Source organism: Oncorhynchus nerka, linkage group LG20 (assembly GCF_034236695.1).
Source record: "Oncorhynchus nerka isolate Pitt River linkage group LG20, Oner_Uvic_2.0, whole genome shotgun sequence".
Lineage (NCBI taxonomy): Eukaryota > Metazoa > Chordata > Actinopteri > Salmoniformes > Salmonidae > Oncorhynchus > Oncorhynchus nerka.
Window position 1 is genome coordinate 70,971,643 of NC_088415.1, and position 72,089 is coordinate 71,043,731.

Below are 72,089 nucleotides of genomic sequence, written 5' to 3' on the forward strand. Positions count from 1 at the left end.
CTGGGCAAATATTGTGCCAAGTCTAATTACCTGTAGGCCTACTACTGGTGACTGACGTCCTATTGTCTTTGTCCCTTTAATTAAGCGCTGGAGAGGAAGAGTCTATTGCGCGTATAATATTAGGTTTTTACGCTGACAGGACGCTGACTTCAAAGGGACATCGGCAGTTCATAGAAAAAATAAAATGCATTGCAGTTTGATTTGCATACTAGTTTTCCATCTTGTCGATTCTGCTCTTTTCACATCTCACATACGACAGGCTAAGTCTTCTACTACTGGCTGAGACTACGTAGAAGAGCTCAAGGTCAGTGAAACTGGCAGGCCTCGCTAACAGAAGAAAGAAACATCTATTTTGGGATAGCACTAGTAAAAACCCTCAGAGGACACCATGCTGAAGGAACTACACATGAAATGTGTGTAATTTATTAACAGCAAAGCTTTTGGCAAGACTACATTGTCTGGAATGCACTCACTCAACAGGTTCTCCTTCTTTCTCACCATCTGAGACCAGGTCGACTGATAGAGCGACACGCTCCACAATGAATGGGACCAAAAGAACGTGGTGTGATCCGGTTCATGTATTGAATCTGCTTGAACACCTGCTTTGATGACGCCAAAAGATAACGAGGCTAAACCCACCCACTTGAGGTACAGGACAACTGATACGAGGGGAAGTCTATATAGCCTAAACCCTGACACCTGTTGTTGAAGGGTATCACAAATTGGATCCTTGCATCGAGGTCTAACCATTTGAAAGTGATTATATTTGGGTAGGAGCAGACGTCAATAATCATGTCTCATGGCTGGGGTTACGGACCATCTGACGGTGAGGAATTCAGTGTCATCTGACGCTGATTGCACTTTTGCAACCTACTAGTTGAAACTAAATTGCAACAGTTGCATGAAAGAGTAGCTCTATGCATTTATTATCTGAAAAAAAAATCACTGTAAATAAGTGTTAATATTTTCTGGTGTGTTACTGTAAATAAATCATTAGCCCTACATTGTTAGGGGATTGTCATACGTTTATGAATTTATCTGTGAGAACACAATTGAACTGTTTAGAATAGAGTGAATTATACATTTGTATGTTTCCTCTGTTTTTGTCTTTGTCCTGTTTGTTCTATCATAGGACCTGTCAACTGGTGTAAGGACTTCCCCATTGCTAATGGGCCCAGGCAGTCTCCTATTAATATTATTAGTGGCCAAGCATCCTACGATTCTGCCCTGAAGCCCCTCAAACTGAACTATGACCCATCCAACTCCACATACATTCTGAACAATGGCCATTCCTTCCAAGTTGGCTTTGTGGATGATACAGACAGTTCAAGTAAGCCTTAGAATACATATGTAATTATATACATTACATGATTATCTCCGTTTCTCACTTCACAAAATATGACCTTCATTTTCTATACAAGTTACATTCTGATGGGTTATGAGGCGGTGATTCAGTAAGGTAAGGGGCAATGAGAATGAGGCTAGCTGCAAACTGGTTACATATTAACTCAGTGGCTGTGTGTCGAACAAATATCAAACACAGTGTTGAATTAATTTCTGTATGCACTGTCTTTGTCCATTGTGCATATAGGCTGCTGTACAGTAGATGATATTGATAGGTGGGTTGAGAGTAGGCAGGTGTTTGAAAAGACTCTAGTTGTCTGGTTGTTGTCTATTGACGTGGTGCCGGGAAGCAAGCACACCTGTCTGCAGACTAGATTGTTCAAAACGAACGTTTCCTACCCTACCTTATCGTTTATTTTATAGTAGTGTATTTTACGATCAGGATAATCTATGAAGTAAGCATATTGCGGTATTGCTTCCCAACGTGTTCCTTTTGAGTTGTTAGGGAGATAGTACTTTTGCACATATAACACACTGTGGCTGAGGAAAAGCACTACTCCCAATATAAGTGAACCCCAAATCATGTAGTTCTTATCATATTTGTGCCTCTTCGATGGTCCATCGTTCGGCTTTCCCGGGTAAGGGGGCAGTAGCTCTTCGACTGCATCAGATTCACAACTGTCACTGTCAGTGTCCATGCCAGCTGGGCTAGCAACACATGTAGAATTACTGATACTAGCTTTGGATATCCTCATGGACGCTGAACAACTTGTCGTTGACAGGTGCAGTACCGATGGTAGTAGCAGTACTACCAGTAGAGCTGGTATGTGTGTCTATGGACGCGGGCATTACTTTTTTTAAAACCCATTTTCGAGCAAATGGAATGAGCATCAACTACATTTGGCTACATGTAGTTGAATTCCCGCGAGAGAGTAACGGTTAATGTGATTGGATGTTAATTATTTGACTAGGCTACCTGTATATGACATTGTGTTATTTCACTGAACACAAGATGGTTTAATTTCATTTTTGGCAGTGAAACGGGGCTACTCAGGCGAGGGGATAAAATCCTCACCCAAATGTATAGCCCCGTTGGAAAATATAAATGGACTGTTTTTTAATTTTTTTTATGTGAATTTAAAAAAATAGAAATGTGAATCACGTTTTTATTTGGCGTACCCCTGAGGAACACCTGCCTTAAATAAATTCAAACGCAACAGCCTGTAACTGTAGTAGATGACTAGTAATCCCCTGTCATTTGCCTGCATTTGGACACTTTGGATATTTTGAAGAGCAGCATTAAAAGTGCGTGCGTGTATGTTTGTGTGTCCGTGCGTTCCTGCTCGCAGCACTGACCGGAGGCCCCATCACCGGCATATACAGGCTGAAGCAGTTCCACTTCCACTGGGGAGCCAGTGATTACAGGGGCTCTGAGCACACTGTCAATGGAATCAAGTTCCCATGTGAGGTAGGCAGTTCAAGACCTAGATTTTACAACCGGACAAGCTGTATGGCTTCAGATCAGTATTTTGATTGGCAACCTGAGCTAAACCTGACATCATCTTTCTGTTTTTAAAGCTCCATCTGGTGCACTGGAACACCAAGTACCTCAGCTTTGGTGAAGCTGTTAGCCATCCCGATGGTCTTGCTGTAGTTGGAGTGTTTCTGAAGGTACAGATCTAATACAATTTAAATGTTTAGAATTAGTTAATATGCTATTTATGCTTCCTTGTTATTTAATTCTAAAAGTAGCCTGATTCCCTTGTTTAACTGTGAATTCTTGTTTCCTATAGCTTGGTGCTGCAAACCCCAGACTACAAAAGGTTCTGGATGCTCTGGAGGCCATCAAATCAAAGGTGAAATCAAAACGGACTTCTACTCAAATTTAGCTGTAGTGGGAATTGGATGGGAATGTTGAAGTAAGTCTTTGTTTAAACATGTATAAATCACAATTTGTGTCTTCTGTAGGGGAAGCAAACTACGTTTTCCAACTTTGACGCTGAAACTCTGCTGCCTGACTCACTGGACTACTGGACATACCATGGCTCCCTGACCACTCCCCCTCTGCTGGAGAGTGTCACCTGGATTGTCCTGAAGGAATCAATCAGTGTCAGCCTTACCCAGGTACAATAATTTTACACAGCACCTTCATTGTCAATAATCAACTTCATCAGTTCAGCCCCAATTCATTGACCAAGGTCAGCACTGGTGTAGCACACCCTGCCACACAGACAACCATGCCACACAGCCCCCGCAAGGTTAGTTGTACTCTAGTTTTTATAGTCCGAGAAGTTTAGCCGTTCACTTAATGGACTTGGCCGCTTTCACTTCAGATTACATTATCGGGGTGGCCCACAGTGCTTATTTAGTAACTCCTGCCAGTATCATTTGAATAGCCCACCACTTCTATGAAAGTAGCCTTCACCCATATTAATATACCAATCATGTGTAGTAAAGGTATGTTCTTTCCCTATATCATGGGCTAAAAAAGTATGTGTTGCTCCATGCGGTCCTAGAACTTCCGAAGTCTGTCTGTAAATAATTTACAAAGACAATTTGTCTTCCTATCATGAAAATAAGAAACACATCTGCAACAGTACATAGCTACACAGCAGACACCTCCCCAATTATTAGACATTAAAGAGTGGACCGTTTCTTTTATACTGTTTTTTTTACTATGTGTATTCATACAGTGCCTTCGGAAAGTATTCAGACCCCTTGACTTTTTCCACATTTTGTTACATTACATCCTTTTTCTAAAATGGATTAAATATTTTTTTCCCCTTAATCTACACAAAACCCCATAATAGCAAAGCAAAAACAGGTCTAGAAATGTTAATTTATTTAAAATAAAACAGTGAAATCACATTTACATAAGTATTCAGACCCTCTACGCAGTACTTTGTTGAAGCACCTTTGGGTATGACGCTACAAGCTTGGCACACCTGTATTTGGGGAGTTTCTCCCCTTCTCTGCAGATCCTCTTAAGCTCTGTCAGGTTGCCACTACTGCATTGTCTTGGCTGTGTGCTTAGGGTCGTTGTCTTGTTGGAAGGTGAACCTTCGCCCCAGTCTGAGATCCTGAGCGCTCTGGAGCAGGTTTTCATCAAGGATCTCTCTGTACTTTGCTCCGTACATCTTTGCTTCGATCCTGACTAGTCTCCCAGTCCCTGCCACTGAAAAACATCCTCACAGCATGATGCTGCCACCACGCTTCACTATAGGGATGGTGCCAGGTTTCCTCCACTTGGCATTCAGGCCAGAGTTCAATCTTGGTTTCATCAGACCATATAATCTTGTTTCTCATGGTCTGAGAGTCTTTAGGTACCTTTTGGCAAACTCCAAGCAGGCTGCCATGTGCCTTTTTACTGAGCAGTGGCTTCCATCTGGCCACTCTACCATTAAGGCCTGATCGGTGGTGTGCTGCAGAGATGGTTGTCCTTCTGGAAGGTTCTCCTATCTTCAAAGAGAAACTCTAGAGCTCTGACAGTCACCTCCCTGACAAAGGCCCTTCTCCCCCGATTGGCCGGGGGGCCAGTTCTAGGACAAGTCTCGTTGGTTCCAAACTTCTTCCATTTAAGAATGGAGGCCACTGTGTCCTTGGGGACCTTTAATGCTGCATATTTGTTTTGGTACCCTTTCCCAGATCTGTGGCTTGACACTTTGCGCTCTAAGGACGATTCCTTCAACCTTTTGGCTTGGTTTTTGCTCTGACATGCACTGTTAACTGTGGGACCTTATATAAACAGGTGTTCGCCTTTCCAAATCATGTTCAATTAATGTAATTTAACACAGGTGGACACAATCCACCTGTAGAAACATCTCATGGAGGATCAATGGAAACAGGATGCACCTGAGCTCAATTTCGAGACTCATAGCAAAGGGTCTGGATGCTTATGTAAATAAGGTTATGTTAAAAATAAAAAACACATTTTCATACATTTCAAAAAACCTGTTTTCGCTTTGTAATTATTGTGTGTAGATTGTTTTATTTAATCCATTTTACTGTAAAGTAACAAAATGTGGAAATAATCAAGGGGCTTGTATACTTTTCAAAGGCACTGTATACTGTATTCTTGATAGTTAATTCTAATATACCTACTACTGTACATTACATTTTGTTACACTGTTTATTTATACACTGTATTCTTGACATAACTCATTGTAATGTACAGCGTCTCCTGCTGTACATATCATTCTTAGTATATGTTATTGGTGAATATATGCATAGATTTGTATTTGGATTACTGATAGTGTTATTTGGGTTGTTAACTGAATTAATTCTGATTTCTTATTTCTAGTTTTTGATTATTATTTGTGTACATGTTTGACATTTTTGCTGCACTGTTAGGCGCTAGTAACACAAGCATTTCGTTGCATCCGCTATAACATCTGCTAAACTGTATAAGGTGAAAGCACCAATTTGTAAGTCGCTCTGGATAAGAGCGTCTGCTAAATGACTTAAATGTAAATGTATACGCCACCAATAAACTTTGATTTGATTTATTATTGAAGCTCCATGCTGAGCCTTGGGGATATCAAATCCCGATGTCCAATTTCACCAGCTGGCATTTAAATTTGGTCCCCAAGGAGACTTGTTTACTGAAAGCTCAAAATGCTGCAGTCAAAAGCATTGTCTCACAAATGTCATCATGAAGATTGTAGCCCTCCCTAAATCGACACTTTCAGCCATATGCATTGCTGAGGTAAAGTTAAGGTGTAGCGCAAGGCAGCAATAACATGGATGGAGAGAGTTTTACAGTTCTGATAGAGTACTGATGCAATGTCGTGTTGGAAAAAGCCTTTCACCTACATGCAGTAGGATGGTCTAGGACCCATGCCTAAAGAGTGTGAGACTACAGAATAAATACAATTATTTTTTGGGGTGATTTCACGTTTCGCTGTCAATGAGAACAAATTGAACAGTGTGTCAATTGATACGGTCTACACCTACATTTGGAACTTTTACTAGGAAATGAGACTGTACAGACTCTGCAGCCGGTCATTGTCATGATATGCATAGTAATATCAATTTAGTGAAGACATTTTCATTCTTATAGGAACCTGGATGTACACTCTTTACTTGCTTATGGCTGTACGTCTGATTACTTTGATTCCAATGTGGAGTTTGTGCTAATGACAAATTTATATGGCTTTGCAGGCGAATATGAGACCCACATGGTTTAACAAGTGAGGTTTAGGTGAACTCTCTACCAGAGAGGGGTTCCCAAGCTGCACGCTGGTGTCATTGCGCATACTGTTCTATTCTCCCCTCTGATTGTGTCCTCCACTCTTTATTCTCAAAACTTCACTCTACATTGTGATCAGTTAGACCTCTATAGGAACATTGGTACTTATTTGGTATTGTTTTAGGGATTATATGATCTAAATATAGGAAATCGTTTTTGGAGAGCAGTAGGCCACAGCAACCACTTTAGCATGAGTCAAAGGCCGCAGTGTTGACATTCTGATTCTAACCATTGTATCTCCCTTTCTTGCGCTCTCTCGCTTGACAGATGGGTAAATTCCGCAGCTTGAAGTTCAGTGGGGACGAAGAGGCACATTGCTGCATGCAGGACAACTACAGACCCACTCAGCCTCTCAAGGGACGCAAGGTCCGCCGGTCCTTCAAGTAAACAGCCACGTGTCACACCATCAGTAAATAGTACAAAACAGAAATGTAAACCTAAACCAATGCAATTTAATAACGAGCCAGTGCAGATGAGATTTATGCGCTGGTATGGATGGATAGCAGCTCCTGTAATCCCTGACGATCAGCCTCAGGATCACCCCAGATTAATGTAATTTAGCTGCCTGCCCCTGCAATAACAGATGAGTCAGAGATGGAGGCCTTTAATGGTATAATACTACAGGGCTTTTTTCTCTTCTCTACTCTCACTAAGCACAAACAGTTGCTATGCAAGAGATGGAATCTTGAATGAATCCTTAAACACTTTCCATTTTTGTATTGTATCCTCGCATCATCAATTGTTTGAATTTTGTCGCTTTAGATTACAGGTCCATGCCAAATATAAGAGATGTAATTTAAGTGTTATATTTATATATATGTATATTTTTGTACTCATAACTTACCTCTCTACCTACCGTCACCCCAGTGCATTATCGTTGTCTTAAAATCACGAGTGAAAGAAAATGTTGTGTGTGAGGTGTCATTATGTCATCCAAGTCCCATCCACTATAATGAAATCCTGTGTTAATATCGGTAACTGTTTATAAACTCAATGTTTATGGAATGACACATCTGTTGGAAAGCTTTGCACATTTTTGGGGGTATATTGAATGACCACACTACAGAAATGTCAGTTGCCCTTTGGCTGTGTGGGATCAGCCTTACCCAGCTAGGGAAACAGAGACCCCACTGTTGATAATCAGATATCTTCCTTTAAAGTACGGACAGAAGGCTTATTTTACAGTCACGTGCCCTTAACCAGGAAGTATTGACCTGAGTTCTCCACCTCTGTGGTTCAGGGCAAGTTAATCAATCACGTTGTGTGGTACAAACAACAGTCACTGCAACTTAAATATGTCTTTGTGATTAACCCGTTCACATCCTTGTACAATATCAAAATGCGCCTCAGAACAAATTACTTTTGGTGTAAATGCATGGAATTTGGTGTCAACATAGTTAGTAAACGTGTCTAGACAGGCCGCATTGAAATGTTAAGATTATCATACTTCCAGTGTCAATCAAAGTTGGGATTTTGAGAATATATATATTTTTTAATCGTTAAAATGACTTCAGCATATGTATGTTGACGCATATAGTATTGTTCTTTGACCTGTTCTAAACCCAACTATGTCTAATATATGATTCAACTCAGTAGTTTGTGACCTACAGCTATTTCTGTATAGTACTATATTTAGTCTTTTTTTCTTTTTTTACACATTTCAAGAATCAAGTCATGTGAATACAATCAAATGATCAGAATAATTTTTGGTATATAGATTGTCAGGACCAATATACACTGCATATACGAAACCTGCTCTTTCCATGACATAGACTGACGAAAGGTGAAAGCTATTATTAATACCTTATTGATGTCACCTGTTAAATCCACTTCAATCAGTGTAGTTGAAAGAGAGGAGACATGTTAAAGAAGGATTTTTAAGCTTTGAGACAATTGAGACATGGATTGTGTATTTGTGCCATTCAGAGGGTGAATGAGCAAGACAAAATAATGAAGTGCCTTTGAACGGCGTATGGTAGTAGGTGCCAGGCGCATCGATTTCGAGTGTGTTAACTGCAACACTACTTTTTCACACTGAACAGTTTCCCATGTGTATCAAGAATGGTCCACCAGCCAACTTGACACAACTGTGAGAAGCATTGAAGTCAACATGGACCAGCATCCCTGTAGAATGCTTGACACCTTATAGAGTCCACCTCAATGCCCCCCAATGAATTGAGACTGTTCTGAAGGCAAAAGGGGGAAGGTGTTCTTAATGTTTTGTGCTCTCATTGTAGTTGTCTATTTTGTATTATTTAAAGATCCCCACACTCCTGGGGTCTTGCAACATTAAGGCAGATATAGAATTTTATATATTACATTTTATAACACTTTCAGGCCACTACTCCACTATCACATATTTACAATACAACGCCTGTGTGTGTGCCTGTGTGTGTGTCTCTTCACAGTCCTCGCTGTTCCATCAGATGTATTTTTTTATTTTTTTATCTGATTCTACTGCTTGCATCAGTTACCTGACGTGGAATAGAGTTCCATGTAACAATGGCTCTATGTAGTACTGTGCACCTCCCATAGTCTGTCCTTGACTTGGAGATTGTGAAGAGACTTGCTGGCATGTCTTGTAGGGTATGCATGGGTGTCTGAGCTGTGTGCTAGTAGTTTAAACAGACACCTCAGTGCATTCAGCATGTTAACACTTCTTACAAAATAGATGCACTACTGTTCCACTGGATGTCATAAGGTGAATGCACCAATGTGTAAGTCGCTCTGGATAAGAGCGTCTGCTAAATGACTTAAATGTAAATGTAAATGTAAAATCAAGCAGTGATGAAGTCATTCTCTCCTCCACTTTGAGTCATGAGAGTTTACATGCATATTATTAGTGTTAGCTCTCCATGTACATATAAGGGCAAGGCGTGCTGCACTTTTCTGAGCCAATTGTCATTTTCTGGAGGTCTCTCTTTGTGGCACCTGACTACACGGCTGAAAAGTGCGACAAAATTAGGGACTGTAGGAACCTGCCTTGTTGATAGTGTCGTTAAGGCAGAGCAGAGCTTTATTATGGACAGACTTCTCCCATTTTAGCTACTGTTGTATCAACATGTTTTGACCATGACAGTTTACAATCCAGGGTTACTTGCTCAATTTCCACATTATTTATTACAATATTTAGTTGAGGTTTATGGTTTAGCAAAATATTTGTCCCAAATACAATGCTTAGATTTTGAAATATTTAGGACTAACTTATTCCTTGCCACCCATTCTGAAACTAACTGCAGCTCTTTTTTTAAGTTGTAGTGATTTCACTCGCTGTAGTAGCTGATGTGTATAGTGTTGAGTCATCCACTTACATAGACACACTGGCTTTACTCAAAGCCAGTCACATGTCATTAGTAAAGATTGAAAAAAGTAAGGGGTCGACCGCTGCCCTGAGGAATTCCTGAGTCTACCTGGATTATGTTGGAGAGGCTTCCATTAACCCTTTGCCACGTACGATCACATATTTGTGATCATTGTTGACTGGTTCCTGCAGCATACCATCACAAATATGTGATTGGAACAGTCGTAACAGAACATATGATGGAACAAACTTGTCTAAACAGTATTGTTTTCTGAAAGCATCTAAACAATGCTTTGTACTGCTGGGAAATAAAGGTCTTCACAACTTTATTCATCAATTTCACCTTTTATTGAAAAAGATAAATGCGAACATCTTCATCCAAATATCACACAGAACACATCCACAGCCAAACTCATTCCGTAAACCAGTCTCAATAAAAGGTTGCGCTAACAAAAAACAAAACAGTTAGCAACCTAACAGCTAGACTTGTTTACAATGTACCACATCTCTGGTGAGCACAAGAGAGAAATGTAATATGGTTTATAAAAGAGATGGGTGTCAGCTAAGCTAACAGCAGCTAAATTCTTTATGATGGCAGCCATGTTTGTTTATGTTTGACAAGCGAAAACTCCCAAATCCCAGAATGCCATTCACTATAAGACACAAATAAACAAAGTCAAAGTGGGCTGCACCCATTGCTTGAAAATATGAACTTAATTTGTCCATTTTTCAGCATATTACAAATCTTCAATGTACTTGTTACAGTGTATACAAGAACTGGAGCACATGACTTGATAAGTTATTTACAATTTTTGACAAAGCAATTATGTTATCCCCTCACAGACCATCACAACAAATACAAGCCTACTGCCTAGCCTAACCGTAGTGTGAAAGCTAGACAGGGATGAAACCATTTTAGGGAGGGTTTGTGGGGGTAGAAATGGAGCGAGGTTTTGTGGAGGGATGTGATGCAGGAAATATTACTATGATGGGGGATTTATTTATAAAATGGGGGGCAAACACAGGAGAAGTTTATACGCGAAATAAAAATAAAACCCCTGGAAGGGGGGTCTGAGCAGGCAACCCCGAGGTACCATAGCTACAATCTGGTGCCGTGTTCAAGACAACTACAACTCGGGAAAACATTAGCTCTGAATGGGCAAAATCGTTTTGAACTGTCATCCAACTCGGAATTCCAGCTTGGGAACTCGGGCCTCTTTATAGAGCTCCGACCTTCTGACCTGAAGTTCACTGACGTCATGATTTGGCATCGTATTTTTCAGAGTTCCCAGTTGTCTTGAAAGCACCATACGTCAGTCAAGTGAACTATCCCTTGTTATAACATCTTTGGTCTGACAGACACTTACGTGACAACGAGAATGCATTGTATGATGTCAACAAACATGGCACCACACATAGCTGGAAAATAGCTTAGCATTAGCTTAGCATAATCAGTACAATCTTCAAAAAAGATTACAATCTATGCAAGAATTGTAATGCATGATTTGACACCAGTACTTGAAAACGTGAATAAAGCAATAAATGATCGTGGATGTCAGGAAACAGCAGAGGGAGCACCCACCTATCCACATCGACGAGAAAGCAGTGGAGTAGGTGGAAAGTTTTAAGTTCCCCGACATACACATCACGGACAAACTGAAATGGTCCACCAACCCAGACAGTGTGGTGAAGAAGGCGCAACAGCACCTCTTCAACCTCAGGAGGCTGAAGAAATGTGTCTTGTCACCTAAAACCCTCACAAACTTTTAGAAATGCACAATTGAGAGCATCCTGTCAGGCTGTATTAACGCCTGGTAAGGCAACTTACTGGTAAGGCACCTCCCACAACCGCAAGGCTCTCCAGAGGGTGGAGCGGTCTGCAAAACTCATCACTTGGGGGCAAACTACCTGCCCTCCAGGACACCTACAGCACCCGATGTCACAGGAAGACCTAAAAGATCATCAAGGACAACAACCAACCACCCGAGCCAATGCCTGTTCACCCCACTACCATCCAGAAGGCCGCTCTGTCATTGCTCATCCATATATTTATATGTATATATTCTTACTCCATCCCTTTACTTATATTTGTGTGTATTAGGTAGTTGTTGTGGAATTGTTAGAATACTTGTTAGAAATTACTGCACTGTCGGAACTAGAAGCACAAGCATTTCACTACACTTGCAATAACATCTGCTAACCATATGTATGTGACCAATAAAATGTGATTTGATTTGAAATACATTATGATCCATACATACGTACAGCCTGCTACAGTAGAAACAACACGATATACAGAAAATTTAAAAAAGTTTGTGCAAGTTCTGACTAGAGATGTGCAATGTCTTCAAACTTGATCTAGGGAAATACTGGGGAAGTGTAATGCTCCGGGTGTCGTGGGTGTGGAGTCAAACGCAGGAGACAGAGAGTGCAATGCTGTGAGTCTTTAATAGCACCAACGCACCACAGGGTGCTCACAATAGTAACGGCCCCAAACATAGGGAATGAAAATGTACAACGAAAAATCACGACCAGGCACTAACACGTACCTCTACAACAGAGCGGAAGGTTACACTGAAATAATCCCGCACAACAAACAGGCGTGCCGGCTGTCTAATAAAGACAAACTAATCATACATAAATAGGTGCTACCAATAAACATACAAGGAGGGGGAGGAAAAACAATCAGTGGCAGCTAATAGGCCGGTGACGACGACCGCCGAGCGCCACCCGCCCGGGAAGTGAAACCACCCTCGGTCGGACTCGTGACAGTACCCCCCCCCCCCCCCCCCCCCCCCTTGACGCGCGGCTCCCGCAGCGCGCCGACACCGGCCTCGAGGTCGCCCCGGAGGACGAGGTGCAGGGCGATCCGGATGGAGGCGATGGAAATCCCTCAACATGGATGGATCCAAGATGTCCCCCACCGGTACCCAGCACCTCTCCTCCGGGCCGTACCCCTCCCAGTCCACGAGGTACTGCAGGCCCCTCACCCGGCGTCTTGAGTCCAGAATGGCCCGGATCGTGTACGCCGGGGACCCCTCGATGTCCAGAGGGGGGGAGGGACCTCCGGCACCTCACTGTCCTGCAGGGGACCAGCTACCACCGGCCTGAGGAGAGACACATGAAACGAGGGGTTAATACGATAATAGGAAGGGAGTTGTAATCGATAACACACCTCGTTTATTCTCCTCAGGAATTTAAAGGGCCCTACACACTGCGGACCCAGCTTCCGGCAGGGCAAGCGTAGAGGTAGGTTTCGGGTCGAGAGCCAGACCCTGTCCCCCGGTACAAACACGGGGGCCTCACTGCGGTGGCGGTCAGCACTCTTCTTCTGCCGTCCACTAGCTTGTTGTAGAGATTCCTGGACGGCCCTCCAGGTCTCCTTGGAGCGCTGTACCCATTCCTCCACCGCAGGAGCCTCGGTCTGGCTCGGATGCCATGGTGCCAGGACCGGCTGGTACCCCAACACACACTGAAAAGGGGACACGTTAGTAGAGGAGTGGCGTAGTGAGTTCTGAGCCATTTCAGCCCAGGGAATGTATTGTGCCCACTCCCCTGGCCGATCCTGGCAATACGACCGCAGAAACCTACCCACCTCCTGGTTCACTCTCTCCACCTGCCCATTACTCTCGGGGTGATAACCGGAGGTCAGGCTGACAGAGACCCCCAAGCATTCCATGAACGCTCTCCATACCCGAGACGTGAATTGGGGGCCCCGATCAGAAACGATGTCCTCCGACACCCCGTAGTGCCGAAAGACATGGGTGAATAACGCCTCCGCAGTCTGTAGGGCTGTAGGGATACCGGGCAACGGGAAGAGACGGCAGGACTTAGAGAACCGATCCACAATCACTAGAACCGTGGTGTTCCCCTGAGACGGCGGAAGATCGGTCAGGAAATCTATGGACAGATGTGACCATGGCCGCTGTGGAACAGGGAGGGGTTGTAACTTCCCTCTAGGAAGGTACCTAGGAGCCTTACTCTGAGCGCACACTGAACAGGAGGAGACATAACCCTTAACGTCCTTAGCCAAAGTAGGCCACCAATACCTCCCCTGAAGGCTCCCCACTGTCCTCGTCACCCCAGGGTGACCCGAGGAGGGTAGGACGTGAGCCCACCGAATCAGTTTGTCCCGAACACCAAGCGGCACGTACCTTCGCCCCGCTGGACACTGAGGAGGCGCGGGTTCAGCCCGTAACGCCCGCTCGATGTCCGAGTCCACCTCCCATACCACTGGTGCTACCAGCTTTGAGGCGGGAAGGATGGGAGTAGGTTCGGTGGACCCATCCTCCGTGTCATAAAGGCGGGACAGTGCATCAGCCTTTACGTTCTGGGAGCCCGGTCTATAAGACAAAGTAAGCCGGAACCGGGTGAAGAATATGGCCCACCTTGCCTGACGTGGGTTAAGTCTCCTAGCTGCCCGAATATACTCCAGGTTTTGGTGGTCGGTCCAGATGAGAAAGGGGTGCTTAGCCCCCTCAAGCCAGTGTCTCCACACCTTCAGAGCTCTAACCACCGCTAGCAACTCCCGGTCCCCCACATCATAGTTACGCTCCGCTGGGCTGAGCTTCCTTGAGAAGAAAGCGCAGGGGCGGAGTTTTGGTGGCGTACCCGAGCGCTGTGATAGCACGGCACGCACCCCAGCCTCGGACGCGTCCACCTCCACTATGAATGCTAGAGAGGGGTCCGGATGCGCCAACACGGGCACATCAGTGAACAGCGCCTTCAACTTGTTGAATGCTCCGTCCGCCTCTGCTGACCACTGCAACCGCACCGGTCCCCCCTTCAGCAGTGAGGTAATGGGAGCCGCTATCTGGCCAAAACCCCGGATAAACCTCCGGTAGTAGTTGGCAAAACCCCAAAACCGCTGCACCTCCTTTACCGTGGTCGGAGTCGGCCAATTACGCACGGCCCTAATGCGGTCGCCCTCCATCACTACCCCCGAGGTGGAAATGCGATATCCCAGAAAAGAGACGGCTCGTTTAGAGAACACGCATTTCTCAGCCTTGACGTATAGGTCATGCTCCAGCAGTCTACCAAGCACCTTGCGCACCAGAGACACATGCGCGGTGTGAGTGGCCGAGTAGATCAGAATGTCATCGATATAAACAACCACTCCCTGCCCGCACAGGTCCCTGAAAATCTCGTCTACAAAGGATTGAAAAACGGCTGGAGCATTTTTTAACCCATACGGCATGACGAGGTACTCATAGTGGCCCAATGTGGTACTAAATGCGGTTTTCCACTCGTCTCCCTTCCGAATACGAACCAGACTATACGCGCTCCTAAGATCCAGTTTTGTGAAGAACTGCGCTCCGTGGAATGATTCCACCGCCGTAGCGATGAGAGGTAGAGGGTAACTATACCCCACTGTGATGGCGTTTAGACCTCTATAATCAATACACGGACGCAAACCTCCCTCCTTTTTCCTCACAAAAAAGAAACTCGAGGAGACGGGTGAAATGGAGGGCCGAATGTACCCCTGTCCCAGCGACTCCGTGACATATGTCTCCTCCTGGGACAGCGGGTACACGTGACTCTTGGGAAACGCAGCGTCTACCTGGAGATCTATCGTACAATCCTTTCCCGGTCGATAAGGTGGTAATTTAGTCGCTTTCACTTTACTGAAAGCGATTGCCAAATCGGCATACTCGGGGGGAATGCACACTGTGGAACCCTGGTCTGGACTCTCCACCGACGTGGCACCGATGGAAACTCCCAAACACCTTCCAGAACACTCCTCTGACCACCCCTGGAGAACCCCCTGTCTCCACGAAATTTTAGGATTGTGCCGGGCCAGCCAGGGAGTCCCCAGCACCACTGGAAACGCAGGCGAATCAATAATAAAAGAACTGATACGCTCCCTATGATTCCCCTGCGTCACCATGTCCAGTGGGACCGTGGTCTCCCTGACCATCCCTGACCCTAATGGCCGGCTGTCTAGGGAGTGCACGGGGAAAGGAGAATCTATCGGCACCAGCGGAACCCCTAACTTAAGGGCGAGTCCGCGATCCATAAAGTTCCCAGCTGCGCCTGAATCGACTAGCGCCCTATGCTGGGAAGAGGGAAAAAAGTTAAGAAAAAAGGTTAAGACAAACATGTGGCCAACAGGGGGTTCTGGGTGAGTTTGATGCTGAGTCACCTGGGGTGACCGAGAAGCGTTCCGCCTGCCATCTTTACTCCCAGACGGACCCCCCCAGCACCGATCAGACGTGTGTCCTCTCCAACCACAGTTGGTGCAGGGAAGGCCTCCTCCTCCGGTACCCCTCGGCGCAGCCCCTCCCAACTCCATCGGAATGGGAGCGGAGGGGCTGGGTGGTGGAACGCATAGGACCCTCTCTGAACGCCCGCGGGCACCCAGCACCCTCGGTTGGACTCGTGACAGGAAGTGCTTGGTCTCTCGTTGAAGAGAGAAGTTTGTCCGGCTCAGTAAAGCCTCAAACATAAATGGTCCGCAACAGTGAAATGAGGAGGCGGATCACACCTCAATTCAAACTGTTGTTCGAAAATACAAGTTGTTCAATTTTTTGTTGTCGAAATGGACAAGTTGAAACATAGTCTATAGATAATTAGCAGACAGAGTTCCTTGGTTTGAGGGCGAGCAGGTTAACTGTCGTGTTATGTAACAATCACATTTTGGAACAGTGAGTGCATTCTGACATCATACACATAAAAAACTCACGCTGTGGCAACCGTTAGAGACATTTGGAACTCACACGTGAAAAGGTTAAAGAACACCCTCTGTGTTCTGTTAGACAGGTAACTCTTTATCCACAATATTGCAGGGGGTATAAAGCCATAGCACACACTTTTTTCCATCAGCAGACTATGATCGATAATCTCAAAAGCTGCACTGAAGTCTAACTAAACAGCTCCCACAATTTCTCTCAGCCAATCATCAGTAATTTGTGTAAGTGCCGTGCTTGTTGAATGTCCTTCCCTATAAGTGTGCTGAAAGTCTGATGTCAATTTGTTTACAGTAAAATAGCATTGCATCTGGTCAAACACACTTTTCCCAAAACGTTTACTAAGGGTTGGTAACAGGCTGATTGGTCGGCTGTTTAAGCCAGTAAAGGGGGCTTTACTATTCTTAGGTAGCGGAATTACCTTTGTTTCCCTCCAGTCCTGAGGGCACACACTTTCTAGTAGGCTTAGATTAAAGACATGGCAAATAGGAGTGGCTATATCGTCCGCTATTATCCTCAGACCTCGGTGGTTTGTCATTGTTGATCGACACTTTTTTCACTTCTTCCACATTTTATGGAATTCAAAATTACAATGCTTGTCTTTCATAATTTAATCAGTTATACTTGGATGTGTAGTATCAGCGTTTGTTGCCGGCATGTCATGCCTAAATTAGCTAAACTTGCCAATGAAAAAAATCTTTAAAGTAATTGGCAATATCAGTGGGGTTTTTGACGAATGAGCCATAGAGATGGCGCTGGAGTAGATGGCTGCCGTTTTACAGGCTTCTAACTAATTGTGTTGTGTGTTTTTTTGCGTTATTTGGAACTTATTTTGTACATAATGTTTCTGCCACCATCTCGTATGACCGAAAAGAGCTTCTGGATATCAGGACAGCGATTACTCACCTCGTAGTGGACTAAGAGTTTTTCTTTAAGGAGTGGACGCAAAGGATTTACTTCAGACACACGAAAAGGCCCAAATCCCCACCATTCACATGAAGAAGAGACAGAGATATCTACGACGTACTTCGGGGTGCCTTGTAAGGAACCCGAGGGCGAATGCGTAATCCGCTTCTAACATCAGTCCTATTAGCCAACGTGCAGTCAATGGATAATAAATTGGATGAGCTCCGATCAAGACTATCCTAACAACGGGACATTAAAAACTGTAATATCTTGTGTTTCACCGAGTTGTGACTTAACGGCGACATGGATAACATACAGCTGGCTGGGTTTTCGGTGCATCGGTAAGATAGGACAGCTGTCTCCGGTAAGACTGGGTGGCGGTCTGTGTCTATTTGTAAATAACAGCTGGTGAACGAATAGAAAGGAAGTCTCAAGGTTTTTCTCACTTAAGGTAGAGATCTCATGATAAGCTGTAGACCACATTATTTACCAAGAGAGTTTTCATTTATATTTTTCATAGCTGTCTATTTACCACCACAAACCAATGATGGCACTAAGACCGCATTCAAAGAGCTCCGCATTCAAAGAGCTGTATAAGGCCATAAGAAAACATGAAAATTCTCATTCAGAGAGTGGCCGGGGACTTAATGCAGGGAAGCGTAAATCAGTTTTATGTCATTTCTACCAGCATTTTACACATGCAACCAAAGGAAAAAAAACTCTAGACCACCTTTACTCCACACACAGAGACGCATACAACAGCTCTTCCTCGCCCTCCATTTGGAAAACCTGACCATAACTCCGTCCTCCTGATTTCTGCTTACAAGCAAAAACTAAAGCAGGAAGTACCAGTGACTCGCTCAATAAGGAAGTGGTCAGATTACTGAGATGCTAGGCTACATGACTGTTTTGCTAGCACGGACTGGAATATGTTCCGGAATACTTCCGATGGCATTGAGGAGTACACCACATCAGTCACTGGCATCAACAATAAGTACATTGTCGTCCCTACAGTGACCGTACATACCATACCCCAACCAGAAGCCATGGATTACAGGCAACATTCGCACTGAGCTAAAGTGTAGAGCTACCGCTTTCAAGGAGCAGGACTCTAACCTGGACGCTTATAAGAAATCCTGCTATGCCCTCCGACGAACCATCAAACAGGCAAAGCGTCAATACATGATTAAGATTAAATCGTACGACACTCGTCGGTTGTGGCAGACTATTACAGACTACATTTACACAAGCCTACCAGACGAGCTAAGTGACTTCTATGCTCGCTTCGAGGCAAGCAACACTGAAGTATGCATGAGAGCATCATCTGTTCCGGATGACTGTGTGATCATGCTCTCCGTAGATGGTGTGAATAAGACCTTTAAACAGGTCAACATTCACAAGGCCGCAGGGTCAGACGGATTACCAGGATATGTTCTTTGAGCATGCGCTGACCAACTGGTAAGTAAGTGTCTCCACTAACATTTTCAACCTCTCCCTGTCTGAGTCTGTAATACCAACATGTTTCAAGCAGACCACCATAGTCCCTGTGCCCAAGAACACTAAGGTAACCTGCCTAAATAACTACCGACCTGTAGCACTCACGTCTGTAGCCATGAAGTGCTAATAAAGGCTCACATCACCACCATTATCCCAGAAACCCTAGACCCACTCCAATTTGCATTCCGCACTCTAGCCCTTTACCATCTGGACAAAGGAATACCTACGTGAGAATGCTATTCATTGACTGTCTCTCAGCGTTCCACACCATAGTGCCCTCAAAGCTCAACACTATGCTAAGGACCCTGGGACTGAAAACCTCCTTCTGCAACTGGATCCTGGACTTCCTGATGGGCTGCCCCCAGGTGGTAAGTGTAGGTAAGAACACATCTGCCATGCTGATCCTCAACACGGGGGGCCCTCAGGGGTGAGTGCTCAGTCCCCTCCTGTACTCCCTGTTCACCCATGACTGTATGCCCAATCATGACTCCAACACCATCATTAAGTTTGCCGACAACACAACAGTGGTAGGCCGCATCACCAACAACGATGAGACAGCCTATAGGGAGGAGGTCAGAGACCTGGCAGTGTGGTGCCAGGATAACAACCTCTCCCTCAATGTGATCAAGACAAAGGAGATGATTGTGGACTACAGGAAAGGAGGACCGAGCACACCCCCATTCTCATTGACAGTGGCTGTAGTGGAGCAGGTTGAGAGCTTCAAGTCCACATCACCAAAAAACTATCATGGTCCAAACACACCAAGACAGTCGTGATGAGGGCACAACAACGCCTATTCCCCCTCAGGAGACTGAAAAGAATTGGCATGGGTCCTCAGATCCTCAAAAAGTTCTACACCTGCACCATTGAGAGCTTCCTGACTGGTTGCATAACCACCTGGTATGGTAACTGCTTGGCCTCCGACCGCAAGGCACTACAGAGGGTAGTGCGTACAGCCCAGTACATCACTGGGGCCAAGCTTCATGCCACCAGGACCTCTATACCAGGCGGTGTCAGAGGAAGGCCCTAAAAATTGTTCTCTCTGCTAGCGCATGGAATGCAGTACCGGAGCTCCAAGTCTAGGTCCAAAAGGCTTCTTAACAGCTTCTACCCCCAAGCCGTAAGACTCAAATGGCTACCCGGACTATTTGCATAGTCACTTTACCTCTACCTACATGTACATATTACCTCAATTACCTCGGCTAACCTGTGACCTCGCATATTGACTCTGTACCGGTCCCTCCTGTATATAGCCTTGCTACTGTTCTTTTATTGTTGCCCTTTAATGATTTGTTATTTTTCTATTTTCTTTTTTATTTAAATTTTTTTTACAACAGTTTATTTTAGTAAATACTTTAACAAATACTCTTAAAACTGATTTGTTGGTTAAGGGCCAGAAAGTAAGCATTTCACTGTAAGGTCTGTGATAATGTGATAATAATATTTTCTTTTATTTGATATGATTCAATAAATGTTGCAGTTGAGTTAGCCTTTTTGCCAAAAATGTCACTTAAGGTGCTGCAAAGCATTTTATTATCATTGTTTATGTAATTTATCTGTGTTGCATTGTATGCAGTGCCTTCGGAAAGTATTCAGACCCCTCGGCTTCAACAGTTTGTTTACATTACAACCTCATTCTAAAAAGGATTAAAAAATGTATCAACAATCTACACACAATACCCCATAATGACAAAGCAAAAACGTGTTTTTAGATATTTTTGCACATTTATATAAAAAAAATATAAAAAAATACCTTATTTACATAGGTATTCAGACCCTTTGTTATGAGACTTGAAATTGAACTCAGGCGCATCCTGTTTCCATTGATCATCCTTGAGATGTTTGTACAACTTGATGGAGTCCATCTATGGTAAATTCAATTGATTGGCCATGATTTGTAAAGGAACACACCTGTCTATATAAGGTCCCACAGTTGAAAGTGCATGTCATAGCAAAAACCAAGGAATGAAGTCGAAGGAATTGTCCGTAGAGCTCCGAGACAGGATTGTGTCAAGGCACAGATCTGGTCAGGGAGGTGACCAAGAACCCAATGGTCACTTTGACAGAGCTCTAGAGTTCCTCTGTGGGGATGGGAGAAACTTCAAGAAGGACAACCATCTCTGCAGCACTCCACCAATCAGGCCTTTATGGTAGAGTGGCCAGACGGAAGCCACTACTCAGTAAAAGGCACATGGCAGTCTGCTTGGAGTTTACCAAATGGCAACAAAAGACTCGGACCATGAGAAACAAGAATATCTGGTCTGATGAAACCAAGATTTAACTTTTTTGCCTGAATGCCAAGCTGGAGGAAACCTCTCAACATCCCTACGGTCAAGCATGGTGTTGGCAGCATCATGATGTGGGGATGTTTTTCAGAGGCAGAGACTGGGAGACTCGTCAAGATCGAGGCAAAGATGTACGGAGCAAAGTAGAGAGATCCTTGATAAAAACCTGCTCCAGAGCGCTCAGGACTGCAGACTGGGACAAAGGTTCACCTTCCAACAGGACAACAACCCTAAGCACACAGCCAAGACAACACAGGAGTAGCTTCTGGACAAGTCTCTGAATGTCCTTGAGTGGCCAAGCCAGAGCCCGGACTTGAACCCAATCGAATCTCTGGAGAGACCTGAAAATAGCTGTGCAGCGACGCTCCCCATCCAACCTGACAGAGCTTGTGAGGATCTGCAGAGAAGAATGGGAGAAACTCCCCAGATACATGTGTGCCAAACTTGTAGCGTCATACACAAGTATACTCAAGGCTGCAATCACTGCAAAGGGTGCTTCAACAAAGTATTGAGTAAAGGGTCTGAATACTGTAAATGTAAATGTCATATTTCAGGTTTCTATTTTTTATAAATTAGCCAAAAAAAATGCTTTAGCTTTGTCATTATGGGGTATTGTGTGTAGATTGATGAGGGGGAAAAACCATTTAATCCATTTTAGAATAAGGCTGTAACGTAACAAAATGTGGAAAAAGTGAAGGGGTCTGAATGCAGTAGTTTCCTATTTTTTTAAATTCAGTTTATTCACATGATTTCTCAATTTGCAGTAGCGTGCTAAAGAATAATAACTACAGTATGACAAGATTTTCCATGAAACAGCAACAAGCCCAGACAAGCTAGCTAAACATTGTTTCAGCGTCCGGCAGTACAAGTGAAAACGGGGCTCAAGTTTTTGTCTAACTTGTTCGGAAAGTGATAAAAATGGCAGCTGTTTCATGAAGTTAGGAAGAAAAGCAGTTATCTGGTTCTAAAACAGCTGCACTGTTTGATTGGTAGAATATATTCCTGTTCTGATTTGAAAAGCAGCGAAGTAGAGGAAGATTTCATATGCTCTAAATTGGTGCAGGTACATTGTATAGATACAAATAAATGTTGATATTTGCATTTTGCAATGCATTAAATGTATTTGAATTAATACATTACATCATATTTCTTTGTCTGCTGTCATTTTCCTTGGCTGAAATTTGAAAATATGAAATATTTTCCCACAGACTCTTCTCAGTACATGATAGGTACAGTTCTGGCAGGCCATGACAATTTCAAAGAACACCATCTAGACCAGGTATGGAAGTCGCATGACCAGTTTCACAGCTCAAGGCAAGAACACACCCTATGATAGGTGTGGAGATTGCATGACCAGTTTCACAGCTCCAGGCAAGAACACACCCCTTGGCCAGATATGGAGATTGCATGAACAGTTTTACACTGTCAACTTCAGATGCATTTTTACTGGATTTCATCAATTAAAACTTAGTGTCTCATTTGTTCGTAATACTGTGCAGCAAGTACTAGTAACCAATATAAACAGGGTACAGTGAGGGCCGGAATTATTGGATCCCTTGATAAAGATGAACCAAAAAGACTGTAAAATGCATAATACAAATAGGAAGGTCTATTGTACAGCTGAAGTCAGAAGTTTACATACACTTAAGTTGGATTCATTAAAACTCATTTTTCAACCACTCCACAAATTTCTTGTTAACAAACTATAGTTTTGGCAAATCTGTTAGAACATCTACTTTGGGCATGACACAAGTACTTTTTCCAACAATTGTTTACAGACAGATAATATCACTTATAATTCACTGTATCACAATTCCAGTGGGTCAGAAGTTTACATACACTAAGTTGACTGTGCCTTTAAAAAGCTTGGAAAATTCCAGAAAAATATGTCATCTACAAGTCCATGCTAGGTAAAGCTCCGCCTTATCTCAGCTCACTGGTCACGATGGCAACACCCATCCGTAGCACGCGCTCCAGCAGGTGTATCTCACTGATCATCCCTAAAGCCAACACCTCATTTGGCCGCCTTTCGTTCCAGTACTCTGCTGCCTGTGACTGGAACGAACTGCAAAAATCGCTGAAGTTGGAGACTTTTATCTCCCTCACCAACTTCAAACATCAGCTATCCGAGCAGCTAACCGATCGCTGCAGCTGTACATAGTCTATTGGTAAATAGCCCACCCATTTTCACCTACCTCATTCCCATACTGTTTTTATACTGTTTTTTATTTATTTACTTTTCTGCTCTTTTGCACACCAATATCTCTACCTGTACATGACCATCTGATCATTTATCACTCCAGTGTTAATCTGCAAAATTGTATTATTCGCCTACCTCCTCATGCCTTTTGCCACACATTGTATATAGACTGCCCATTTTTTTTCTACTGTGTTATTGACTTGTTAATTGTTTACTCCATGTGTAACTCTGTGTTGTCTGTTCACACTGCTATGCTTTATCTTGGCCAGGTCGCAGTTGCAAATGAGAACTTGTTCTCAACTAGCCTACCTGGTTAAATAAAGGTGAAATAAAAAAAATAAAAAAGATTCTGATAGGCTAATTGATATCATTTGAGTCAATTGGAGGTGTACCTGTGGATGTATTTCAAGGACTACTTTCAAACTCAGTGCCTCTTTGCTTGACATCATGGGAAAATCAAAAGAAATCAGCCAAGACCTCAGAAAAAAATGTGTAGACCTCCACAAGTCTGGTTCATCCTTGGGAGCAATTTCCAAACATCTGAAGGTACCATGTTCATCTGTACAAACAATAGTACGCAAGTATAAACATCATGGGACCACGCAGCCGTCATACCGCTCAGGAAGGAGACAAGTTCTGTCTCCTAGAGATGAATGTACTTTGGTGCGTAAAGTGCAAATCAATCCCAGAACAACAGCAAAGGACCTTGTGAAGATGCTGGAGGAAACCGGTACAAAAGTATCCACAGTGAAACAAGTCCTAAATCGATATAACCCGAAAGGCTGCTCAACAAGGAAGAAGCCACTGCTCCAAAACCGCCATGAAAAAGCCAGACTACGGTTTGCAACTGCATATGGGGACAAAGATCATACTTTTTGGAAAAATGTCCTCTGCTCTGATGAAAAAAAAAACTGTTTGGCTATAATGACCATCGTTATGTTTGGAGGAAAAAGGGGGAGGCTTGCAAGTCGAAGAACACCATCCCGACCGTGAAGTACAGGGATGGAAGCATCATGTTGTGGGGGTGCTTTGCTGCAGGAGGGACTGGTGCACTTCACAAAATAGATGGCATCATGAGGCTGGAAAATTATGTGGATATATTAAAGCAACATCTCAAGACATCTGTCGGGAAGTTAAAGCTTGGTTGCAAATGGGTCTTCCAAATGGACCATGACCCCAAGCATACTTCCAAAGTTTGGCAAAATGGCTTACGGACAACAAAGTCAAGGTATTGGAGTGGCCTTCACAAAGCCCTGACCTCAATCCTATAGAAAATTTGTGGGCAGAACTGAAAAAGTGTGTGCGAGCAAGGAGGCCTACAAACCTGACTCAGTTACACCAGCTCTGTCAAGAGGAATGGGCCAAATTTCACTCAACTTATTGTGGGAAGCTTGTGGAAGGCTACCCGAACCGTTTGACCCAAGTTAAACAATATAAAGGCAATGCTGCCAAATACTAATTGAGTGTATGTAAACTTCTGACCCCTGGGAATGTGATGGAAGAAATAAAAGCTGAAATATATCATTCTCTCTACTATTATTCTGACATTTCACATTCTTAAAATAAAGTGGTGATCCTAACTAACCTAAAACAGGGAATTTTTACTAGGATTAAATGTCAGGAATTTGGCTAAGGTGTATGTAAACTTCTGATTCAACTGTATGTTCAAAACATTTTTTTTATTATATTATTTTATACTAATATGTGACCAAATGTTTAATTGACCACAAAATCTAAAATTTGCAATTGCCATCTCAGCCTCCGGAATTGAAGAGAATAGCCCATGATTACAGATGAAGGATATCAAGGATCTGGAAAGATTATGTATGGAGGAATGGTCTAAGATCCCTCCCTCCCAGTGTGTTCTCCAATCTTATAAAACATTTTAAAAAATGGCTCAGTGTCGTCATACTCGCAAGGGGAGGGTGATGGTGTATTGAAAACAGGAGATCCAATAATTTTGACCCCTATCTTGTTGCAATTTTTGTTGTATTACTTCTTGAACAAAATCTATTTCTCTGAGCAATTGTATTGGTATAAAATAATATAAATGCTACATTTTTGGAGCATCGGTATTTGAATGATTTATTTCATACAATCTTTTTTGCTTATCTTTATCAAGGGATCCAATAATTTCGGACACAACTGTAGATCTTAATATCAGTTTGTCCTTCGTCTTTGCAAACACGATTTGTAAAAATGTTAACACCCAGTCTATTCAGTAAAACATATTTTGGTTATGAAACCTCATGTACACACAGCAATATATTTTGTGTAAGCAGACATTGAAAAATACATTTCTACAGAGTACTACAGCATCATAAGCCATAGAATGTGTTTTCAAGATCTCAAAATGTTCAAGTTTTGTAGTAATGATTTCCATTTGCATTCTGCCAAAATCAAATAGGGAATTGAGGGTAAAAAGGTGTTGTTCAAAAATTGAGACCAGTGTAGCAGTAACCAGGGTCTGGAAGTGGTTCAGGGAACAGAACTGGAAACTGGATTTTTTTTTAGAATAAGGTTAAACATAACAAGTGTGGATATAAGGTGGAATGTATAGACATTATGGACAGTATGTGGACAGAATATATAGTATATCTGAAGAATATGTGGATAGAATAGTATATGTACAGCAATAGCTGAATATAATTGCCTTGACTAGAACACAGTATATACATATGAAATGGGTAAAACAGTATTTAAACATTATACAGTGACCAAATCAAATCAAATCAAATGTATTTATATAGCCCTTCGTACATCAGCTGATATCTCAAAGTGCTGTACAGAAACCCAGCCTAAAACCCCAAACAGCAAGCAATGCAGGTGTAGAAGCACGTGTCCCATTATTCAAGTTACCAGTGTTCCATATCTATGAACATAAGGCATCAGCCTCTAAGGTGCAGGAATGAGTCACTGGGTGGTAGCCGCCTTGGAACAGTGACTAAGTTCAGGGCAGGGTACTGGGTGGAGGCTGGTTAGTAATGGCTATTTAACAGTCTGATGGTCTTGAGATAGAAGCTGTTTTTCAGTCTCTCGGTCCCAGCTTTGATGCACCTGTACTGACTTCTCCTTCTGGATGGTAGTGGGCTGAACAGGCTGTGGCTCGGGTGGCTTGGAGGTGGCCACGCAGTCATGGGTAAACACATAGTACAGCAGGCGGCTGAGAGTGCACCCTTAGTAGGGCCCCTGTGTTGAGAATCAGCGTAGTGCCTACCTTTACCCCCTCGGGGGCAGCCCGTCAGGAAATCCAGGACCCAGTTGCACAGGGTGGGGTTCAGTTCCCGGGCTTCATGATGAGCTTGGAGGGTACTATGGTATTGAAGGCTGAGCTGTAGTCAATGAACAGCATTCTTATATATAGTTGTTCAGTTTATGTCTCAGTTGTTGAATCTTGTTATGTTCATACATGTTAAGTTTGCTGAAAATAAACGCAGTTGACAGTGAGACAACGTTTCTTTTTTTGCTGAGTTTATATTGTACATACAGTTGAAATCGGAAGTTTACATACACCTTAGCCAAATACATTTAATCTCAGTTTTTCACAATTCCTGACATTTAATCCTAGTAAAATTCCATGAATTAGGTCAGTTAGGATCACCATTTTATTTTAAGAATGTGAAATGTCAGAATAATAGTTCCTCCTGACAGAGCTGGTGTAACTGAGTCAGGATTGTAGGCCTCCTTGCTCGCGCGCACTTTTTCAGGTCTGCCCACACATTTTTGATAGGATTGAGGTCAGGGCTTTGTGATGGCCACTCCAATACCTTGACTTTGTTGTCCTTAAGCCATTTTGCCACAACTTTGGAAGTATGCTTGGGGTCATTGTCCATTTGGAAGACCCATTTTCGACCAAGCTTTAACTTCCTGACTGATGACTTGAGATGTTGCTTCAATACATCTACATTCTTTTCCCCTCTCATGATGCCATCTATTTTGTGAAGTGCACCAGTCCCTCCTGCAGCAAAGCACCCTCACAACATGATGCTGCCACCCCTGTGCTTCACGGTTGGGATGGTGTTCTTCGGCTTGCAAGCGTCCCCCTTTTTCCTCCAAACATAACAATGGTCATTATGGCCAAACAGTTCTATATTTGTTTCATCAGACCAGAGGACATTTCTCCAAAAAGCACAATCTTTGTCCCCAGAAGAGGACCGGCCACCCCTCATAGCCTGGTTCCTCTCTAGGTTTCTTCCTAGGTTCTGGCCTTTATATGGAATTTTTCCTAGCTACCATTGCTTGCTGTTTGGGCTTTTAGGCTGGGTTTCTGTACAGCACTTTGAGATATCAGGTGATGTAAGAAGGGCTTTATAAATACATTTGTTTTGATTTGATGTGCAGTTGCCAACCGGAGTCTGGCTTTTTCATGGCGGTTTTGGAGCAGTGGCTTCTACCTTGCTGAGCGGCCTTTCAGGTTATATCGATATAGGACTAGTTTTACTGAGGATATAGATACTTTTGTACCGGTTTCCTCCAGCATCTTCACAAGGTCCTTTGCTGTTGTTCTGGGATTGATTTGCACTTTTCGCACCAAAGTACGTTCATCTCTAGGAGACAGAACACGTCTCCTTCCTGAGCGGTTTGACGGCTGCGTGTTCCCATGCTGTTTATATTTGAACACTATTGTTGGTACAGATGAACATGGTACTTTCAGGAGTTTGGAAATTGCTCCCAAGGATGAACCAGACTTGTGGAGGTCTACAAAAAGTCTTGGCTGATTTCTTTTGATTTTCCCATGATGTCAAGCAAAGAGGCACTGAGTTTGAAGGTAGGCCTTGAAATTCATCCACAGGTACACCTCCAATTAACTAAAATGATGTCAATTAGACTATCACAAGCTTCTAAAGCCATGACAACATTTTCTGAAATTTTCTAAGCTGTTTAAAGGCACAGTCAACTTAGTGTATGTAAACTTCTAACTCACTGGAATTGTGAGACCGTGAATTAAAAGTGAAATAATCTGTCTGTAAACAATTGTTGGAAAAATTACTTGTGTCATGCACAAAGTAGATGTCCTAACTGACTTGCCAAAACTATAGTTTGTTAACAAGAAATTTGTGGAGTGGTTGAAAAATTAGTTTTAATGGCTCCAACCTAAGTGTATGTAAACTTCTGACTTCAACTGTAGGTATTCCTCTTGACCAGATGGGATAGGGCAGTGTGCAGTGTGATGGCGATTGAATCATCCGTTGGATCTATTGGGATGGTATGGGAATTGCAGTGGTTCTAGGTTGTCAGGTAAGGTGGAAGTGATATGATCCTTAACTAGCCTCTCAAAGCCTTTCATGAGGACATGAGTGAGTGCTACGGGGCGAAAGTCATTTAGTTTAGCCCCCTTCACTTTCTTGGGTACAGGAACAATGGTGGACATCTTGATGCAAGTGGGGTTAGCAGACTGGTATGGGCAGAGCTTGAATATGTCCGTAAACACTCCCACCACCTGGTCTGTGCATGCTCTGAGGACGCGGCTAGGGATGCCGTCTGGGCCGGCAGCATTGCGAGGGTTAAAATGCTTAAATGTCTTTCTTACATTGGCCAAGGAGTCCTGGGGAGCGGTCTGTGTCAGCAGCACTGTGTTAGCCTCAAGAGGGCGAAGAAGGTGTTCAGTAGTAGTAGTATTGACTAATGTAGAAGTAAGAATAATAGTAGTAGACATTGTATCAGTACACTGCAATAGTAATAGTAACTGTTGCAGATAGGTAGGCCTATAATCAAATAATCACATGGGTTAGCTATGGTAAGTGGCGTAGCTATTGTAGAGTGTTTAGGGAGTGTGGGGTTGGAGTGGGTTGGAGTGAACTATGTGGCATAACCAGTCTTAGAATAATTTGATAATTCTGTTTCATGGCAGTTAACTCAACAGTGGGAAGTTTAATGGAAGTTTAAAGCATAAAGAAAGTAGCTGATGCGGTATCTAAAATAGATGTATTGTTTGATTGCTACCACTGTACTCCTATGGTTCTCATTCAAACCAATGTTAATTTGAAACATTTCAAATTGTTATAGTTTAAAAAGTATACATAGTATCAACACGCTGTATGCAAGCTATCTAATGTGAGCGTACCAAGTAATTAGGCGTCACTCTAAAGCGGGAAGGTGGAATAAACGAGTCAGGAAAAAGGTTTTTCTGATTGAACACGGTTCTCTATTGAGAGTATTTTGTCAACAAAAACATTCAAACATAATCAATGAAAAATCTTCCAAGGAAAAACACACATCTTCTTCTCCAGATGAAACAAGAACACAATAGGATAATCTTTAAACTACAACAAACATAAATCACGGTTTTGTCACCGTCTTAGTGGTTCTTTCAGCACAGCTTCTCTCTCTCGGTGGCCATCTTCCAGAGATAGTTTCCCCCCCTCTCTTCTGGTTCCATTCTCTCTTTTATAGGGGAAGGAGAGTATCTCATTAGTACCGTCAGCTGTGCTTAATTGACTCTGGTTACCTTGTCTCCCAGGCTCTGTTGGGCAACTATCCATGAGCCCAGCCTGCCCTCTAGTGGTCCGTCCACACTAAGTTGAGTCAGTTTGTACATCACAACCTTAGTTTGGAGTTGATAGCTTAAACAGAGAGAATAGGGTGCACATTTTTTACCAATTCAACAATAAAGTATATGCAAATTATGCAAATGTAAAATAATTATAATTCAAAAAGTATAAATAGTATCTAAAAGCTGTATACAAACAATCTAAGTTGGGTCAGTCTGCACCTTTCAAATTGGTTTGATGTTAAAGCTTAAACAATTCAAGAGGAGTAGCGAACCCCCCCAAAATTGTAGGAAAAGTAATCATAATACTAAAAAAGTATATTTCCTAAAGAAAATGTGGTGTGCTTGCTAGTTTGTCTTGAAGTATTTTTGGTTGTGAAACAAGTGATAGCCTGAATATGTGAAAGTTGGTTTGGTGTCTCTAGCTTCAACGATTCAAAAGTTATTATTATTGTTGTTGGGATATTTGATGCCAATTTATGCAAATGTCAATAGTTATAATTTATACACTTTTTAAAGTTGTTTTAATGTTTGTAGCTTAAAATGGTTAAACAGAAGTGGCATTAAAAATGTTGGTATTGAAGCCCTGATGTTTTATGCTAATTTAGGAAATAATTAAAAAAAAATAGTTTATAAAAGGTTTTAGATAATTTAAAGTTAAGTTAGTCTGGGCATTTTAAAATGTATTTTGTAATTCATTGGCAAAGGAGCAGGACCATTTTGAATCGCTGCCACTGTATTCCTATGGTTCTCATTCAAACCCATGATAATTTAGGAAAATTTAAAATCGTTGTAGTTGAAAAAGTATAAATAGATGGAAAAACTGATCGATTGATTGTTTTAATAGAAACATAAGAAAGTTGGTTTGGTATCTCTAGCTTGAACAGTTTAACTGTCTTGCCTAGTTAAATACAGGTAAGATATATATAGGTTAATTTAGTATTTTATAAAGTGTTAAAGTTATTTTCATGTTTGTAGCTGAAATGGGTAAAAAGTAGTAACATTTGAAATGTCTACCACTGTGTTCTTATGATTAGCATTGAATCCATAAAATGTTATGCCAATTGATGCAAAATGTGTATAGTTTATAAAGGGTTAAAATAATCTGAAGTTAGGATAGCCTGAACATTTGGTTTTAAAGTTGGTTTTAATTGTTTTTCATTGTATATAGCTATCACTGTATTCCCTTGGTTCTTATTCAAACCCATGTTAATTTATGCCAATTTCAAATGGTTATAATTCAAAAAGTATAAATAGTATAAAATATCTGAAAGCAAGCAATCTAAATTGGGCCAGTCTGAACGTCTCAACATTGGATTGGGGTTGATAGCTTAAACGGTGAAAGAGGAGATGCATTTAGACATTTGGATTTTTAGAAGTGCACTGGAGATATATCAAAAATTCAAAAATTCAAAAGGTATAAATGCCACTGTAATTTCCCTGCTGACAGAGTGGGCGTTGGAGTGGGCTATGGCCGTCAGAGAGAGGAGAGGAAAAGCTGGGTTCCTATGAGAAGTTCATGGCCCTGTCCAGGGAGGTCTTCGACCATCCACCGGAGGGCGGAGAGGGAGGTGAGAGACTACTCCAACTCCGGTCAGGGTGCCCAGGCCTTCAGCAGACGGAATGAGCCGGCGCGCCGCACCCTATTCCTGAAGTGGACTGCACGAGGGGGTAGTCAGAACAGAAATTACAAGATTATGTTATAATGCTGTTATTGCATCAAATAATTGTTTTATGCAACAGAATAAGAGGTTGTTAGAACGCACATCTGTGTGTGTTCTACTGAGGATGGGCCTCTGGAAGATATACGATATCTTTGGGTGATACCACATTCCAGAGCACGAGTTAATGTTTCTGTTCTATAAGGTACCGGGGAGAGATAACTCCAGGGCCAGCCCCTGGTCTCTACCCAATGAGTTTGCTGTGAATTATAAGTATCTTTCATACTAATCTTAACCTTGTGGCCCATTCCATACATCTGTTGTTTGTCATTTTTGGAATCCAAGATGGCGTAGCAGTAAGTCCTTCCGTGTCGTGTCTCTGTATATATCTCTTTCGTTTTTTTACATATTTTTCTTCGCATATCTCCTTAAAAACTTTTTGCTAAACCTAAGCTTCCAATTACTCTCCTGCAACCCGCCTCACCCAATGTAGCTATTTTTCCTAAAGTATTTATATTTATATTTACTTGGAACCGGAACCCCTCAACTGAAGCTCAACTGAAGCTAGCCAGCAAACCACTAGCCATGCTAGTGGTCTTCAGCTAATCGGTCATCAGCTAACCTTCAGCCCGGAAAGCTCTCGCCAGTTCGAACAACGCGACTCTAACCAGAGCATAACGGACGTATTTTTTTTTTTTCATCCACCGATTTCTTCCCCGGATTCCCACCGCAAATGGAACATTTTTCAGCTGGATCTTCACAACTAGCTATCTAGCTATCTACGAACTGTTAGCTTGCTAGCACAGGCCTGCTAACCGTCTGCATCGCCGCGTCCAAAACACCCATATTTACTTTCTATCTCTTTTTGATTTTAATTTGTTTATACCTTCCGGAAACCTGCCTCACCCAATGTGATACGGAATCGCTATTATTTTTAATTTTTTAGAACACACTCAAGAACCTCCAGAAGCTAACTAGCTACAAGCTATTTAGTCATTGTTCGTTTAAAAAAAAAACTGGATAACACTCGCCAGTCCAGCTTCCCTGCCCCATCCACCGCTGCCCCCTGGACACTGATCTCTTGGCCACATAGCTGATGCACGCTGGACTGTCCATTAATCACGGTACTCCATTCTGCTTGTTTGTTTTATCTGTTGGCCCCGTTGCCTAGTCAACGCCATTTTACCTGCTGTTGTCGTGCCAGCTGATTAGCTGTTGTTGTCAAACCTACTGTTTTAGCTAGCTTTCCCAATTCAACACCTGTGATTACTGTATGCCTCGCTGTATGTCTCTCTCAAATGTCGATATGCCTTGTATACTGTTGTTCAGGTTAGTTATCATTGTTTTAGTTCACAATGGACCCCCTAGTTCCACTCCTCATACCCCTGATAACTCCTTTGTCCCACCTCCCACACATGCGGTGACCTCACCCATTACAACCAGCATGTCCAGAGATACAACCTCTCTCATCATCACCCAGTGCCTGGGCTTACCTCCGCTGCACCCGCACCCCACCATACCCCTGTCTGCGCATTATGCCCTGAATATATTCTACCATGCTCAGAAACCTGCTCCTCTTATTCTCTGTCCCCAACGCTCTAGGCGACCAGTTTTGATAGCCTTTAGCCGCACCCTCATACTACTCCTTCTCTGTTCCGCGGGTGATGTGGAGGTAAACCCAGGCCCTGCATGTCCCCTGGCACCCTCATTTGTTGACTTCTGTGATCGAAAAAGCCTTGGTTTCATGCATGTCAACATCAGAAGCCTCCTCCCTAAGTTTGTTTTACTCACTGCTTTAGCACACTCTGCTAACCCTGATGTCCTTGCTGTGTCTGAATCCTGGCTCAGGAAGGCCACCAAAAATTCAGAGATTTCCATACCCAACTATAACATCTTCCGTCAAGATAGAACTGCCAAAGGGGGAGGAGTTGCAGTCTACTGCAGAGATAGCCTGCAAAGTAATGTCATACTTTCCAGGTCCATACCCAAACAGTTCGAACTACTAATTTTGAAAATTACTCTCTCCAGAAATAAGTCTCTCACTGTTGCCGCCTGCTACCGACCCCCCTCAGCTCCCAGCTGTGCCCTGGACACCATTTGTGAATTGATCGCCCCCATCTAGCTTCAGAGTTTGTTCTGTTAGGTGACCTAAACTGGGATATGCTTAACACCCCGGCAGTCCTACAATCTAAGCTAGATGCCCTCAATCTCACACAAATCATCAAGGAACCCACCAGATACAACCCTAACTCTGTAAACAAGGGCACCCTCATAGACGTCATCCTGACCAACTGGCCCTCCAAATACACCTCCGCTGTCTTCAACCAGGATCTCAGCGATCACTGCCTCATTGCCTGTATTCGCTACGGAGCCGCAGTCAAACGACCACCCCTCATCACTGTCAAACGCTCCCTAAAACACTTCTGTGAGCAGGCCTTCCTAATCGACCTGGCCCGGGTAACCTGGAAGGACATTGACCTCATCCCGTCAGTTGAGGATGCCTGGTCATTCTTTAAAAGCAACTTCCTCTCCATTTTAGATAAGCATGCTCCGTTCAAAAAATGCAGAACCAAGAACAGATACAGCCCTTGGTTCACTCCAGACCTGACTGCCCTCGACCAGCACAAAAACATCCTGTGGCGGACTGCAATAGCATCGAAGAGTCCCCGTGATATGCAACTGTTCAGGGAAGTCAGGAACCAATACACGCAGTCAGTCAGGAAAGCTAAGGCCAGCTTCTTCAGGCAGAAGTTTGCATCCTGTAGCTCTATCTCCAAAAAGTTCTGGGACACTGTGAAGTCCATGGAGAACAAGAGCACCTCCTACCAGCTGCCCACTGCACTGAGGCTAGGTAACACGGTCACCACCGATAAATCCATGATTATCGAAAACCTCAATAAGCATTTCTCAACGGCTGGCCATGCCTTCCGCCTGGCTTCTCCAACCTCGGCCAACAGCTCCACCCCCCCGCAGCTCCTCGCCCAAGCCTCTCCAGGTTCTCCTTTACCCAAATCCAGATAGCAGATGTTCTGAAAGAGCTCCAAAACCTGGACCCATACAAATCAGCTGGGCTTGACAATCTGGACCCTCTATTTCTGAAACTATCCGCCGCCATTGTCGCAACCCCTGTTACCAGCCTGTTCAACCTCTCTTTCATATCGTCCGAGATCCCCAAGGATTGGAAAGCTGCCGCAGTCATCCCCCTCTTCAAAGGGGGAGACACCCTGGACCCAAACTGCTACAGACCTATATCCATCCTGCCCTGCCTATCTAAGGTCTTCGAAAGCCAAGTCAACAAACAGGTCACTGACCATCTCGAATCCCACCGTACCTTCTCCGCTGTGCAATCTGGTTTCCGAGCCGGTCACGGGTGCACCTCAGCCACACTCAAGGTACTAAACGATATCATAACCGCCATCGATAAAAGACAGTACTGTGCAGCCGTCTTCATCGACCTTGCCAAGGCCTTCGACTCTGTCAATCACCATATTCTTATCGGCAGACTCAGTAGCCTCGGTTTTTCGGATGACTGCCTTGCCTGGTTCACCAATTACTTTGCAGACAGAGTTCAGTGTGTCAAATCGGAGGGCACGCTGTCCGGTCCTCTGGCAGTCTCTATGGGGGTGCCACAGGGTTCAATTCTCGGGCCGACTCTTTTCTCTGTATATATCAATGATGTTGCTCTTGCTGCGGGTGATTCCCTGATCCACCTCTACGCAGACGACACCATTCTATATACTTTCGGCCCGTCTTTGGACACTGTGCTATCTAACCTCCAAACGAGCTTCAATGCCATACAACACTCCTTCCGTGGCCTCCAACTGCTCTTAAACGCTAGTAAAACCAAATGCATGCTTTTCAACCGATCGCTGCCTGCACCCGCATGCTCGACTAGCATCACCACCCTGGATGGTTCCGACCTTGAATATGTGGACATCTATAAGTACCTAGGTGTCTGGCTAGACTGCAAACTCTCCTTCCAGACTCATATCAAACATCTCCAATCGAAAATCAAATCAAGAGTCGGCTTTCTATTCCGCAACAAAGCCTCCTTCACTCACGCCGCCAAGCTTAACCTAGTAAAACTGACTATCCTACCGATCCTCGACTTCGGCGATGTCATCTACAAAATGGCTTCCAACACTCTACTCAGCAAACTGGATGCAGTCTATCACAGTGCCATCCGCTTTGTCACTAAAGCACCTTATACCACCCACCACTGCGACTTGTATGCTCTAGTCGGCTGGCCCTCGCTACATATTCGTCGCCAGACCCACTGGCTCCAGGTCATCTACAAGTCCATGCTAGGTAAAGCTCTGCCTTATCTCAGTTCACTGGTCACGATGGCAACACCCATCCGTAGCACGCGCTCCAGCAGGTGTATCTCATTGATCATCCCTAAAGCCAACACCTCATTCGGCCGCCTTTCGTTCCAGTACTCTGCTGCCTGTGACTGGAACGAATTGCAAAAATCGCTGAAATTGGAGACTTTTATCTCCCTCACCAACTTCAAACATCAGCTATCTGAGCAGCTAACCGATCGCTGCAGCTGTACATAGTCTATTGGTAAATAGCCCACCCATTTTCACCTACCTCATCCCCATACTGTTTTTATTTATTTACTTTTCTGCTCTTTTGCACACCAATATCTCTACCTGTACATGACCATCTGATCATTTATCACTCCAGTGTTAACCTGTTGCTTCTACTCGGGACGCTTGCGTCCCAACTAGAGCTCTGGAAATGCAAATGCGCTACGCTAAATGCTAATAGTATTAGTTAAAACTCAAAAGTTCATTAAAATACATATGCAGGGTATCGAATTAAAGCTACACTCGTTGTGAATCCAGGCAACAAGTCAGATTTTTAAAATGCTTTTCGGCGAAAGCATGATAAGCTATTATCTGATAGCATGCAACACCCCAAAAGACCCACAGGGGACGTAAACAAAATAATTAGCATTTCGGCGTTACACAAACCGCACAATAAAATAGAAAACATTCATTACCTTTCACCATCTTCTTTGTTGGCACTCCTAGATGTCCCATAAACACTATTTGGGTCTTTATTTCGATTAAATCGGTCCATATAAAGCCTAGATATTATTATATGTAGACTGTGTGATAAACGAAAAAAACATTGTTTCAAAACGTAACGTCATTTTTTAAAATTCAAAAAGTCGACGATAAACTTTCACAAAACACTTCGAAATACGTTTGTAATGCAACTTTAGGTATTAGTAAACGTTAATAAGCGATAAAATTCATCAGGAGGCGATGTAAAGATCATTAGCTGTCCGTCTGGAAAAATGTCCGGCTAGAAACTCAACGAAAATATCCGGTCCTAGACCGGATTAGATACGGTGTCCTGTATGTGTTTGACCAAGAAAAAACTCGAAGGGAAATGACAAGACTCTAGACACCCTGTGGAAGCTGTAGGTACTGCAACCTCAGTCAATTAATTGTGGTTCACGTTTATCAATGGGTTCAAGTAGCGCATGGATATATTTTCCCCATTTTCAGTGATCAGTTTTTCCTGTGCTTTTCGATGTAAATGCCGTTCTGGTAAAGCCACAGCAGTGATTTAACCAGTTTTTTAAACGTCTGAGTGTTTTCTATCCACACAGACTAAGCAAATGCATATACCATATTCCTGGCATGAGTAGCAGGGCGCTGAAATGTTGCACGATTTTTAACAGAATGTTCAAAAAAGTAGAGGGTCGACTGAAGAGGTTAATCTGCAAAATTGTAATTATTCGCCTACCTCATGCCTTTTGCACACATTGTATATAGACTCCCCCCTTTTTTTTCTTTCTACTGTGTTATTGACTTGTTAATTGTTTACTCCATGTGTAACTCTGTGCTGTCTGTTCACACTGCTATGCTTTATCTTGGCCAGGTCGCAGTTGCAAATGAGAACTTGTTCTCAACTAGCCTACCTGGTTAAATAAAGGTGAAATATTTTTTTTTTTTAAATGTAGCCTGGGGTGTATCTTGGCTATGAAATACCTTTGAACTTTTGTCTCAGGGCTCTCAACGAATCATCTGAGGGTGATTCGTCAACCAGCCATCATTAACGTAGATCACTTAATGAGTTTGTGATAAGTTTTTCTCTCCTCATTTGATAGTAAAGAAATTAACCACCACAGGGTCCAGACGGAGTTGGCTTGTCGGAACGACAACCTTCATTGGACAACGTTCATCGCGATGATTGCTATCCATCTGGACAACCGTCTTCAGGAGCACCTGCGCCCACCTCGCCTCTCGCCCTCCTCCTTTGGCCGTCTTGAGGCAGAGCCTAAACCCATGGAGATACGGGCCACAAACCTCCCTGTGGCAGAGCAGCGTTGCCGGAGACAGCTGGGGCTCTGTTCCTATTGCAGCCAGGAGAGGCATCTGCTTCAGCGGTATTCGGTGCATCCCAACCCTGGATCCACAGGGGCAGAGGGGCGGCCACATGATTATCCGTATTCCGGGGTAGGCGAGGTATTCCATCAGCATCTCTTTCACCAAACTGTTACTGGTTTCCATTTCATTGGCTGGCAGTTCCTCACGTGTTGTCCCAACAAGCCCTAGTGGACTCTGGTGTCCCAGGGAATTTCATCGACCAGGCCCTTGCCTCCTCCCTGAACATCATCTCGTACCTGCACTCCTCTCCTCTTCCTAGTCCAAGCCCTGGATAATCAACCAGTGGGATCCGGCACAATCACACACAACACAGCGCCACTCACCCTCACTGTGGGACCCATGCACCAAGAAAGCCTTCCCTTCCTCAGTATCACCGCACCTGTACACAAAGTCATCCTCGGACTCCCGTGTTTCCTACTTCATGACCCCACCACTCCCTCCTCATTGCCCCTGGGACATTTCCATCGACCTACTTGCTGGCTCTGCGCCTACCCTCTGTCGGTGGTTTTAACTGAGGCCATGGTGGAGTACGTCTCTCCAACTGGGTTCCATCTGCTCATCAACCTCCCCTACGTCGGAAGGCTTCTTCTTTATGGAGTTCTACGTCTGTGCATCGATTACAGAGGCCTCAATTCAATCACCACCAAGTCCCGCTTCCCTCTTCCATTGGTGCCGTCCACTATTGAACAGCTTTTTTACTAAACTGGATCTGCAGAGGGCCTACAATCTGATCCTCATCCGGGAGGGGACTGAATGGAGGATCACATTGCTCACATCTGAGTAGTCCTGGGATGCCTCCTGGAGAACCGCCTGTATGTGAAAGCGGAGAGGTGCCAGTTCCATTAGGTCACTATCTCCTTTTTGGGATACCGGATCAGACCGCAGGGAGTGATAATGGCTAAAAGGAAGGTTGAAGCAGTCAGGTTATGGCCAGTTCCAACTACTATATTGGGGCTACAATGTTTTTGGGGAGTTTGCCAACTTCTATCGCAGCTTCATTAAAAACATAAACTCCATCGCCTATCCTCAAGGGCTGTTGACCTGGGCACACAAATTCCTTGTCGCTGGACACCCAGGTATCACCCGCACCATTCCATTCATCGCCGCAAAGTACTGGTGGCCCATCTTGGAGCGGGACATCACCCTCTATGTCAACTCCTGCTCCGTATGTGCCCAAACCAAATCTTCCCGGCATGCTCAAGCTGGGAAAACTCCTTCCCTATCCCGTGCCTCAGCGGCCTTGGTCCCACCTGTCCATAGATTCCAACTGAAATCCAAAAGCAAGTGGAGAGGAGGTGGAGAGGAGCTGGGGAGTTCCGAAGGACTCACTGCCAGGACCGGCAGGGGGAGTGGGCCCGGCTCTTTCCCTGGCAAAATCAGCCGGCCCTGGCCCCATGGACCCCGAGCCAGACTGAAGCCCCTGCGGTGGACGAGTGATTCCGGCATGCAGAGGAGGTTTAGAATACTGCCCATGTGAAGCTTCAGTGCGCCAGGAGAAGACGGACTGCCATGGCAGTGAGGCTCCCATGTTCCATCCTGGTGATCGCATCTGGCTTTCTACCAGGAACCTCCTGCTCTGCCTGCCCTGTTGAAAGCTGAGCCCCCGGTTTGTGGGGCCCTTAAAGGTCCTCTGGAGGGGCAACTAGGTAGCATATCGATTACAACACCACCCCACCAACTACCGGATCTCACCCTCTTTTCATGTCTCCCTAATGAGGTCGGTGGTTCCTGTTCCCGTGGCAGGTGCTGTCCTCCGCGACACCCCTCCGCCTCCCATGGACATCAATGGGACCCCAGCCTATAACGCCAGGTCCCTCCTGGACTCCCGATGTTGTGGGGAGTCCAGGAGGGATCCAGTATCTGGTGGACTGGGAGGTGTACGGCCCAGAGGAGCGCTGCAGTACGAAAATTATAATGCTATCAAAGTGAAAGAAGTGAAAGAAGAAGAAGAAGAAGAAGAAATCTTATTATGTAAGAAATCTAAAGTTTTGCTTTGCTTTCAGCAAGCACACCTAAGAAATCTGGTGTCTTGGCTTCAGCAAGCATATCAATAATAACAGTATGTAAGAAATCTAGAGTGGTCTTGCCTTCAGCAAGTACATTAACCTCTTGCTTCTACTCGGGACGCTTGCGTCCCAACTAGAGCTCTGGAAATGCAAATGCGCTACGCTAAATGCTAATAGTATTAGTTAAAACTCAAAAGTTCATTAAAATACACATGCAGGGTATCGAATTAAAGCTACACTCGTTGTGAATCCAGGCAACAAGTCAGATTTTTAAAATGCTTTTCGGCGAAAGCATGAGAAGCTATTATCTGATAGCATGTAACACCCCAAAAGACCCGCAGGGGACGTAAACAAAATAATTAGCATTTCGGCGTTACACAAACCGCACAATAAAATAGAAAACATTCATTACCTTTCACCATCTTTTTGTTGGCACTCCTAGATGTCCCATAAACACTATTTGGGTCTTTATTTCGATTAAATCGGTCCATATAAAGCCTAGATATTATTATATGTAGACTGTGTGATAAACGAAAAAAACATTGTTTCAAAACGTAACGTCATTTTTTTAAATTCAAAAAGTCGACGATAAACTTTCACAAAACACTTCGAAATACGTTTGTAATGCAACTTTAGGTATTAGTAAACGTTAATAAGCGATAAAATTCATCAGGAGGCGATGTAAAGATCATTAGCTGTCCGTCTGGAAAAATGTCCGGCTAGAAACTCAACGAAAATATCCGGTCCTAGACCTGAGGAGATACGGTGCCCTGTATGTGTTTGACCAGAAAAAACTCGAAGGGAAATGACAAGACTCTAGACACCGTGTGGAAGCTGTAGGTACTGCAACCTCAGTCAATTAATTGTGGTTCACCTTTATCAATGGGTTCAAGTAGCGCATGGATATATTTTCCCATTTTCAGTGATCAGTTTTTCCTGTGCTTTTCGATGTAAATGCCGTTCTGGTAAAGCCACAGCAGTGTTTTAACCAGTTTTATAAACGTCTGAGTGTTTTCTATCCACACAGACTAAGCAAATGCATATACTATATTCCTGGCATGAGTAGCAGGGCGCTGAAATGTTGCGCGATTTTTAACAGAATGTTCAAAAAAGTAGAGGGTCGACTTATGAGGTTTTAATACGAGTATGTAAAAAAAATCTAGAGTTATGCTTTGGTTTCAGCAAGCACACCAATAGGTAAGAAATAAGTCGTAAATATTTCAAGTGTGGCTACAAGCCACATTAACAAAAAGTCAGAAAAAAAGATACATAACTTAAAGTGTAACCTAACTTTACAGGCGTAAAAGAAATGCCCGAAACTATATTCACTACATACTGGAGGAGGAGTTCAGATGGAGTGTCGCCTTGTTAACGTCCAAAAGTTGTAGTTGAGTCACAGACTCTCTTTCCATTTCCTCTGAAAATCGGAACAGACGGTTGTTGGGGACTCAGCAGAGGCTATTTAAAGTCTGGTTGATTTCGCAAGCCACACTAATAATTGTCCGGACCAATATACGCTGAGTGCTCACAACATTAGGAACACCTCCCTAATATTGAGTGGCACCCTCTTTTGCCCTCAAAACAGCCTCAATTCATCAGGGCATGGACTCTACAAGGTGTCGAAAGCGTTCCACACGGATGCTGGCCCAATGCTTACCACAGTTGTGTCAAGTTGGCTGGATGTTCTTTGGGTGGTGGACCAGTCTTGATATATACGGGAAACTGTGAGCTAGAAAAACCCAGCAGCGTTGCAGTTGTTGACACACTCAACCTGGTGCGCCTGGCAGCTACTACCATACCCTGTTCAAAGGCACTTAAATATTTTGTAGCTTTCAGCTTTCACCTGGATTCACCTGGTTAGTCTTTCATGGAAGGTGTTCCTAATGTTTTGTACACTCAGTGTAGATACAGTGCATTTGGAAAATATTCATTCCCATTCATTTTTTCCACATTGTATTACGTTACAGACTTATTCTAACACTGATTAAAACGATTTGTTGTCCCTCATCAATCTACACACAATTCCCCATAATGAGAAAGCGAAAACAGGTTTTCAGAAATGTTTGCACATTTATTCAAAATAAAAAACAGAAATACCTTATTTACATAAGTATTCAGACCCTTTGCTATGACACTCGAAATTACTGCTTTGAGTCATGGCTGATTAATTATTGCCTGTGTTCATGCTTACATAAGCCATTCTGTGTTTGCGGGTTCCTTCGCCAGGCAGGTACACTTTGTGAGTGAATTCCTCTGGATCATTATAGGTACAGTACCCTTACTGACAGTCAGTAATTCACCCCATCCATTCTCAGATGGATGGTACACCAGTTCACTGTAGCCTTAAAACTGTGGAGTGCTGGTAATAAAATGTACACCAGATTTCAGGTTAGTAATTCAATGTCAGTTAGTATATACAGTACCAGTCAAAAGTTTGGACACACCTACTCATTCAAGCGTTTCTTTATTTTGACTATTTTCTACACTGTAGAATAGTGAAGACATCAAAACTATGAAAAAACACACATGGAATCACGTAGTATCCAAAAAAGTGTTAAACAAATCAAAATATTTTATGTTTGAGATTCATCAAAGTAGCCACCCTTTGCCTTGATGACAGCTTTGCACACTCTTGGCATTCTCTCAACCAGCTTCATGAGGTGGAATGAATTTCAATTAACAGGTGTGCCTTGTTAAAAGTTAATTTGTGGAATTTTCTGTCCTTAATGTATTTTAGCCAATCAGTTGTGTTGTGACAAGGTGTAAAGACCGTTGTCCTCCTCAGATGAGGAAGGAGGAAGGATCAGACTCAAATTAGCAAAGACAAAACGACAGTCCATCATTAATTTACTTTATACATGAAGGTCAGTCAATGCAGTCACAAAAACCATCAAGCGCTATGATGAAATTGACTCTCATGAGGAACGCCACAGGAAAGGGACACCCACAGTTAACTCTGCTGCAGAGGATACGTTCATTAGAGTTAACTGCACCTCCAATTGCAGCCCAAATAAACGCTATCATTTGTTTTCAACAAGCCTATGACCCAACACACACCTCCTGTGTGTAAGGGCTATTTGACCAAGGAGAGTAGTGGAGTGCGGCATTAGATGACCTGGCCTCCACAATCGCCCGACCTCAAACCAATTGAGATGGTTTGGGATAAATTGGACTGCAGAGTGAAGGAAAAGCAGCCAACAAGTGCTCAGCATATGTGGGAACTCCTTCAAGACTGTTGAAAAAGCATTCCTCATGAAACTGGTTGAGAGAATGCCAAGAGTGTGCAAAGCTGTCATCAAGGCAAAGGGAGGCTACTTTGAAGAATATAAAATATATTGTCATTTGTTTAACCCTTTTTTGGTTACTACATGATTCCATATGTGTTATTTTATAGTTTTAATGTCTTCACTAATACTCTACAATGTAGAACATAGTACAAAACCCTTGAATGAGTAGGGGTGTCCAAACTTTTGTCTGGTACTGTATATGTATAAACAACCACAAAAATGATATATGCGAGGAAAATGCAAATTATGTTTGCTCCTCCATAATGTAAATTATGTTTGTGCCCCAACTACATCATGGTTTATTACAAGTACTGTATCAGTGGCCACGTTAATTTGTTTACAATGTTAAAGCTGGTGTTAATGAATCGGTCTCTATGTAGAGGAACAAGGATGAGCATGCTGTCCAGAGTGCAGAAATGTAGAGAGGAGAGGAGGGCAGGGAGTGGGAATGGAGACGAGGAGATTAATATTATTCAAGAGAGAGAAGAGAGTAAATGGAATCATTGAGAGCATGTACAGAGATAATAAAGCATGGAGAAGATATATGAAATATAGACAGGAGAGAAGAGTATGAGAGAGAACAGGGGATATCATTAGATAAAGTGGAGGAATGGTGAATGCAGATGGAAAAGAGGAAATGGGAGATAAAAATAGATTTCAAAGCTTTCCTCTCTATCCCTGATTTCATGAATGGAAATATAGACAAAACAGCTTGAGAGGAGGAATCTCTACACTGTCTCTACTTGCAGTGCTTCCTCCCCACAGTATTGAGGCTTCAGTTTATTTTATATGTGAATTGCAGGGTGCTGTACAGTTTGTGGCCATTCAGCAAATCAGTAATCAGCTACCATATGTGAGATACATTCCATATTACTGTAACAGAGATTATATAAGTTTATGGTGATCCTTACACTGTATAAGGTTGAGTTTCATTAACAAAAAAGTTGCAAAGTCAAAATAAGATAAGATTGAGTTAAATAAGCTTAGTAAAATCTTACAAAAGAGCAGGACAACAAACTTGAAACTTGAGCTGCCAAGATACAAACCAGTGTCTTGATGAAATACAAAGTAGTCTGATTCAGGGCTTTTTTCTAGCAGTAGCCACTTGGCCAACACCAAACAAACATGCCATTAAATTCAGTATGGGATTTATTTAAGGATAAATATCAGATTCAGTTTCTTCCAGGTAAGTTGAAATGAAATGGAAGTAGAAAGTAATTAATTCCCAACTCTCCATGCACCTTTACTAATCTTAACATTGCACAAAGGCCTACATATTCAGCCATTTTCATGCACATTTCCAAACCACAAATACACTGTCCAGATGTCTACCAGACAACTTGTGGGCAGAAATGTTGCCACTGCAGCCCGCTTTACCAGTCATCAGTGGTTTAAGCTTATAAGCTTATTCAAGCCTCACCAATATGCTGAGCTTGGAATACAAAGAAGCATTGGAATAATACAAGGAATCCTATTCTACATTTATTTGGGATTATACCTTCTTTTTTTAGTATTGCGTGTCCTTTGGATACATGTCATTAACTTTGAAGGGAAGTACACTGCAGCTCTAAAGGGGTAATATAAATGCTATATTTAGAAAATAAGCAAATGCAGGACATCACTATTTTATGTACAGTATAACTGAACAGGGCTTAATCTCTTACTAAGAGGTCACTGTCACTCTCTCGACATACAATGCCTTGCAAGAGTATTCATCCCCCTTGGCTGTTTCCTATTTTGTTGCATTACAACCTGTAATATACATTTATTTTGATTTGGATTTCATGTAATGGACATACACAAAATAGTCCAAATTGGTGAAGTGAAATTTAAAAAGAAACTTGTTTAAAAAAATCTAAAAAATAAAAAAAATAAAAAGTTGTGCATATGTATTCACCCCCTTTGCTATGAGGCACCTAAATAAGATCTGATGCAACCAATTACCTTCAGAAGTCGCATAATTAGTTAAATAAAGTCCACCTGTGTGCAATCTAAGTGTCACATGATCTGTCACATGATCTCAATATATACATCTGTTCTGAAAGCACCCAGAGACTGCAACACCACTAAGCAAGGGGCACCACCAAGCAAGCGGCACCATGAAGACCAAGGAGCACCCCAAACCGGTCAGGGACAAAGTTCTGGGGAAGTACAGATCAGGGTTGGGTTATAAAAAAATATCCAAAACTTTGAACATCCCACGGAGCACGATTATATCCATTATAAAAAAATGGAAAGAATATGGAACCACAACAAACCTGCCAAGAGAGGGCCGCCCACGAAAACTCACAGACCAGGCAAGGAGGGCATTAATCAGAGAGGCAACAAAGAGACCAAAGGTAACCTGAAGGAGCTGCAAAGCTCCACAGCGGAGATTGGAGTATCTGTCCACAGGACCACTTTTAAGACATGAACTCCATAGATCTGGGCTTTACAGAGGAGTGGCCAGAAAAAAAGCCACTGCTTAAAGAAAAAAAAAATGCAAACATGTGGGAGACTCCCCAAACATATGGAATAAGTTACACTGGTCAGATGAGACAAAAATTTAGCTTTTTGGCCATCAAGGAAAACGCTATGTCTGGCGCAAACCCAACATCTCTCATCACCCCGTGAACACCATTTCATCGGCAGGGACTGGGAAACTGGTCAGAATTGACATAATGATGGATGGCGCTAAATACAGGGAAATTCTTGAGGGAAACCCGTTTCAGTCTTCTAGAGATTTGAGACTGGGACAGAGGCTCACCTTCCAGCAGGACAAGGACCCTAAGCATACTGCTAAAGCAACACGAGTGGTTTAAGGGGAAAAATGTAAATGTCTTGGAATAGTCAAAGCCCAGACCTCAATCTGTGGTATGTTTTGAAGATTGCTGTACAACAGCGGAAACCATTCAACTTGAAGGAGCTGGAGCAGTTTTGCCTTGAAGAATGGGGAAAAAACTCATTGGCTAGATGTGCCAAGCTTATAGAGGAAGACCACCAAAAATTCTGAAATCTTAATCCCAAACTACAACATTTTCAGACAAGATAGAACTGCCAAAGGGGGCGGTGTTGCAATCTACTGCAAAGATAGCCTGCAGAGTTCTGTCCTACTATCCAGGTCTGTACCCAAACAATTTGAACTTCTACTTTTAAAAATCCACCTCTCTAAAAACAAGTCTCTCACCGTTGCCGCCTGCTATAGACCACCCTCTGCCCCCAGCTGTGCTCTGGACACCATATGTGAACTGATTGCCCCCCATCTATCTTCAGAGCTCGTGCTGCTAGGCAACCTAAACTGGAACATGCTTTACACCCCAGCCATCCTACAATCTAAGCTTGATGCCCTCAATCTCACACAAATGATCAATGAACCTACCAGGTACCTCCCCAAAGCCTTAAACACGGGCACCCTCATAGATATCATCCTGACCAACTTGCCCTCTAAATACACCTCTGCTGTCTTCAACCAAGATCTCAGCGATCACTGCCTCATTGCCTGCATCCGTAATGGGTCAGCGGTCAAACGACCTCCACTCATCACTGTCAAACGCTCCCTGAAACACTTCAGCGAGCAGGCCTTTCTAATCAACCTGGCCGGGGTATGCTGGAAGGATATTGATCTCATCCCGTCAGTAGAGGATGCCTGGCTATTTCTTTTAAATGCCTTCCTAACCATCTTAAATAAGCATGCCCCATTCAAGAAATTTAGAACCAGGAACAGATATAGCCCTTGGTTCTCCCCAGACCTGACTGCCCTTAACCAACACAAAAACATCCTTATGGCATTCTGCATTAGCATCGAAAAGCCCCCGTGATATGCAGCTGTTCAGGGAAGCTAGAAACCATTATACACAGGCAGTTAGAAGAGCCAAGGCTAGCTTTTTCAAGCAGAAATTTGCTTACTGCAACACTAACTCAAAAAAGTTCCGGGACACTGTAAAGTCCATGGAGAATAATAACACCTCCTCCCAGCTGCCCACTGCACTGAAGATAGGAAACACTGTCACCACTGATAAATCCACCATAATTGAGAATTTCAATAAGCATTTTTCTACGGCTGGCCATGCTTTCCACCTGGCTACTCCTACCCCGGTCAACAGCACTGCACCCCCTACAGAAACTCGCCCAAGCCTTCCCCATTTCTCCTTCTCCCAAATCCGTTCAGCTGATGTTCTGAAAGAGCTGCAAAATCTGGACCCCTACAAATCAGCCGGGCTAGACAATCTGGACCCTTTCTTTCTAAAATTATCTGCCGAAATTGTTGCCACCCCTATTACTAGCCTGTTCAACCTCTCTTTCGTGTCGTCTGAGATTCCCAAAGATTGGAAAGCAGCTGCGGTCATCCCCCTCTTCAAAGGGGGGGAACACTCTTGACCCAAACTGTTACAGACCTATATCTATCCTACCATGCCTTTCTAAGGTCTTTGAAAGCCAAGTCAACAAACAGATTACTGACCATTTTGTATCTCACCATACCTTCTCTGCTATGCAATCTGGTTTCAGAGCTGGTCATGGGTGCACCTCAGCCACGCTCAAAGTCCTAAACGATATCTTAACCGCCATCGATAAGAAACATTATTGTGCAGCCGTATTCATTGATCTGGCCAAGGCTTTCGACTCTGTCAATCACCACATCCTCATCGGCAGACTCGACAGCCTTGGTTGCTCAAATGATTGCCTCGCCTGGTTCACCAACTACTTCTCTGATAGAGTTCAGTGTGTCAAATCGGAGGGTCTGCTGTCCGGACCTCTGGCAGTCTCTATGGGGGTGTCACAGGGTTCAATTCTTGGACTGACTCTCTTCTCTGTATACATCAATGATGTCGCTCTTGCTGATGGTGAGTCTCTGATCCACCTCAACGCAGACGACACCATTCTGTATACTTCTGGCCCTTCTTTGGACACTGTGTTAACAACCATCCAGGCAAGCTTCAATGCCATACAACTCTCCTTCCGTGGCCTCCAATTGCTCTTAACTACAAGTAAAACTAAATGCATGCTCTTCAACCGATCGCTACCTGCACCTGCCCGCCTGTCCAACATCACTACTCTGGACGGCTCTGACTTAGAATATGTGGACAACTACAAATACTTAGGTGTCTGGTTAGACTGTAAACTCTCCTTCCAGACCCATATCAAACATCTCCAATCCAAAGTTAAATCTAGAATTGGCTTCCTTTTTCGCAACAAAGCATCCTTCACTCATGCTGCCAAACATACCCTTGTAAAACTGACCATCCTACCAATCCTCGACTTCGGCAATGTCATTTACAAAATAGCCTCCAATACCCTACTCAACAAATTGGATGCAGTCTATCACAATGCAATCCGTTTTGTCACCAAAGCCCCATATGCTACCCACCATTGCGACCTGTACGCTCTCGTTGGCTGGCCCTCGCTTCATACTCGTCGTCAAACCCACTGGCTCCATGTCATCTACAAGACCCTGCTAGGTAAAGTCCCCCCTTATCTCAGCTCGTGTCACGAATCCCGCTTCCTGAGTCTGTGTTTGCCTGTGTTTCTGTCCTGGAGTGTGTTTCCGGTGTCCTGGAACGCACCCTGTCTGGTTGCCGGGCGAATTAGCTTGTTGGGAGATCGATGTTCACCCGCACCTGTATCCCATCAGTAATCTGCACACCTGTCCTGATCATCCCCTTCAAAAGCTCTGACCTGACATCCATTCCCTGCCGGATCGTTATCCATGAACAGTATGTTGTGCCATAGTATCAGCCTCAAGTTGGATAGAATTTGTTTTGTTGTTTTTTACGTATTGCTTGCCTTAAACTTACCTCCGTTTGTTCTGTCTTCAGTTACTCACCCGGATCATTTACCCCATTCCCGCCTGGTCATCGGAGGATTCCGCTACCCCATTGGATCCACCTATTTACTCCCATCAACTCACCACCGCTGCCCGCTACGCCACCTGGATATATCTACCCATTCACATTCACTTGTAAATAAATACTCACCTTCTTCCTACTCTCCTTGTCCTGGTCTGCTTCTGGGTTCGATTTTGAAAGAACGTGACAGAACGATCCGGCCAAGGATGAACCCAGCGGACCTGGACTCCGTTTGCCATGCCATTACCCAGCAGGGGAAGACATTGGGACAATACAAGACGGCGCTACAGGAGATAGCGGGTTCAATCCAGAACGTATCTGCTAGCTTGACACAGATCCAGGATCAGCTCAGTTTGCCGGCGATTCATTCACCACCTGTTTCACCCATCTCACCTGCCGTGTCTGGTGCGGTTTCCTTCCGTGAGCCCAAGGTTCTGACACCGGAGAAGTACGAGGGAGATCTGGGAGGATGCCGTTCATTTCTTTTACAGTGTGGGTTGGTTTTTGATCTGCAGCCCTACTCTTACGACACAGATAAGGCTAGGATAGCTTTTGTTATTGAGCTGCTGCGTGGTAGAGCTCTGGAATGGGCTTCAGCTGTTTGGGAACGACGGGACACATGCATGACGTCATACCAGGGTTTCACGGCAGAGATGAGAAAGCTTTTTGACCATCCAGTCCGAGGTAAGGACGCAGCTAAACGTTTGTTCTCTCTTCGCCAAGGTGCTCTCAGTGTGGCAGACTTTGTGATAGAATTCAGGACATTGGCTGTGGAGAGTGGTTGGAATGAGGAATCACTACAAGCGTTTTTTTACCAGGGGTTGTCGGAGCAACTCAAGGACGAGCTGATCTCCTATCCAGAGCCTAGTGACCTAGATAGTTTGGTCACCTTAGCTATTCAGGTAGATAATAGAGTCCGAGGGAGAGGCAGTGGGGTCCATCTAATCAATCTGAGACTCGGTTACCATTCGGGTCAGGAAGTGGACCAGAACGGGTTGATCATTTTCCCTCACACGGGATTAGTGGAGTCCTGCCGCCAGATCCTGAACCTATGCAAGTGGGGCGGCACGGGTTAACTAAGGACGAGCGCCAACGTAGACGTGAGACCAACAGCTGCCTCTACTGTGGTAGCTCGGGACATTACATCTCCGTTAGTCCTCAGCGCCCGTTAAACTGCTCGGCTCGTTAAGTTTGGGAGGTTTGTTAGCGAGCCAGTTTCAACCTCTCAAGAGCCCTGTCAGACCTCGTTTTCCTGCTACCCTCATAAATAAGAATCAGAGTTTAGCGATTAACGCTTTCATCGATTCAGGTGCCGATGACAGCTTCATTGATGCCGACTTAGTGGAACAGCTGGGGCTTTCCAAGGAGCAATTACCGGAAGCCATTGAAGCAACCACTCTGAACGGCAGTAGTCTGGCACGGATCACTATGAGGACTGAACCGGTTAAGATGTTGTTGTCGGGGAATCATTCAGAGGTTATTTCTATTTTCATTTTGCCTTCCCCCCCCAATGTTCCTCTGGTTCTTGGATACCCCTGGCTAAGAGAACACAATCCTTCGTTCGATTGGGTGACTGGTAAGGTAACTAGTTGGAGCATTGAGTGCCATGCTAACTGCCTCAGGACTGCCTGTTCTCATGCTGTCCCCAGTCGGGTCAGTGAGTCTGCTCCTCCTGATTTGTCCCTGGTTCCTGAAACATATCACGAGTTGGGTGAGGTGTTCAGTAAGCAGAAAGCTCAGTCACTTCCTCCCCACCGACCTTATGATTGTACAATTTAAGCTGTTCCCTGGAGCTGCCTTTCCCAAGGGACGGTTATACAGTATTTCTCGACCTGAGCGGGAAGCCCTGGAGACCTACATAAAGGAGTCTCTTGCTGCAGGTCTCATTCGTCCCTCATCATCAGCCCTGGGAGCTGGATTTTTTTTTGTGAGTAAGAAGGATGGCTCTCTTCGACCGTGTATTGATTATCGGGGGTTGAATGATATTACGGTCGAGAACAAGTACCCCTTGCCCTTGATGAGCTCCGCTTTCGATTCTTTACAGGGTGCTACTGTGTTTACGAAGCTTGATCTACGCAATGCGTATCATCTGGTTCGGATCAAAGAGGGGGACGAGTGGTTGACTGGATTCAATACACCTATGGGACATTTCGAGTACCAGGTGATGCCATTTGGACTTTCCAACGCTCCAGCAGTGTTCCAAAGTTTGGTGAATGACGTGCTGAGGGATATGATCGGTCTGTTTGTGTTCGTTTACCTGGATGACATCCTGATTTTCTCCAAGGAACTTTCCAGCCACATCCAGCATGTTAAGCAGGTCCTGCAACGGTTATTGGAGAACCGTCTGTTTGTGAAGGCAGAGAAGTGTGATTTTCACGCCCACACTACATCCTTCCTCGGGTACATCATCTCCAGGGGTGAGATCAAGATGGACCAAGAGAAGGTTCGGGCGGTTCGGGATTGGGCCCGGCCCGGTACGAGATTGCAGCTCCAGAGATTCCTGGGATTTGCGAACTTCTATCGGAGGTTTATCCGTGATTACAGCCGGGTGGCCGCCCCTTTAACTGCTCTGACGTCTTGCACCAGAATTTTCTGTTGGACTCCTGAGGCAGACCGAGCATTTCTGAACTTGAAGAGCCGATTCACCAACGCGCCGATTCTCTCTCAACCTGACACTTCCCGTCAGTTTGTTGTTGAGGTGGACGCGTCTGATGTGGGAGTGGGCGCCATCCTGTCCCAGTGTAGCTCCACTGACGGTAAACTCCATCCCTGCGCCTTCTACTCTTGTCGTCTTTCACCAGCTGAGAGAAACTACGATGTGGGTAACCGGGAGCTTCTCGCTGTGAAGCTTGCCTTGGAGGAGTGGCGTCACTGGTTGGAGGGAGCGGAGCAACAGTTTGTGGTCTGGACTGACCACAAGAATCTGGCTTACGTACAATCGGCTAAACGTCTCAACTCCCGTCAGGGCAGGTGGGCTTTGTTTTTTGGACGCTTCAATTTTTCCCTGACGTTCCGACATGGGTCGAAGAACGGCAAAGCGGACGCCTTGTCCCGGATGTTCTCCAAGACGGATGAGAGTGGGGCCAAGACTGAGACGATTCTTCCCCAGAACCTTGTCGTGGGAGCCGTTACATGGAGGATTGAGGAGGCAGCCCGGCCCCTTGTAACGGTCCACCCGGTCGGTTGTTCGTGCCTGAGTCGGTCCGTTCTGCTGTTCTTCAGTGGTCCCACACCAGCAAGATAGCTTGTCACCCTGGCTTTGCTCCGACTATGGCGCTACTGCGCAGACGATTTTGGTGGCCTGCCATGGGAGAAGATACCCGGAGGTTTGTTGCCGCATGTCCTGTTTGTGCTCAGAACAAAAGTACCAATCGGCCCAGCTCTGGGCTTCTTCACCCCCTACCTATTCCTCGGCGACCTTGGTCGCATCTGGCCCTGGATTTTGTCAGAAGATGGAGTCCACGCTGCGTTGTCTAGTCTCCTCTGATCCCACCTCTTGGTCATCTCAGTTACCCTGGGTCGAGTATGCCCATAATACCCTTCCTTCATCTGCCACTGGGATGTCCCCCTTCCAATGCCTGTACGGATACCAACCTCCCTTGTTTCCTTCTCAGGAGAGGGATCTTTCGGTTCCTTCTGTCCAGGCCCACATTCGTCGTTGCCACCGGACCTGGCATCGGGCCAGGAAGGTCCTCCTTAGAGTTTCTGACCGGTATCAGATCCAGGCGAATCGTTGCCGTATTCCTGCTCCCGCTTATACCATCGGAGATAAGGTTTGGTTGGCTACACGGGATCTTCCTCTACGGACTGAGTCGAGGAAACTGTCACCAAAGTTCATTGGTCCGTTTGTGGTGGAGAGAATCATTAACCCTGTTTTTTTATTTATTTTATTTTATTTCACCTTTATTTAACCAGGTAAGCAAGTTGAGAACAAGTTCTCATTTACAATTGCGACCTGGCCAAGATAAAGCAAAGCAGTTCGACACATACAACGACACAGAGTTACACATGGAGTAAAACAAACATACAGTCAATAATACAGTAAAAAAAACAAGTCTATATACAATGTGAGCAAATTAGGTGAGAAGGGAGGTAAAGGCAAAAAGGCCATGGTGGCAAAGTAAATACAATATAGCAAGTAAAACACTGGAATGGTAGTTTTGCAATGGAAGAATGTGCAAAGTAGAAATAAAAATAATGGGGTGCAAAGGAGCAAAATAAATAAATTAATTAAAATACAGTTGGGAAAGAGGTAGTTGTTTGGGCTAAATTATAGGTGGGCTATGTACAGGTGCAGTAATCTGTAAGATGCTCTGACAGTTGGTGCTTAAAGCTAGTGAGGGAGATAAGTGTTTCCAATTTAAGAGATTTTTGTAGTTCGTTCCAGTCATTGGCAGCAGAGAACTGGAAGGAGAGGCGGCCAAAGAAAGAATTGGTTTTGGGGGTGACTAGAGAGATATACCTGCTGGAGCATGTGCTACAGGTGGGAGATGCTATGGTGACCAGCGAGCTGAGATAAGGGGGGACTTTACCTAGCAGGGTCTTGTAGATGACATGGAGCCAGTGGGTTTGGCGACGAGTATGAAGCGATGGCCAGCCAACGAGAGCGTACAGGTCGCAATGGTGGGTAGTATATGGGGCTTTGGTGACAAAACGGATTGCACTGTGATAGACTGCATCCAATTTGTTGAGTAGGGTATTGGAGGCTATTTTGTAAATGACATCGCCAAAGTCGAGGATTGGTAGGATGGTCAATTTTACAAGGGTATGTTTGGCAGCATGAGTGAAGGATGCTTTGTTGCGAAATAGGAAGCCAATTCTAGATTTAACTTTGGATTGGAGATGTTTGATATGGGTCTGGAAGGAGAGTTTACAGTCTAACCAGACACCTAAGTATTTGTAGTTGTCCACATATTCTAAGTCAGAGCCGTCCAGAGTAGTGATGTTGGACAGGCGGGTAGGTGCAGGTAGCGATCGGTTGAAGAGCATGCATTTAGTTTTACTTGTATTTAAGAGCAATTGGAGGCCACGGAAGGAGAGTTGTATGGCATTGAAGCTTGCCTGGAGGGTTGTTAACACAGTGTCCAAAGAAGGGCCGGAAGTATACAGAATGGTGTCGTCTGCGTAGAGGTGGATCAGAGACTCAAATTGCCGGCAACGCTTCGAGTACACCCCACCTTTCATGTGTCCTGCCTCAAGCCGGTTCTCCTCAGTCCTCTGTTGCCCCCTCCTCCTCGTCCTCCTCCTCCTCGGATGATCGGAGGTGGTCCTGTCTACACGGTGCGCCGCATAATTGATTCCAGACGGTGGGGTCGAGGTTTCCAATATCTCGTGGATTGTGAAGGATATGGTCCAGAGGAGAGGAGTTGGATTCCTCAGCGTCAGATCCTTGATGACGACCTGCTTCGTGACTTCTACCGCCTCCACCCTGGCGCTCCAGGTAGTCCGCCCGGTGGCGTTCGTCGGAGGGGGGAGGGGTACTGTCACAAATCCCGCTTCCTGAGTCTGTGTTTGCCTGTGTTTCTGTCCTGGAGTGTGTTTCCGGTGTCCTGGAACGCACCCTGTCTGGTTGCCGGGCGAATTAGCTTGTTGGGAGATCGATGTTCACCCGCACCTGTATCCCATCAGTAATCTGCACACCTGTCCTGATCATCACCTCTCCCCTTCAAAAGCTCTGACCTGACATCCATTCCCTGCCGGATCGTTAGCCATGAACAGTATGTTGTGCCATAGTATCAACCTCAAGTTGGATAGAATTTGTTTGGTTGTTTTTCACGTATTGCTTGCCTTAAACTTACCTCCGTTTGTTATGTCTTCAGTTACTCACCCGGATCATTTACCCCATTCCCGCCTGGTCGTCGGAGGATTCCGCTACCCCATTGGATCCACCTATTTACTCCCATCAACTCACCACCGCTGCCCGCTACGCCACCTGGATATATCTACCCATTCACATTCACTTGTAAATAAACACCTTCTTCCTACTCTCCTTGTCCTGGTCTGCTTCTGGGTTCGATTTTGAAAGAACGTGACAGCTCGCTGGTCACCATAGCATCTCCCACCTGTAGCACACGCTCCAGCAGGTATATCTCTCTAGTCACCCCCAAAACCAATTCTTTCTTTGGCCGCCTCTCCTTCCAGTTCTCTGCTGCCAATGACTGGAACGAACTACAAAAATCTCTGAAACTGGAAACACTTATCTCCCTCACTAGCTTTAAGCACCAACTGTCAGAGCAGCTCAAAGATTACTGCACCTGTACATAGCCCACCTATAATTTAGCCCAAACAACTACCTCTTTCCCTACTGTATTTAATTTAATTTATTTATTTATTTTGCTCCTTTGCACCCCATTATTTTTATTTCTACTTTGCACATTCTTCCACTGCAAATCTACCATTCCAGTGTTTTACTTGCTATTTTGTATTTACTTTGCCACCATGACCTTTTTTTGCCTTTACCTCCCTTATCTCACCTCATTTGCTCACATCGTATATAGACTTGTTTATACTGTATTATTACTCCATGTGTAACTGTGTCGTTGTTTGTGTCGAACTGCTTTGCTTTATCTTGGCCAGGTCGCAATTGTAAATGAGAACTTGTTCTCAACTTGCCTACCTGGTTAAATAAAGGTGAAATAAATAAAATAAATAAATAGAGACATACCCCAAGAGAAGTGCACCTGTAATTGCTGCAAAAGGTGGCTTTACAAAGTATTGACTTTGGGGGGTAAATGGTTATGCTGTCACGTTCTGACCTTTATTTCCTTTGTTTTGTATTGATTTAGTATGGTCAGGGTGTGAGTTGGGGTGGGCAGTCTATGTTTGTTTTTCTATGATTTGGGGATTTGTATGTTTCGGCCTAGTATGGTTCTCAATCAGAGGCAGGTGTCATTAGTTGTCTCTGATTGAGAATCATACTTAGGTAGCCTGGGTTTCACTGTTTGTTTGTGGGTGATTGTCTATGTTGATTGCTTGTGTCATCACAGTTCTCATTTAGCTTCACGGTCGTTATTTGTTTATTGTTTTGTATAGTGTGTTTCAATGTTCAGTGTTTTCGTCATTAAATATCAAGATGAACATAAACGACGCCGCATTTTGGTCCGCTTCATACGACGAGCGTGACATATGCATGCTGAAGTTTTCTGTTTTTTTTTGTCTTATTTCTTTTACAACAAAAAATATTTTGCATCTTCAAAGTGGTAGCCATGTTGTGTAAATCAAATGATACAAACCCCCCAAAATCTATTTTAATTCCAGGTTGTAAAGGCAACAAAATAGGACAAATGCCAAGGTGGTGCATACTTTCACAAGCCACCTTATGGTTGTTTCAACTAACTGGTATTTTGGTGTCTGAGTTCAGGGATTGACATTAAAGTCTGAAAGGCATTTGCCCATTGGGCAAGTCAGGAGTATTTTTTTCAGGGATTGACATTAAAGTCTGAAAGGCATTTGCCCATTGGGCAAGTCAGGAGTATTTTTTGGTTACCAGAATATCACTTGCCCAAAAATTAAAATGAACTATTTACATGCAGAAGTGCCAAATATTGCCTGTCTTTCATAAAGAGGTGGAATCAGAAATATCAGCATTGGAAATGTTCTATATTGGTTGTTATTAGTAAAGAAATCTCGGAGCAGGTTCAACCGTCATAAATGAACTGTCTTTCACTTAAACAATGGGGAGGAACCAGAAAGATCACTTCTATGCTATTGGAATTTTTGCAGTTTGGTTATTTTCGCTTAAAAATAAAAAACACTTGCCCAACGAGGTAACCTCGGAGCAGGCTTAATCTGTGCTACGGTTCAGTTCACGTGCACGAGGCAATAGTCCAGCCCTTAATGTCAATCACTAAAATGGGAGGTACTAAGAACATAATTACAGAGAAACAAGCGTTATCAGCTGAAAGGGGAGAGGGAGCATGGCTAAGTAGGAATAGTCTTGAATATGTAATTGAGGTTAGTGGGAATAGTACTTTAGCTCTAAAATATGGATTTGATGCAACTAGTTTGAATATCCTGGTAACTAGATGAACAGACTCAGATTTCTTGTAAAAATGTTAGATTACTGCCATGGTATCTGTTAGTCAGAAGTCACTACACTGCTCATAGTTAGCCCATTGTAATGGAACTTTCCTGCCTTCCTCCTTGATTGATATACACTGGCCATAACTACATTCAGGCCCCTGAGACCAGTAAATGAAACAGGTGTGTTTGAAAAGCTTCTAAACATCACTTCACACCTGTTCCTATACCCAAAATGGGCTTGTCTAATTAACAAATTATCCTACAAAATCAACAACATAGAGGACAAGTAAACCTTATATGACCAAAGTACAGTAAATCTATAGTCCTGTGAGCAGTGCATGTTATTTGGCATTAATACGTGTCACATATCAGTTTGCAAACAATGTAAAAAAATATATATAAATACTGTTTATCATTGAGTTAATAAAGCCATATACAAACATGGTCTCTAGTTTTTTGAGTAAGGCAGCTCCAAAATGCAGGTGTTTCAGGCTAGCTCAGTGTTTTCTGTAGCGGTGGGGCAAGCCAGCAGAAAATACGGAGCGTTGTGCTGTGATTGGCTCAGTGTTCTGTCACTCATGGGGACACTACGTCACTGCCGAGTCTAAGGGTAGAGCTAGAGATTTCAAGACTCTTGGGTGCTGCCATAGAGTTACATTAGAAGTTCCCATCCAAGAAGGTCATTGGCCACAGATAAAATTACGTCAAATCACATATCTACAGTAGCTTTGAATGGACTGACTTCAAAATCTGAGCTAGCAGTCATCATCATGAATCAAGTCGACAATCTACTGGCAAATCCTTTTTAATCCTTGTCATATGAATAGAAATAATGCAGAGAAATTATAGATAAAACGTATCGGTGCTCCATGGCCATTGGACATAAACATTACACAACAAGTTGGAAATCGCAAATTCAACAATGAGTGGTTTGGAAGGAATCAGTGGCTAACTGTAAGCATTGCAAATCCTGCTATTCAGTGGAGTGGCTGTGTGGTCCCAGGTCTAAGATTAAGGGTCTCTTTTCCTAATTTAAAAGGAATGCTCAACATTGGCCATGCTGTCAATGAAGCATGATTTTTGCCACGCTCAAAACTACTGTTCACTCGGAACTGTAAAATCTGACTTTAGTGAGTTCAAGACATCTGGGAACTCGGGAAAAATGAGCTATGACTGGAAAAAACTCAGAAGTGTAAATTCGGAACTCAGGCCTCTTTCTAGAGCTACGGCCTGAAGATCACTGACGTCATCATGATTCAACTTTCTTTTCGAGTTCCCAGTTGTCTTGAAAGCACCATAAATCCAGAGAATGCCAGACTTTGATGAAAAAGTTTGATGACAAAATTTGCCAATGAAGGACCGCAGCGCTAGCCTCCTGTTCAAGTGAGCACAGCACAACAAGGGGAGTCCAAAAATGTTTTGTATGCTGCTGAATAAATTATGTAATATTCCAGGGAGATATGTATACTGTAGCTAAGACAGTAATACTAATTGTATGTTGTGTTGTAAGCTGTTAGTAGCCCATGTGCCTCACCCTAATAATTTGGTCTATTTACATCTCTTAATTTCACCTACTGTTCTGACTTTGTGGTGCACATGTAGCCTATAACCTGTTTTTGAGAAATGTCATTATTGAATAGTGCTTTCATTGTCTGCTTATAAGCCCCCTTTATTTATCCTACGGTTCTGACTCGGTGTACAGGGAGAACAATGTTGTGTCTTTGGCTATGCCGGATTAAGTGATATGACATGCTATTCTATAAAACCCTTTCTCCGTAATTAATATCACCTGATTGAGCTAATCATGTAAATGTAATTAACGAGAAAGTCGGGGCACCACAAAATAATATTTATAGAGCTGTTATCTTCCGAATAAACTCTTAAAGACCTAGTAATATTTTACATCAATAGCAGTCAATATTAATCGTCACCTTAATTCAGTCTCATCTGAAAGTTGTAAATTCTTGGTAATCTTCACGAACCCTGGCTAACAAGTTGAATCAGCAATACAAAATTGGGTTTAATTATTTATTTACTACATACCTAACTAATTACACATACACATAATTAATCATAACTTGATCACAAATGACGTCATAAAGGAAAACATCCCTAGCGGCGGAACAGATATGACAGCTTGTTACACAAAAGAAAAGGGGTTGGGTTTGAGTGAAAGAGCGGGAAGACTGAGTAACAAAGGAAGAAGCTGTGCTATCATAAATACAGTATCTTATGCATTCTAAATTACAGCCCATTTGGAAAAGGAAAGTGCAATAAATATTTACTCTGAGCTGTGCTTCAGTATGTTGGTGGTAGATGGAAGGCCGTGTTGCCAAACCGAGTCCTTTGTCCTTTGAAGAATGTCTCTGGTGGTCAATTGGATACGTTGTAGTAACGTCGTTGTGTGATAGACAGGATACTCTTTCTGTTCCTTCCTAACCCTCGTTTGCAGCTGCTGTTGCTAACTCAACGGCTAGGAGGTATCACTTCTGTAGTGAATAAGCGTTCAAAGTTCATACCATTCGCAACCAAAGCTCACGCTGATGTTGGCTTCAGTCTGTAGTTATTATCTGAACCATTCTGACATCGGACCGTCGCCCTCACATCCTCGGAACAGGAGGTTACATTTTCGCTTTATATAGTTGGAGGGAGAAAAGGGGTGTGTTTCATAGTTTACAATCTATGTCTCTTCAAGTGGGCGGGCCACTGAGTCGGGCCTAATTCACTCATGAAAACCCAATTCTCACATTTTAGAAGCTAAAATCACATTTCATCCCATCACGAATAATTTCACATTCAAACATGGAGGCTGAGTGGTTGCCACACCAGGCAGTGATGGAACCCGTCAGGATGCTCTCGTCCACAATCATCTCCTTTGTCTTGATCACATAGAGGGAGAGGTTGTTGTCCTTGCACCACACAGTCAGGTCTATGACCTCCTCCCTATAGGTTGTCTCGTCATTGTTGGTGATCAACACACTGTTGTGTCATCGGTAGACTTAATGATGGTGTTGGAGTTGTGCCTGGCCGTGCAGTCATGAGTGAACAGGGAGTGCAGGAAGGGACTGAACACACACCCCTGAGGGGCCCACGTGTTGAGGATCAGCGTGGCCGATGTGTTGTTATCTACCCTTACCACCTGGGGGAGGCCCATCAGGAAGTCCAGGATCCAGTTGCAGAGGGAGGTGTTTAGACCCAGGGTCCTTAGCTTAGTGATGATCTTTGAGGGTACTACACTGAGCTATAGTCGGTGAGTAGCATTCTCACATAAGTGTTCCTTTGTCCAGGTATGAAAGGACAGTGTGCAATAGAGAATGCATCATCTGTGGATCTGTTGGGGCAGTGTTCAAATTGGAGTGGGTCTAGGGTTTCTGGGATAATGATGTTGATGTGAGCCATGACCAGCCTTTCAAAGCACTTCATGGCTACAGATGTGAGTGCTACGGGTCGGTAGACATTTAGGCAGGTTACCTTAGTGTTCTTTGGCACATGGACTATGGTGGTCTGCTTGAAACATGTTGGTATTACAGACTCGAACAAGGAGATTTTTTTAAATGTCAGTGAAGGCACTTGCCAGTTGGTCAGTGCATGCTCAGAGTACACGTCCTGGTAATCCGTCTGGCCCTGCAGCCTTGTGAATGTTGACCTATTTAAAGGTCTTACTCACATTGGCTGCAGAGAGTGTGATCACACAGTTGTCCAGAACAGTTGTTGCTCTCATGCATGTTTCATTGTTACTTGCCTCGAAGCGAGCATAGAAATTATATAGCTCATCTGGTGGGCTCGTTTGACTGGGCAGCTCTCGGCTGTGCTTCCCTTTGTAGTCTGTAATAGTTTATAAGCCCTGTCGGAGCAGGTGTAGTATGATTCGATCTTAGTCCTGTATTGACGCTTTGCTTTTTTGATGTTCGTTGGAGGGCATAAGGGGATTTCTTATTAGCTTCCAGATTAGAGTCCTGCTCCCTGAAAGCTGCAGCTCTACACTTTAGCTCAGTGCGGATGTTGCCTGTAACCAATGGCTTCTGGTTGGGGTATGTACATACAGTCACTGTGGGGACGATGTCATCGATAACCTTATTTATGAAGCCAGTGACTGATGTGGTGTACTCCTCAATGCCATCGGAAGAATCCCGGAACATATTCCAGTTTGTGCTAGCAAAACAGTCCTGTAGTTTAGCATCTGCTTCATCTGTCCACTTTTTTATTGCGCGAGTCACTGGTGCTTCTTGCTTAAAACCTCTCTTGGGTAGGGGGCAGTATTTTACATTTTAGATGAATGAGGTGCCCAATGTAAACTGCCTGTTACTCAGGCCCAGAAGCTAGGATATGCATATGTATGGTAGTATTGGATATCCATCCAGGAAGTGGCATTGTTTTGAATTGAGTGTTTTTCCATTGAAAGCCTATCCACCATATAAATGGATGGGACCTAGATTGCAGTTCCTATGGCTTCCACTAAACGTCAACAGTCTTTAGACATTGTTTCAAGCTTTTATTCTGAAAACTGAGTAAGAATGACAACATTATCTGAGTGGTCGGTCAAATGAACCAGAGCTTTTTGCACGCGAGACCAGGAGCATGCCCTCCGTTTTTTTCCCTTTGTATTGAATACGCTATTGTCCGGTTGAAATATTATTGATTATAAAGACAATAGACAACATGAGGATTAATAGAAAACATTGTTTGACATGTTTCGACGAACTTTACCGGTACTATTTGGATCTATTCGTCTGCCTGTTGTGACCGCCTTTGAACCAGGTTGTCTACTGAACAAAATGCGCCAACAGTTTTTTGGATATAAAGAGGGACTTTATTGAACAAAACAAACATTTATTGTGTAACATGGAATCTTGTGAGTGCAACCATTTGAAGATCATCAAAGGTAAGTGATTAATTTTATCGCTATTTCTGACCTTTCGTGACTAATCTACTTGGCTGGAAAATGTTTGTATGCTTTTGTAAGCGGGGCGCTGTCCTCAGATAATCACATGATATGCTTTTGCCGTAAAGCCTTTTTGAAATCTGACACAGTGGCTGGATTAACAAGAAGTACATCTTTAAACCGATGTATAAGACTTGTATGTTTTATGAATGTTTATTATGAGGATTTCTGTATTTAGAATTTCTCACTCTGCAATTTCACCGGATGTTGTCGAGGTGGGACGCTACCATCCCACCTGCCCATAAAAAGTTTAAAATTTTAGCTTGTAAGCAGGAATCAGGAGGATAGAATTATGGTCAGATTTGCCAAATGGAGGGTAAGGGAGACCTTTGTACATGTCTCTGTGTGTGGAGTAAAGGTGGTCTAGAGTTTTTTTCCCCTCTGGTTGCACATTTAACATGCTGATAGAAATGAGTTAAAACTGATTTAAGTTTCCCTGCATTAAAGTCCCCGGCCACTAGGAACGCCACCTCTGGATGAGCGTTTTCTGTTTGCTTATGGCTGTATACAGCTTATTGAGTGTGGTCTTAGTGCCAGCATCGGTCTGTGGTGGTATGCAAGACAGCTAAGAAAAATACAGATAAAAAATCTCTAGGTAGATAGTGTGGTCAACAGCATATCATGAGATACTTTACCTCAGGCGAGCAAAACCATGAGACTTCCTTCGATATGGTGCACCAGATATTGTTTACAAATATATATATAGACCGCCACCCCTTGTATTACCAGAGACTGCTGTTTTATCCTGCCGATACAGTGTATAACCCACCAGCTGTATGTTATTAATGTCGTCGTTCAGCCATGACTCAGTGAAACATAAGGTATTACAGTTTTTAATGTCTTGTTGGTAGGATATACGTGCTTTTAGTTCGTCCCATTTATTTCCCAGAGATTGTATGTTGGCTAACAGTACGGATGTCAAAGGCAGATTAGCCACTCGTTGCCTGAACCTCACAATGCACACCGATCTCCTTCCGCAAAATCTCAGTGTCTTTCTCCTGCGAATGACGGGGATGAGGGCCTGTTCGGGTGTTTGGAGTAAATCCCTTTCATCCGACTCATTAAAGAAAGGTTATTTGTCCAATTCAAGGTGAGTAATCGATGATCTGATTTCGAGAAGCTCTTTTCGGTCATAAGAGACGGTAGCAGTTAACATTATGTACAAACTAAGTTACAAACAATGCAAATGTAATTTAGAACCAATAAAACGACAGCCATCCTCTCCGGCACCATAAACAAGGTAGGGCAGCGTGAATATGCCTGCCAGATGATCTGCGCATGCTCTGAGAACGCGCCCTAGAATACTGTCCGGCCCCGCCTGCCTTGCAAATGTTGACCTGGTTAATTAAAGACCTTACTCACGTAGGGCTCTGAGAGTGAGATTAACCAGTCCTCTGGGTCGGTGGGTTGCAGATACACACGGTACGATGTTGTTATTGTCGAAGCCTGCCAAAAATGCATTGAATTCATCTGGAAGCGTCGTATGGCAGATCACGGCCGGTATTCTTCCATTGTAATCCGCAATGGTCTGTAGCCCCTGCCACATGCGGTGGGTGGCGAAACCTGTGTAATATTCCTCATTCCTTATTCCTATATTGTCTTTTTGCTCATTTGATGACTCTGCAGAGGTCGTAGCAGGACTTCTTGTTCTTGTTCCTGTCCTCAGCCGTAACCTCAGGGTTGTCTGCGATAGCCCTGTGTGCGGTAGCCCTGTCCTTTATTTTAGCTCTAACCTCTGTGATAATTCAGGGCTTTTGATTGGGGAAGCAGTGAACCTTCACATTGGGGACAACATCGCCGATGCATTTCCTTGTGAAGCCGATGACTGAGGTGGTTAGCTTGATGTTATCCGCGGAGACTCTGAACATATTCCAGTCACCTCTAGAAAAGCAGTCCTGTAGCATAATCTCAGATTTTTTTCTCAAATGGCACATTTTAGAGTGGCCTTTTATTGTCCCCAGCACAAGGTGCACCTGTGTAATGATCATGCTGTTTAATCAGCTCCTTGATATGCTACACCTGTCTGGTGGATGGATTATCTTGGGCAAAACATTGAGAAATTAGCTTTTTGTGCGTACAGAACATTTCTGGGATCTTTTATTTCAGCTCATGAAACATGGGACCAACACTTTACATGTGTGTACACCAGCACTTTACATGTTTATATATTTGTTCAGTATATATTGTCCTTTAAACCTTTATCCTCTTATGATTGCACAGAAAATTGGACTGTTGGTGGAGGCTGCAGTGTGCACCTGGTGAGGGGGTGAGCTAGTGGTTAGGTAGTGGGCAGGGTACACGTGTTCCTGGTTAGGCCACTCACCTGATCACCAAACAAAAACAGTTCTCTGAGCCTCTGCAGCTGGACACTTCTTGTGATTTACTGCCTCTGGCCAATGGTCACCCATAATGCTCCTCTCTATAGAACTCAATGGGCTTCAACATTTTATTATACTCTATATTATTTTCTGTTCTATAATCTTTACATTATATAATTCCTACTATCAACAACCTTTACCGAATTTAACACATTGCCTCTTCCCAGTATACATTTTTACTGGGCTAGTTCCAACATGCACAATAAATCATACTAACATATCAATCCTAGTTGTTCATTTTCAGAGATTTATAGTGTGACTAATTAGGCTAGTTGAGGCAATCCCTACAACCTTGGGTAGATCAACTGCTCTGAGCGTTTGTGAAAGTGATGACGTTAGCGGGTAATGACAATAAATCAACCAATGTCAATACAAGAGGTCAATCCGCTCAATCCACTGGTTGGGAAGATATGCTACTGTACTGTATGTACACAGACAAAAACATGGAAAACAGTGGTACAGTGAATTAATCTTTCACATCAAGTGATTCATCCATGCAGAAAAAGATAAAGAAGCAGCATATCTGGTAATAGTTCTGTTTCATCAAAATAAGTTATAAATTGGAGGCCATTACGTCTTAGAAGCCCAGTAATTTCTGTGTGATCATAATGTAATTGCCCGTTGTGGGAAACACATTCCCTTGGCTGTCCAGAGATTAAGTACTCCAGCTAAAACCATGTGTAGACAACCTCTCAGTAACTTTACTGTTGTTCCAGATCAGCAGTTGATGGTTTACCATTGATCTCAACTATGCCCTAGACCCAGTAGTGTGATCTGTAACTTTTACAACATCGGAAATATATAGTGTTATGAAAGCCTTGCACTGTAAGCACCTCCTTACCATGTGAGCAAAAATACTGTATAGAAAACAGGAAGAACCTCAATCATTGTGAGAGGTTAGAGGAGTAGGTGTAATTTAGAATAGAATGTACTGTAATTATGCTGTATCTAAAGTAGATTTATTTCAGGGTTTCTGAATGAATCTCGAGAGTCCAAAAGGTAAAAGAGATGAATCTACATATTACGTAATCATCCTCTAACATGAAGTTAAAGCTGAAGCTGTTAGAGCTGCAGGTAGGTCTCAGAAGTAGGAAAGCTATTATGTCTACTACTAGAGATGTAAATAGAGACAGAGAAAATGTCTTATGTAAAAAATAAATAAATCCTCAGACATGTTAACTGTTTTACGTTTCAGTGTAAAAGGCACCTAACACTGTCACTTTGCAAAGAACAAAGAGTCTGTTTGACTTGCAGGCTAGTCTAAGAAAATGCACTCATGTCCTGTTCATTCCATCATATCTCTTCCAAGGGAACACAAAGTAAAAGACACACACACCACCTGTCACATAGCACACATGCTTTCACAATTAATTTAAGGCAAGTAAACATAAAAAAGTCAAAAACCTGATGTAAAATTTACATTTTATTTTGTTAATCATACTTCCGTCATACAATTTCTATGAATTTTAACCACATTCAAATTAACATAAATCCATCATTTCAAAGGGTCACACTTTATTTGGAGAGTCCGTATCATCCATCTGTAGATTCTCTATCAACTTACTATCAACAAACTATCTGAATAAGGATTAGGGTTAAGGTTAGGGTTAGGGCTAGGGTAAGGGTCAATAGATAGTTGAAATGTTAATAGTCTGTAGAGCATCTTTATTTAGTTATTTTTTATTTAATTAGGCAAGTCAATTAAGAACAAATTCTTATTTATAATGATGGCCTACCAAGAGGACGGGGGCTGGGATGACAAATAAAAATGTAGGACAAGCGAAGCAGCTACATGAGTCAATAAGAGTGGATAGAAGTCGTCTTTGAAAGTAAAGATGAAGATAAAACTGTCCCGTTTGAAATCCAGTCATATGAAATCCATTGATTAGGGCCGGCCTAATGAATTTATTTAACTGACTGATTGACTGATTTCCTTATATGAACTGTAACTCAGTAAAAGCTTTGAATATGTTGCATTTATATTTTTGTTCAGTGTACAAAAAAATGAAGGATATCTTAATCTTTTTGTACACTGAACAAAAATATAAATATGTACAAAAAGATTAAGATATCACAAGATGCCAGACTTCAAGGTGAGAGCAGTGTTAATATAAACCAATGCATAATACTCAATTTACATGTCATATTATACTGAAACACCAAAACATTGCCTATTGTCCATCCACAGTCTATCTTGTCATTGATGATATTGGTCTATCGATAGGGTTTTGATCAATTGTGAGTAGGCCTACAATCCAATCCAAGACTATGAGATGTAGATGTTTTGTCCGTACATAGGCCTATTGCATGACTTACCATCTGTGTTGAGGGCATGGATGATTTAGATCAACTATCTTTTATTTATAGTTTTACACTACATTAGCTTAATGTTATTAAACTTTTTGGACTGAGTCACCCATTTCCTATTTACTTTTTTATTATATCTAATGTCCCCATCTTGTGGCCACTTTGTGCTCGGGCGTTAGGAGCGTGTATAAATCACTATGAAGCCCTCCAGTGTCCTCTTGTGGTTAAATTCTGACAGAGTTTGGCTTTTTGCAATTACAAGGAGTATTTCCTGATCAGGTTTCGTGATCAGAAAAACTATTGGTCCTATGTATAAAAGTTCTGTGGAATAGGCCGCAGGATACCAGAACTCCAAAACAGGAGCATTGTTTCCAACCCACAGCCTGAAGTAAATTATTTGCAAATTGTCGTCATGATACAATTACACTTAACGTCTTTGAATTGAGTCGGACGGGTCTTGTTCATACCCGTTTGTTGAAGTTCATGTATGGGCCAAATAATAAGCAGAAAATACAGCAAAATATACAGTAAATACACTACCAGAAAAAAGTTTGGACACACCTACTCATTCAAGGGTTTTTCTTTATTTGTACTATTTCTACATTGTAGAATAAGTGTGTAGCAGGATCAAGGGTGTGGCGTTTCCACATCACCAAGTTCAATAACAAAACAGGCACTAGTAGCACAAATAGAATGCTAAGGGGAAGTTTATTAGGGATCTTTTGTACACAGGGAAAGGGGGAATTCACCAATCACCTCACAGTACACAAGCCCTTCTCTTTGAAAGTTCCTTTCCCAGGAGTAACCCTCACACATTCAGGCTTTCAGCCAATCCGGTCTGGTACACAGGGGGTTAGTCTAACAGTCCAGGTCACAATGTGTACTCTCACAGATGGTTTACTCTCTTACTCTCTGCCCTGTTGTGCATGCTGCTTACCTCTTTTATCCCCAAACCCTCCCTGGCTTAACGAGTTACATTCTTGCCTTGTTGGGGCAGGAAGTCCATATAAGGCCTGGAGGTGGAGCCAACAGACTGCCAGATATCTCCCTTCAATCACCACTCCCCTCACCTCTCCCAGCCGGCTGCCACAAGTGAAGACATCAAAACTATAAAATAACACATATGGAATCATGTAGTAACCACAGAAGTGTTAAACAAATCAAAATAGATGTTATACCTGAGATTCTTCAAAGTAGCCACCCTTTGCCATGATGATAGCTTTGCACATTCTTGGCATTCTCTCAGGAGTTTAAGGGGTGGTAGGTAGCCTAGTGGTTAGAGAGTTGGGCCAGTTACTGAAAGGTTGTTTGATCAAGTCCCTGAGATGACAAGGTAAAAATCTGTCCCTGAACAAGGCAGTTAATCCACTGTTCCCCGGTAGGCTATTGTTGTAAATAAGAATTTGTTCTAAACTGACTTGTCTAGTTAAAAAAAACACTGCTTCACTGGGAATGCTTTTCCAACAGTCTTGAAGGAGTTCCCACATATGCTAAGCACTTGTTCGCTCATCCCAAACCATCTCAAATGGGTTGGGGTTGGGGTGATCATCTGTTCACCTACTCTGCGTCTCGCAAAGACACGGCGGTTGTAACCAAAAATCTGTGATTTGGACTCATCAGACCAAAGGACAGATTTCCACCGGTCTAATGTCCATTGCTTGTGTTTCTTGGCCCAAGCAAGTCTCTTCTTCTTATTAGTGTCCTTTAGTAGTAGTGGTTTCTTTACTCAACCATGAAGGCCTGATTCACGCAGTCTCCTCTGAACAGTTGATGTTGAGATGTGTCTGTTACTTGAACTCTGTGAAGCATTTATTTGGGCTACAATTTCTGAGGCTGGTAACTTGAATGAACTTATCCTCTGTGGCAGAGGTAACTCTGGGTCCTCATTTCCTGTGCCGGTCCTCATGAGAGCCAGTTTCATCACATTGCTTGATGGTTTATGCGACTGCACTTGATGAAAAGTTAAAAGTTCTTGAAATGTTCTGCATTGACTGACCTTCATGCCTTAAAGTAGTGATGCACTGTCATTTCTCTTTGCTTATTTGAGCTGTTCTTGCCATAATATGGACTTGGTCTTTTACCAAATAGGGCTATCTTCTGTATACCACCCCTACCTTGTCACAAGACAACTGATTGGCTCAAACACATTAACAAGGAAAGAAATTCCACAAATTAACTTTTAACAAGGCACCCCTGTTATTTGAAACGCATTCCAGGTGACTACCTTATGAAGCTGGTTGAGAAAATGCCAAGAGTGTGCAAAGCTGTCATCAAGGTAAAGGGTGGCTACTTTGAATAATCTCAAATATAAAATATATTTGGATTTGTTTAACACTTTTATGATTACTACATGATTCCATATGTGTTATTTCATAGTACTGATGTCTTCACTATTATTCTACAATGTAGAAAATAGTTTAAAAAAATAAAAATCCTGCATTTAGTAGGTGTGTCCAACTTTGACTGGTACTGCGTATTAATGTGTTGTTTCATGTAGTAATCTTATTCTAAATGCATGCATAATTCACTAATCCATCCATTTGAATGTATTCACTATTAACACACTCATATCTTTGATTTGGTTGATTTCGACTGATTAGACTATCACACAGCGCCATTGCTCTATTCTACAAGAGTGGAATGAATGTAGAACTGGCATGCCGCCATATGCCTCACAGGGGAGAACAGATTCCCACACTTGTCAATTTCATGGTTGATGGACTTTAATTACTAGGAAGGAGACTAAAAGTTAAACATGATCTGAGCTAAGAGGGACACCTCTGGTCTCTAGGCCTGCCACTGACTAATTTATCACCTCTCACTGTATTTTCTCCCCATAAATTGTGTGATGGTGCAATCTAGGTGAAATCTTTACACTTCAGGCACAAGTATTCGGATAGTTGTCCTTGCACAGTGTGAGCGGGTCAACAACATCAGTAGATATGCTTGGATTCTCTGGATCGCTGTAAAATGTGAGGGGTAGAACACGATTTCCAACAGAGCACTGCCAATAGCTGTCAGGAGATTCCACACCCAACCATTGTAAGTCACACAGTATATGTGCCATGCACAATGCTACTGAAGCATGAGACTCATATGCAAAAAAATAAAAATAAAATGTAGTTTATCCTGTCATGCCACTAGATGGTGTAATCTTTCTGCCTAAGTATATACACAGGGTAGGAACTGATCTGAGTGGTGGTTGAGAATAAATACTAATACAGGGGTTCCCAAACCTTTTCACTCAGACCCCCCTTCTGGCATTGGGGAACATCCCACGTCACCCCCCTGCGAGCGTGTGCGCCATGTCTATTTCTATATCCACAAGCACTGTCCATGACACAAACTGTTCACACCCATCTTGTTGGTGGAGAGAACATATTGCAGGTTTAATGCTTGTTTCCTGCAATTCTCTACATTTCGCTATGTCATACGTGTGTTGATGCAATACAGCATTTAAGTGACTCAAACATTACAACTAAATCAATGGGCTAAAAAACCTAGAGAAAAAATGTTAGCTGACACGGGCTAGTTGATCATGACATTTCTTACAAATTATAAATAGCTCTCTAAGGTCTGCAATGACTGACATGACAAGTAGAAAACTGCTGATGATATACCCAATAAAAAAAATTGCACCTTGTGTATTTTACTATTACAACTTTCAGGAATAAGTTGAAATCCGGACTGAGTTCCGGTGAGTGAGTAAACCTCCACTACCATCCGTTCTATTGGCCAATGTGCAATCACTGGAAAACAAAATAGATTATATACGATCAAGACTATCCAACCAACGAGACATTAAAAACTGAAATATCTTTTGTTTCACTGAGTCGTGGCTGAATGATGACACAGATAATATAGAGCTGGTGGGATTTTCCATGCATCGGCAGGACAGATAAGCTACGTCTGGTAAGACGAGGGGCGGGGGTGTGTGTCTATTTGTCAATAACAGTTGCTGCGCAGTGTCTAATATTTAAGAAGTCTCGAGGTATTGCTCGCATGAGGTAGAGTACCTTATGATAAGCTGTAGACCACACCATCTACCAAGAGAGTTCTCATCTATTTTATTCATAGCAGTCTATTTACCACCACAAACCGATGCTGGCACTAAAGGAGGACATCAAAGCATTCAAAATGGCTACGGGGATGGATGTGAAGGAGTCAGGGCTTTGGGTTTGGGATCCTGGGTGCCTCACCAGATGGTCTGACCTCCAGTAGCGGAGGTCAAGTGTTTTTTTCATCTCATCAATCTACACACAATACCCCATAATGACAAAGCAAAAACGGGTTTTTAGAAATTTTTTCAAATATATATGTAAATACAAAAAAACGAAATATAACATTTACATAAGTATTCAGACCCTTTACTCAGTACTTTGTTGAAGCATCTTTGGCAGCGATTACAGGCTTGAGTCTTCTTGGATATAACACTACAAGCTTGGCACACCTGTATTTGGGGTGTTTTCCCATTCTTCTTTGCAGATCCTCTTAAGCTCTGTCAGGTTGGATGGGGAGCGTTGCTGCACAGCTATTTTAAGGTATCTCCAGATATGTTCAATCAGGTTCATTCCGGGCTCTGGCTGGGCCACTAAAAAACATTCAGAGACTTGCCACAAAGCCACTCATGCGTTGTCTTGGCTGTGTGCTTAGGGTTGTTGTCCTGTTGGTAGGTGAACCTTTGCCCCAGTCTAAGGTCCTGAGGCCCTCTGGTTTTCATCAATGATCTCTATGTACTTTGCTCCGTTCATTTTCCCCTCGATGCTGACTAGTCTCCCAGTCCCTGCCACTGAAAAACATCCCCACAGCATGATGCTGCCACCACCGTGCTTCACGGTAGGGATGGTATTGGCCAGGTGATGAGCGGTGCCTGGTTTTCTCCAGACGTGACGCTTGGCATTCAGGTCAAAGTGTATAATCTTGGTTTCATCAGACCAGAGAATCTTGTTTCTCATGGTCTGAGAGTCCTTTAGGTGCCTTTTGGCAAACTCATGCGGGCTGTCACTTGCCTTTTACTGAGGAGTGGCTTCCGTCTGGCCACTCTACCATAAAGGCTTGATTGGTGGAGTGCTGCAGAGATGTTTGTCCTTCTGGAAGGTTCTCCCATCTCCACAGATAAACTCTGGAGCACTGTCAGAGTGACCATCACGTCCTTGGACACCTCCCTGACTAAGGCCTTTCTCCCCCGATTTCTAAGTTTGGCCAGCTCTAGGAAGTGTCTTGCTGGTTCCAAACTTATTCCATTTAAGAAAGATTGAGGCCACTGTGTTCTTGGCACCTTCAATGCTGCAGACATTTTT

At 43.3% G+C, this 72,089-nt stretch overlaps 1 protein-coding gene across 1 annotated transcript; it reads left to right on the forward strand.

The window, feature by feature from the left end:
* The first annotated feature begins 279 nt into the window (after positions 1-279).
* LOC115103065 (carbonic anhydrase-like) lies at positions 280-10,222 on the forward strand. The gene is made up of 7 exons (XM_029623672.2): positions 280-826; positions 1,133-1,330; positions 2,694-2,812; positions 2,923-3,015; positions 3,138-3,200; positions 3,313-3,468; positions 6,860-10,222. The coding sequence occupies exons 1-7, from the start codon at positions 793-795 to the stop codon at positions 6,977-6,979; spliced, it is 783 nt and encodes a 260-aa protein (XP_029479532.1). The 5' UTR covers positions 280-792; the 3' UTR covers positions 6,980-10,222.
* The last annotated feature ends 61,867 nt before the right edge of the window (positions 10,223-72,089 follow it).

Bases quoted from the DNA above. Each gene is read 5' to 3' on its own strand.
- LOC115103065 (XM_029623672.2), top strand. From the start codon at position 793: ATGTCTCATGGCTGGGGTTACGGACCATCTGACG. The intron at 1,331-2,693 runs GTAAGCCTTAGA...TCCTGCTCGCAG, and splicing joins GGATGATACAGACAGTTCAA to CACTGACCGGAGGCCCCATC. The intron at 2,813-2,922 runs GTAGGCAGTTCA...CTGTTTTTAAAG, and splicing joins GAATCAAGTTCCCATGTGAG to CTCCATCTGGTGCACTGGAA.